Here is a 72,089-nt window from a genome sequence, read left to right as displayed (position 1 = left end):
CGATCAGCGGACTTTGACCTACGCACGCACGCACGCAGTAGCCGGCAGTCACGAGACTCTAATCATGTATAATTCGCACTGCATTAATCAGCGTCTCCGTAGCACACATGGGAAAGGCAGCGCTGTGCTACATAGCACTTTAAGAATGGCATCGCCGGTTCGAATCCGGCCTGAAGCACCGTCCGGCAGTTTCCGCCGACTCACGTTGTTTTACGCGACGGTGCCCTCTGCTCAGCGTCTTCCCGATCGCCGGCGACATCTTATGAAGCAGAGAACCTGAGTGTTTGTAACTGATTGCATTCCTGTTTCTTGTGTTTTTTTACTGAGGGCAATCATATGAATCATTGATATCCATTGCAACACCCAGGAGAGTAAAAAATAATTTTACAAAATAGGGGAATGCTGCGATCGGCGGACTTTGACCTACACACGCACGCACGCAAGCAGTAGCCGGCAGTCACGAGACTCTAATCATGTATAATGAGGACTGCATTAATCGGTGTCTCCGTAGCACACATGGGAAAGGCAGCGCTGTGCTACATAGCACTTTAAGAATGTCATCGCAGGTTCGAATCCGGCCTGAAGCACCGTCCGGCAGTTTCCGCGGACTCACGTTGTTTTACGCGACGGTGCCCTCTGCTCAGCGTCTTCCCGATCGCCCGCGACATCTTATGAAGTAGAGAACCTGAGTGTTTGTAACTGTTTGCGTCCTGTTTCTTGTGTTTTTTTACTGAGGGCAATCATATGAATCATTGATATCCATTGCAACACCCAGAGGAGTAAAAAATAATTTTACAAAATAGGGGAATGCCGCGATCAGCGGACTTTGACCTACGCACGCACGCACGCAGTAGCCGGCAGTCACGAGACTCTAATCATGTATAATTCGCACTGCATTAATCAGCGTCTCCGTAGCACACATGGGAAAGGCAGCGCTGTGCTACATAGCACTTTAAGAATGGCATCGCCGGTTCGAATCCGGCCTGAAGCACCGTCCGGCAGTTTCCGCCGACTCACGTTGTTTTACGCGACGGTGCCCTCTGCTCAGCGTCTTCCCGATCGCCGGCGACATCTTATGAAGCAGAGAACCTGAGTGTTTGTAACTGATTGCATTCCTGTTTCTTGTGTTTTTTTACTGAGGGCAATCATATGAATCATTGATATCCATTGCAACACCCAGGAGAGTAAAAAATAATTTTACAAAATAGGGGAATGCTGCGATCGGCGGACTTTGACCTACACACGCACGCACGCACGCAGTAGCCGGCAGTCACGAGACTCTAATCATGTATAATGAGCACTGCATTAATGGTGTCTCCGTAGCACACATGGGAAAGGCAGCGCTGTGCTACATAGCACTTTAAGAATGTCATCGCAGGTTCGAATCCAGCCTGAAGCACCGTCCGGCCATTTCCGCGGTCTCGCGTTGTTTTACGCGACGGTGCCCTCTGCTCAGCGTCTTCCCGATCGCCGGCGACATCTTATGAAGCAGAGAACCTGAGTGTTTGTAACTGATTGCATTCCTGTTTCTTGTGTTTTTTTACTGAGGGCAATCATATGAATCATTGATATCCATTGCAACACCCAGGAGAGTAAAAAATAATTTTACAAAATAGGGGAATGCTGCGATCGGCGGACTTTGACCTACACACGCACGCACGCAAGCAGTAGCCGGCAGTCACGAGACTCTAATCATGTATAATGAGGACTGCATTAATCGGTGTCTCCGTAGCACACATGGGAAAGGCAGCGCTGTGCTACATAGCACTTTAAGAATGGCATCGCAGGTTCGAATCCAGCCTGAAGCACAGTCCGGCTGTTTCCGCGGTCTCACGATGTTTTACGCGACGGTGCCCTCTGCTCAGCGTCTTCCCGATCGCCCGCGACATCTTATGAAGCAGAGTTTGTAACTGTTTGCGTCCTGTTTCTTGTGCTTTTTTACTGAGGGCAATCATATGAATCATTGATATCCATTGCAACACCCAGAGGAGTAAAAAATAATTTTACAAAATAGGGGAATGCTGCGATCGGCGGACTTTGACCTACGCACGCACCCACGCAGTAGCCGGCAGTCACGAGACTCTAATCATGTATAATGAGCACTGCACTAATCAGCATCTCCGTAGCACATATGGGAAAGGCAGCGCTGTGCTACATAGCACTTTAAGAATGGCATTGCAGGTTCGAATAAGGCCTGAAGCACCGTCCGGCCATTTCCGCGGTCTCGCGTTGTTTTACGCGACGGTGCCCTCTGCTCAGCGTCTTCCCGATCGCCGGCGACATCTTATGAAGCAGAGAACCTGAGTGTTTGTAACTGATTGCATTCCTGTTTCTTGTGTTTTTTTACTGAGGGCAATCATATGAATCATTGATATCCATTGCAACACCCAGGAGAGTAAAAAATAATTTTACAAAATAGGGGAATGCTGCGATCGGCGGACTTTGACCTACACACGCACGCACGCAGTAGCCGGCAGTCACGAGACTCTAATCATGTATAATGAGGACTGCATTAATCGGTGTCTCCGTAGCACACATGGGAAAGGCAGCGCTGTGCTACATAGCACTTTAAGAATGTCATCGCAGGTTCGAATCCAGCCTGAAGCACAGTCCGGCTGTTTCTGCGGTCTCACGATGTTTTACGCGACGGTCCCCTCTGCTCAGCGTCTTCCCGATCGCCCGCGACATCTTATGAAGCAGAGTTTGTAACTGTTTGCGTCCTGTTTCTTGTGCTTTTTTACTGAGGGCAATCATATGAATCATTGATATCCATTGCAACACCCAGAGGACTAAAAAATAATTTTACAAAATAGGGGAATGCTGTGATCGGGGGACTTTGACCTACGCACGCACGCACGCAGTCGCCGGCAGTCACGAGACTCTAATCATGTATAATGAGCACTGCATTAATGGTGTCTCCGTAGCACACATGGGAAAGGCAGCGCTGTGCTACATAGCACTTTAAGAATGTCATCGCAGGTTCGAATCCAGCCTGAAGCACCGTCCGGCCATTTCCGCGGTCTCGCGTTGTTTTACGCGACGGTGCCCTCTGCTCAACGTCTTCCCGATCGCTGGCGACATCTTATGAAGCAGAGAACCTGAGTGTTTGTAACTGATTGCATTCCTGTTTCTTGTGTTTTTTTACTGAGGGCAATCATATGAATCATTGATATCCATTGCAACACCCAGAGGAGTAAAAAATAATTTTACAAAATAGGGGAAAGCCGCGATCAGCGGACTTTGACCTACGCACGCACGCACGCAGTAGCCGGCAGTCACGAGACTCTAATCATGTATAATGAGCACTGCGTTAATCAGCGTCCCCGTAGCACACATGGGAAAGGCAGCGCTGTGCTACATAGCACTTTAAGAATGGCATTGCAGGTTCGAATAAGGCCTGAAGCACCGTCCGGCCATTTCCGCGGTCTCGCGTTGTTTTATGCGACGTGCCCTCTGCTCAGCGTCTTCCCGATCGCCGGCGACATCTTATGAAGCAGAGAACCTGAGTGTTTGTAACTGATTGCATTCCTGTTTCTTGTGTTTTTTTTACTGAGGGCAATCATATGAATCATTGATATCCATTGCAACACCCAGGAGAGTAAAAAATAATTTTACCTAATAGGGGAATGCCGCGATCAGCGGACTTTGACCTACGCACGCACGCACGCAGTAGCCGGCAGTCACGAGACTCTAATCATGTATAATGAGCACTGCATTAATCAGCGTCTCCGTAGCACACATGGGAAAGGCAGCGCTGTGCTACATAGCACTTTAAGAATGGCATCGCCGGTTCGAATCCGGCCTGAAGCACCGTCCGGCAGTTTCAGCGGACTCACGTTGTTTTACGCGACGGTGCCCTCTGCTCAGCGTCTTCCCGATCGCCGGCGACATCTTATGAAGCACAGAACCTGAGTGTTTGTAACTGATTGCATTCCTGTTTCTTGTGTTTTTTTACTGAGGGCAATCATATGAATCATTGATATCCATTGCAACACCCAGGAGAGTAAAAAATAATTTTACAAAATAGGGGAATGCTGCTATCGGCGGACTTTGACCTACACACGCACGCACGCAGTAGCCGGCAGTCACGAGACTCTAATCATGTATAATGAGCACTGCATTAATGGTGTCTCCGTAGCACATATGGGAAAGGCAGCGCTGTGCTACATAGCACTTTAAGAATGTCATCGCAGGTTCGAATCCAGCCTGAAGCACAGTCCGGCTGTTTCCGCGGTCTCACGATGTTTTACGCGACGGTGCCCTCTGCTCAGCGTCTTCCCGATCGCCCGCGACATCTTATGAAGCAGAGTTTGTAACTGTTTGCGTCCTGTTTCTTGTGCTTTTTTACTGAGGGCAATCATATGAATCATTGATATCCATTGCAACACCCAGAGGAGTAAAAAATAATTTTACAAAATAGGGGAATGCTGCGATCGGCGGACTTTGACCTACGCACGCACCCACGCAGTAGCCGGCAGTCACGAGACTCTAATCATGTATAATGAGCACTGCACTAATCAGCATCTCCTTAGCACATATGGGAAAGGCAGCGCTGTGCTACATAGCACTTTAAGAATGGCATTGCAGGTTCGAATAAGGCCTGAAGCACCGTCCGGCCATTTCCGCGGTCTCGCGTTGTTTTACGCGACGTGCCCTCTGCTCAGCGTCTTCCCGATCGCCGGCGACATCTTATGAAGCAGAGAACCTGAGTGTTTGTAACTGATTGCATTCCTGTTTCTTGTGTTTTTTTACTGAGGGCAATCATATGAATCATTGATATCCACTGCAACACCCAGGAGAGTAAAAAATAATTTTACAAAATAGGGGAATGCTGCGATCGGCGGACTTTGACCTACACACGCACGCACGCAAGCAGTAGCCGGCAGTCACGAGACTCTAATCATGTATAATGAGGACTGCATTAATCGGTGTCTCCGTAGCACACATGGGAAAGGCAGCGCTGTGCTACATAGCACTTTAAGAATGTCATCGCAGGTTCGAATCCGGCCTGAAGCACCGTCCGGCAGTTTCCGCGGACTCACGTTGTTTTACGCGACGGTGCCCTCTGCTCAGCGTCTTCCCGATCGCCCGCGACATCTTATGAAGTAGAGAACCTGAGTGTTTGTAACTGTTTGCGTCCTGTTTCTTGTGTTTTTTTACTGAGGGCAATCATATGAATCATTGATATCCATTGCAACACCCAGAGGAGTAAAAAATAATTTTACAAAATAGGGGAATGCCGCGATCAGCGGACTTTGACCTACGCACGCACGCACGCAGTAGCCGGCAGTCACGAGACTCTAATCATGTATAATTCGCACTGCATTAATGGTGTCTCCGTAGCACATATGGGAAAGGCAGCGCTGTGCTACATAGCACTTTAAGAATGTCATCGCAGGTTCGAATCCAGCCTGAAGCACAGTCCGGCTGTTTCCGCGGTCTCACGATGTTTTACGCGACGGTGCCCTCTGCTCAGCGTCTTCCCGATCGCCCGCGACATCTTATGAAGCAGAGTTTGTAACTGTTTGCGTCCTGTTTCTTGTGCTTTTTTACTGAGGGCAATCATATGAATCATTGATATCCATTGCAACACCCAGAGGAGTAAAAAATAATTTTACAAAATAGGGGAATGCTGCGATCGGCGGACTTTGACCTACGCACGCACCCACGCAGTAGCCGGCAGTCACGAGACTCTAATCATGTATAATGAGCACTGCACTAATCAGCATCTCCTTAGCACATATGGGAAAGGCAGCGCTGTGCTACATAGCACTTTAAGAATGGCATTGCAGGTTCGAATAAGGCCTGAAGCACCGTCCGGCCATTTCCGCGGTCTCGCGTTGTTTTACGCGACGTGCCCTCTGCTCAGCGTCTTCCCGATCGCCGGCGACATCTTATGAAGCAGAGAACCTGAGTGTTTGTAACTGATTGCATTCCTGTTTCTTGTGTTTTTTTACTGAGGGCAATCATATGAATCATTGATATCCATTGCAACACCCAGGAGAGTAAAAAATAATTTTACAAAATAGGGGAATGCTGCGATCGGCGGACTTTGACCTACACACGCACGCACGCACGCAGTAGCCGGCAGTCACGAGACTCTAATCATGTATAATGAGCACTGCATTAATGGTGTCTCCGTAGCACACATGGGAAAGGCAGCGCTGTGCTACATAGCACTTTAAGAATGTCATCGCAGGTTCGAATCCAGCCTGAAGCACCGTCCGGCCATTTCCGCGGTCTCGCGTTGTTTTACGCGACGGTGCCCTCTGCTCAGCGTCTTCCCGATCGCCGGCGACATCTTATGAAGCAGAGAACCTGAGTGTTTGTAACTGATTGCATTCCTGTTTCTTGTGTTGTTTTACTGAGGGCAATCATATGAATCATTGATATCCATTGCAACACCCAGGAGAGTAAAAAATAATTTTACAAAATAGGGGAATGCTGCGATCGGCGGACTTTGACCTACACACGCACGCACGCAAGCAGTAGCCGGCAGTCACGAGACTCTAATCATGTATAATGAGGACTGCATTAATCGGTGTCTCCGTAGCACACATGGGAAAGGCAGCGCTGTGCTACATAGCACTTTAAGAATGTCATCGCAGGTTCGAATCCGGCCTGAAGCACCGTCCGGCAGTTTCCGCGGACTCACGTTGTTTTACGCGACGGTGCCCTCTGCTCAGCGTCTTCCCGATCGCCCGCGACATCTTATGAAGTAGAGAACCTGAGTGTTTGTAACTGTTTGCGTCCTGTTTCTTGTGTTTTTTTACTGAGGGCAATCATATGAATCATTGATATCCATTGCAACACCCAGAGGAGTAAAAAATAATTTTACAAAATAGGGGAATGCCGCGATCAGCGGACTTTGACCTACGCACGCACGCACGCAGTAGCCGGCAGTCACGAGACTCTAATCATGTATAATTCGCACTGCATTAATCAGCGTCTCCGTAGCACACATGGGAAAGGCAGCGCTGTGCTACATAGCACTTTAAGAATGGCATCGCCGGTTCGAATCCGGCCTGAAGCACCGTCCGGCAGTTTCCGCCGACTCACGTTGTTTTACGCGACGGTGCCCTCTGCTCAGCGTCTTCCCGATCGCCGGCGACATCTTATGAAGCAGAGAACCTGAGTGTTTGTAACTGATTGCATTCCTGTTTCTTGTGTTTTTTTACTGAGGGCAATCATATGAATCATTGATATCCATTGCAACACCCAGGAGAGTAAAAAATAATTTTACAAAATAGGGGAATGCTGCGATCGGCGGACTTTGACCTACACACGCACGCACGCAAGCAGTAGCCGGCAGTCACGAGACTCTAATCATGTATAATGAGGACTGCATTAATCGGTGTCTCCGTAGCACACATGGGAAAGGCAGCGCTGTGCTACATAGCACTTTAAGAATGTCATCGCAGGTTCGAATCCGGCCTGAAGCACCGTCCGGCAGTTTCCGCGGACTCACGTTGTTTTACGCGACGGTGCCCTCTGCTCAGCGTCTTCCCGATCGCCCGCGACATCTTATGAAGTAGAGAACCTGAGTGTTTGTAACTGTTTGCGTCCTGTTTCTTGTGTTTTTTTACTGAGGGCAATCATATGAATCATTGATATCCATTGCAACACCCAGAGGAGTAAAAAATAATTTTACAAAATAGGGGAATGCCGCGATCAGCGGACTTTGACCTACGCACGCACGCACGCAGTAGCCGGCAGTCACGAGACTCTAATCATGTATAATTCGCACTGCATTAATCAGCGTCTCCGTAGCACACATGGGAAAGGCAGCGCTGTGCTACATAGCACTTTAAGAATGGCATCGCCGGTTCGAATCCGGCCTGAAGCACCGTCCGGCAGTTTCCGCCGACTCACGTTGTTTTACGCGACGGTGCCCTCTGCTCAGCGTCTTCCCGATCGCCGGCGACATCTTATGAAGCAGAGAACCTGAGTGTTTGTAACTGATTGCATTCCTGTTTCTTGTGTTTTTTTACTGAGGGCAATCATATGAATCATTGATATCCATTGCAACACCCAGGAGAGTAAAAAATAATTTTACAAAATAGGGGAATGCTGCGATCGGCGGACTTTGACCTACACACGCACGCACGCACGCAGTAGCCGGCAGTCACGAGACTCTAATCATGTATAATGAGCACTGCATTAATGGTGTCTCCGTAGCACACATGGGAAAGGCAGCGCTGTGCTACATAGCACTTTAAGAATGTCATCGCAGGTTCGAATCCAGCCTGAAGCACCGTCCGGCCATTTCCGCGGTCTCGCGTTGTTTTACGCGACGGTGCCCTCTGCTCAGCGTCTTCCCGATCGCCGGCGACATCTTATGAAGCAGAGAACCTGAGTGTTTGTAACTGATTGCATTCCTGTTTCTTGTGTTTTTTTACTGAGGGCAATCATATGAATCATTGATATCCATTGCAACACCCAGGAGAGTAAAAAATAATTTTACAAAATAGGGGAATGCTGCGATCGGCGGACTTTGACCTACACACGCACACACGCAAGCAGTAGCCGGCAGTCACGAGACTCTAATCATGTATAATGAGGACTGCATTAATCGGTGTCTCCGTAGCACACATGGGAAAGGCAGCGCTGTGCTACATAGCACTTTAAGAATGGCATCGCAGGTTCGAATCCAGCCTGAAGCACAGTCCGGCTGTTTCCGCGGTCTCACGATGTTTTACGCGACGGTGCCCTCTGCTCAGCGTCTTCCCGATCGCCCGCGACATCTTATGAAGCAGAGTTTGTAACTGTTTGCGTCCTGTTTCTTGTGTTTTTTTACTGAGGGCAATCATATGAATCATTGATATCCATTGCAACACCCAGAGGAGTAAAAAATAATTTTACAAAATAGGGGAATGCTGCGATCGGCGGACTTTGACCTACGCACGCACCCACGCAGTAGCCGGCAGTCACGAGACTCTAATCATGTATAATGAGCACTGCACTAATCAGCATCTCCGTAGCACATATGGGAAAGGCAGCGCTGTGCTACATAGCACTTTAAGAATGGCATTGCAGGTTCGAATAAGGCCTGAAGCACCGTCCGGCCATTTCCGCGGTCTCGCGTTGTTTTACGCGACGGTGCCCTCTGCTCAGCGTCTTCCCGATCGCCGGCGACATCTTATGAAGCAGAGAACCTGAGTGTTTGTAACTGATTGCATTCCTGTTTCTTGTGTTTTTTTACTGAGGGCAATCATATGAATCATTGATATCCATTGCAACACCCAGGAGAGTAAAAAATAATTTTACAAAATAGGGGAATGCTGCGATCGGCGGACTTTGACCTACACACGCACGCACGCAGTAGCCGGCAGTCACGAGACTCTAATCATGTATAATGAGGACTGCATTAATCGGTGTCTCCGTAGCACACATGGGAAAGGCAGCGCTGTGCTACATAGCACTTTAAGAATGTCATCGCAGGTTCGAATCCAGCCTGAAGCACAGTCCGGCTGTTTCTGCGGTCTCACGATGTTTTACGCGACGGTCCCCTCTGCTCAGCGTCTTCCCGATCGCCCGCGACATCTTATGAAGCAGAGTTTGTAACTGTTTGCGTCCTGTTTCTTGTGCTTTTTTACTGAGGGCAATCATATGAATCATTGATATCCATTGCAACACCCAGAGGACTAAAAAATAATTTTACAAAATAGGGGAATGCTGTGATCGGGGGACTTTGACCTACGCACGCACGCACGCAGTCGCCGGCAGTCACGAGACTCTAATCATGTATAATGAGCACTGCATTAATCAGCGTCTCCGTAGCACACATGGGAAAGGCAGCGCTGTGCTACATAGCACTTTAAGAATGGCATCGCCAGTTCGAATCTGGCCTGAAGGTCCGGCAGTTTCCGCGGACTCACGTTGTTTTACGCTACGGTGCCCTCTGCTCAGCGTCTTCCCGATCGCCCGCGACATCTTATGAAGCAGAGAACCTGAGTGTTTGTAACTGTTTGCGTCCTGTTTCTTGTCTTTTTTTACTGAGGGCAATCATATGAATCATTGATATTCATTGCAACACCCAGAGGAGTAAAAAATAATTTTACAAAATAGGGGAATGCCGCGATCAGCGGACTTTGACCTACGCACGCACGCACGCAGTAGCCGGCAGTCACGAGACTCTAATCATGTATAATGAGCACTGCACTAATCAGCATCTCCGTAGCACATATGGGAAAGGCAGCGCTGTGCTACATAGCACTTTAAGAATGTCATCGCAGGTTCGAATCCGGCCTGAAGCACCGTCCGGCAGTTTCCGCGGACTCACGTTGTTTTACGCGACGGTGCCCTCTGCTCAGCATCTTCCCGATCGCCCGCGACATCTTATGAAGTAGAGAACCTGAGTGTTTGTAACTGTTTGCGTCCTGTTTCTTGTGTTTTTTTACTGAGGGCAATCATATGAATCATTGATATCCATTGCAACACCCAGGAGAGTAAAAAATAATTTTACAAAATAGGGGAATGCTGCTATCGGCGGACTTTGACCTACACACGCACGCACGCAGTAGCCGGCAGTCACGAGACTCTAATCATGTATAATGAGCACTGCATTAATGGTGTCTCCGTAGCACATATGGGAAAGGCAGCGCTGTGCTACATAGCACTTTAAGAATGTCATCGCAGGTTCGAATCCAGCCTGAAGCACAGTCCGGCTGTTTCCGCGGTCTCACGATGTTTTACGCGACGGTGCCCTCTGCTCAGCGTCTTCCCGATCGCCCGCGACATCTTATGAAGCAGAGTTTGTAACTGTTTGCGTCCTGTTTCTTGTGCTTTTTTACTGAGGGCAATCATATGAATCATTGATATCCATTGCAACACCCAGAGGAGTAAAAAATAATTTTACAAAATAGGGGAATGCTGTGATCGGCGGACTTTGACCTACGCACGCACCCACGCAGTAGCCGGCAGTCACGAGACTCTAATCATGTATAATGAGCACTGCACTAATCAGCATCTCCTTAGCACATATGGGAAAGGCAGCGCTGTGCTACATAGCACTTTAAGAATGGCATTGCAGGTTCGAATAAGGCCTGAAGCACCGTCCGGCCATTTCCGCGGTCTCGCGTTGTTTTACGCGACGTGCCCTCTGCTCAGCGTCTTCCCGATCGCCGGCGACATCTTATGAAGCAGAGAACCTGAGTGTTTGTAACTGATTGCATTCCTGTTTCTTGTGTTTTTTTACTGAGGGCAATCATATGAATCATTGATATCCACTGCAACACCCAGGAGAGTAAAAAATAATTTTACAAAATAGGGGAATGCTGCGATCGGCGGACTTTGACCTACACACGCACGCACGCAAGCAGTAGCCGGCAGTCACGAGACTCTAATCATGTATAATGAGGACTGCATTAATCGGTGTCTCCGTAGCACACATGGGAAAGGCAGCGCTGTGCTACATAGCACTTTAAGAATGTCATCGCAGGTTCGAATCCGGCCTGAAGCACCGTCCGGCAGTTTCCGCGGACTCACGTTGTTTTACGCGACGGTGCCCTCTGCTCAGCGTCTTCCCGATCGCCCGCGACATCTTATGAAGTAGAGAACCTGAGTGTTTGTAACTGTTTGCGTCCTGTTTCTTGTGTTTTTTTACTGAGGGCAATCATATGAATCATTGATATCCATTGCAACACCCAGAGGAGTAAAAAATAATTTTACAAAATAGGGGAATGCCGCGATCAGCGGACTTTGACCTACGCACGCACGCACGCAGTAGCCGGCAGTCACGAGACTCTAATCATGTATAATTCGCACTGCATTAATCAGCGTCTCCGTAGCACACATGGGAAAGGCAGCGCTGTGCTACATAGCACTTTAAGAATGGCATCGTCGGTTCGAATCCGGCCTGAAGCACCGTCCGGCAGTTTCCGCCGACTCACGTTGTTTTACGTGACGGTGCCCTCTGCTCAGCGTCTTCCCGATCGCCGGCGACATCTTATGAAGCAGAGAACCTGAGTGTTTGTAACTGATTGCATTCCTGTTTCTTGTGTTTTTTTACTGAGGGCAATCATATGAATCATTGATATCCATTGCAACACCCAGGAGAGTAAAAAATAATTTTACAAAATAGGGGAATGCTGCGATCGGCGGACTTTGACCTACACACGCACGCACGCACGCAGTAGCCGGCAGTCACGAGACTCTAATCATGTATAATGAGCACTGCATTAATGGTGTCTCCGTAGCACACATGGGAAAGGCAGCGCTGTGCTACATAGCACTTTAAGAACGTCATCGCAGGTTCGAATCCAGCCTGAAGCACCGTCCGGCCATTTCCGCGGTCTCGCGTTGTTTTACGCGACGGTGCCCTCTGCTCAGCGTCTTCCCGATCGCCGGCGACATCTTATGAAGCAGAGAACCTGAGTGTTTGTAACTGATTGCATTCCTGTTTCTTGTGTTTTTTTACTGAGGGCAATCATATGAATCATTGATATCCATTGCAACACCCAGGAGAGTAAAAAATAATTTTACAAAATAGGGGAATGCCGCGATCAGCGGACTTTGACCTACGCACGCACGCACGCAGTAGCCGGCAGTCACGAGACTCTAATCATGTATAATTCGCACTGCATTAATCAGCGTCTCCGTAGCACACATGGGAAAGGCAGCGCTGTGCTACATAGCACTTTAAGAATGGCATCGCCGGTTCGAATCCGGCCTGAAGCACCGTCCGGCAGTTTCCGCCGACTCACGTTGTTTTACGTGACGGTGCCCTCTGCTCAGCGTCTTCCCGATCGCCGGCGACATCTTATGAAGCAGAGAACCTGAGTGTTTGTAACTGATTGCATTCCTGTTTCTTGTGTTTTTTTACTGAGGGCAATCATATGAATCATTGATATCCATTGCAACACCCAGGAGAGTAAAAAATAATTTTACAAAATAGGGGAATGCTGCGATCGGCGGACTTTGACCTACACACGCACGCACGCACGCAGTAGCCGGCAGTCACGAGACTCTAATCATGTATAATGAGCACTGCATTAATGGTGTCTCCGTAGCACACATGGGAAAGGCAGCGCTGTGCTACATAGCACTTTAAGAATGTCATCGCAGGTTCGAATCCAGCCTGAAGCACCGTCCGGCCATTTCCGCGGTCTCGCGTTGTTTTACGCGACGGTGCCCTCTGCTCAGCGTCTTCCCGATCGCCGGCGACATCTTATGAAGCAGAGAACCTGAGTGTTTGTAACTGATTGCATTCCTGTTTCTTGTGTTTTTTTACTGAGGGCAATCATATGAATCATTGATATCCATTGCAACACCCAGGAGAGTAAAAAATAATTTTACAAAATAGGGGAATGCTGCGATCGGCGGACTTTGACCTACACACGCACGCACGCAAGCAGTAGCCGGCAGTCACGAGACTCTAATCATGTATAATGAGGACTGCATTAATCGGTGTCTCCGTAGCACACATGGGAAAGGCAGCGCTGTGCTACATAGCACTTTAAGAATGTCATCGCAGGTTCGAATCCGGCCTGAAGCACCGTCCGGCAGTTTCCGCGGACTCACGTTGTTTTACGCGACGGTGCCCTCTGCTCAGCGTCTTCCCGATCGCCCGCGACATCTTATGAAGTAGAGAACCTGAGTGTTTGTAACTGTTTGCGTCCTGTTTCTTGTGTTTTTTTACTGAGGGCAATCATATGAATCATTGATATCCATTGCAACACCCAGAGGAGTAAAAAATAATTTTACAAAATAGGGGAATGCCGCGATCAGCGGACTTTGACCTACGCACGCACGCACGCAGTAGCCGGCAGTCACGAGACTCTAATCATGTATAATTCGCACTGCATTAATCAGCGTCTCCGTAGCACACATGGGAAAGGCAGCGCTGTGCTACATAGCACTTTAAGAATGGCATCGCCGGTTCGAATCCGGCCTGAAGCACCGTCCGGCAGTTTCCGCCGACTCACGTTGTTTTACGCGACGGTGCCCTCTGCTCAGCGTCTTCCCGATCGCCGGCGACATCTTATGAAGCAGAGAACCTGAGTGTTTGTAACTGATTGCATTCCTGTTTCTTGTGTTTTTTTACTGAGGGCAATCATATGAATCATTGATATCCATTGCAACACCCAGGAGAGTAAAAAATAATTTTACAAAATAGGGGAATGCTGCGATCGGCGGACTTTGACCTACACACGCACGCACGCAAGCAGTAGCCGGCAGTCACGAGACTCTAATCATGTATAATGAGGACTGCATTAATCGGTGTCTCCGTAGCACACATGGGAAAGGCAGCGCTGTGCTACATAGCACTTTAAGAATGTCATCGCAGGTTCGAATCCGGCCTGAAGCACCGTCCGGCAGTTTCCGCGGACTCACGTTGTTTTACGCGACGGTGCCCTCTGCTCAGCGTCTTCCCGATCGCCCGCGACATCTTATGAAGTAGAGAACCTGAGTGTTTGTAACTGTTTGCGTCCTGTTTCTTGTGTTTTTTTACTGAGGGCAATCATATGAATCATTGATATCCATTGCAACACCCAGAGGAGTAAAAAATAATTTTACAAAATAGGGGAATGCCGCGATCAGCGGACTTTGACCTACGCACGCACGCACGCAGTAGCCGGCAGTCACGAGACTCTAATCATGTATAATTCGCACTGCATTAATCAGCGTCTCCGTAGCACACATGGGAAAGGCAGCGCTGTGCTACATAGCACTTTAAGAATGGCATCGCAGGTTCGAATCCAGCCTGAAGCACAGTCCGGCTGTTTCCGCGGTCTCACGATGTTTTACGCGACGGTGCCCTCTGCTCAGCGTCTTCCCGATCGCCCGCGACATCTTATGAAGCAGAGTTTGTAACTGTTTGCGTCCTGTTTCTTGTGCTTTTTTACTGAGGGCAATCATATGAATCATTGATATCCATTGCAACACCCAGAGGAGTAAAAAATAATTTTACAAAATAGGGGAATGCTGCGATCGGCGGACTTTGACCTACGCACGCACCCACGCAGTAGCCGGCAGTCACGAGACTCTAATCATGTATAATGAGCACTGCACTAATCAGCATCTCCGTAGCACATATGGGAAAGGCAGCGCTGTGCTACATAGCACTTTAAGAATGGCATTGCAGGTTCGAATAAGGCCTGAAGCACCGTCCGGCCATTTCCGCGGTCTCGCGTTGTTTTACGCGACGGTGCCCTCTGCTCAGCGTCTTCCCGATCGCCGGCGACATCTTATGAAGCAGAGAACCTGAGTGTTTGTAACTGATTGCATTCCTGTTTCTTGTGTTTTTTTACTGAGGGCAATCATATGAATCATTGATATCCATTGCAACACCCAGGAGAGTAAAAAATAATTTTACAAAATAGGGGAATGCTGCGATCGGCGGACTTTGACCTACACACGCACGCACGCAGTAGCCGGCAGTCACGAGACTCTAATCATGTATAATGAGGACTGCATTAATCGGTGTCTCCGTAGCACACATGGGAAAGGCAGCGCTGTGCTACATAGCACTTTAAGAATGTCATCGCAGGTTCGAATCCAGCCTGAAGCACAGTCCGGCTGTTTCTGCGGTCTCACGATGTTTTACGCGACGGTCCCCTCTGCTCAGCGTCTTCCCGATCGCCCGCGACATCTTATGAAGCAGAGTTTGTAACTGTTTGCGTCCTGTTTCTTGTGCTTTTTTACTGAGGGCAATCATATGAATCATTGATATCCATTGCAGCACCCAGAGGACTAAAAAATAATTTTACAAAATAGGGGAATGCTGTGATCGGGGGACTTTGACCTACGCACGCACGCACGCAGTCGCCGGCAGTCACGAGACTCTAATCATGTATAATGAGCACTGCATTAATCAGCGTCTCCGTAGCACACATGGGAAAGGCAGCGCTGTGCTACATAGCACTTTAAGAATGGCATCGCCAGTTCGAATCTGGCCTGAAGGTCCGGCAGTTTCCGCGGACTCACGTTGTTTTACGCTACGGTGCCCTCTGCTCAGCGTCTTCCCGATCGCCCGCGACATCTTATGAAGCAGAGAACCTGAGTGTTTGTAACTGTTTGCGTCCTGTTTCTTGTCTTTTTTTACTGAGGGCAATCATATGAATCATTGATATTCATTGCAACACCCAGAGGAGTAAAAAATAATTTTACAAAATAGGGGAATGCCGCGATCAGCGGACTTTGACCTACGCACGCACGCACGCAGTAGCCGGCAGTCACGAGACTCTAATCATGTATAATGAGCACTGCACTAATCAGCATCTCCGTAGCACATATGGGAAAGGCAGCGCTGTGCTACATAGCACTTTAAGAATGGCATTGCAGGTTCGAATAAGGCCTGAAGCACCGTCCGGCCATTTCCGCGGTCTCGCGTTGTTTTACGCGACGTGCCCTCTGCTCAGCGTCTTCCCGATCGCCGGCGACATCTTATGAAGCAGAGAACCTGAGTGTTTGTAACTGATTGCATTCCTGTTTCTTGTGTTTTTTTACTGAGGGCAATCATATGAATCATTGATATCCATTGCAACACCCAGGAGAGTAAAAAATAATTTTACAAAATAGGGGAATGCTGCGATCGGCGGACTTTGACCTACACACGCACGCACGCAAGCAGTAGCCGGCAGTCACGAGACTCTAATCATGTATAATGAGGACTGCATTAATCGGTGTCTCCGTAGCACACATGGGAAAGGCAGCGCTGTGCTACATAGCACTTTAAGAATGTCATCGCAGGTTCGAATCCGGCCTGAAGCACCGTCCGGCAGTTTCCGCGGACTCACGTTGTTTTACGCGACGGTGCCCTCTGCTCAGCATCTTCCCGATCGCCCGCGACATCTTATGAAGTAGAGAACCTGAGTGTTTGTAACTGTTTGCGTCCTGTTTCTTGTGTTTTTTTACTGAGGGCAATCATATGAATCATTGATATCCATTGCAACACCCAGGAGAGTAAAAAATAATTTTACAAAATAGGGGAATGCTGCTATCGGCGGACTTTGACCTACACACGCACGCACGCAGTAGCCGGCAGTCACGAGACTCTAATCATGTATAATGAGCACTGCATTAATGGTGTCTCCGTAGCACATATGGGAAAGGCAGCGCTGTGCTACATAGCACTTTAAGAATGTCATCGCAGGTTCGAATCCAGCCTGAAGCACAGTCCGGCTGTTTCCGCGGTCTCACGATGTTTTACGCGACGGTGCCCTCTGCTCAGCGTCTTCCCGATCGCCCGCGACATCTTATGAAGCAGAGTTTGTAACTGTTTGCGTCCTGTTTCTTGTGCTTTTTTACTGAGGGCAATCATATGAATCATTGATATCCATTGCAACACCCAGAGGAGTAAAAAATAATTTTACAAAATAGGGGAATGCTGCGATCGGCGGACTTTGACCTACGCACGCACCCACGCAGTAGCCGGCAGTCACGAGACTCTAATCATGTATAATGAGCACTGCACTAATCAGCATCTCCTTAGCACATATGGGAAAGGCAGCGCTGTGCTACATAGCACTTTAAGAATGGCATTGCAGGTTCGAATAAGGCCTGAAGCACCGTCCGGCCATTTCCGCGGTCTCGCGTTGTTTTACGCGACGTGCCCTCTGCTCAGCGTCTTCCCGATCGCCGGCGACATCTTATGAAGCAGAGAACCTGAGTGTTTGTAACTGATTGCATTCCTGTTTCTTGTGTTTTTTTACTGAGGGCAATCATATGAATCATTGATATCCACTGCAACACCCAGGAGAGTAAAAAATAATTTTACAAAATAGGGGAATGCTGCGATCGGCGGACTTTGACCTACACACGCACGCACGCAAGCAGTAGCCGGCAGTCACGAGACTCTAATCATGTATAATGAGGACTGCATTAATCGGTGTCTCCGTAGCACACATGGGAAAGGCAGCGCTGTGCTACATAGCACTTTAAGAATGTCATCGCAGGTTCGAATCCGGCCTGAAGCACCGTCCGGCAGTTTCCGCGGACTCACGTTGTTTTACGCGACGGTGCCCTCTGCTCAGCGTCTTCCCGATCGCCCGCGACATCTTATGAAGTAGAGAACCTGAGTGTTTGTAACTGTTTGCGTCCTGTTTCTTGTGTTTTTTTACTGAGGGCAATCATATGAATCATTGATATCCATTGCAACACCCAGAGGAGTAAAAAATAATTTTACAAAATAGGGGAATGCCGCGATCAGCGGACTTTGACCTACGCACGCACGCACGCAGTAGCCGGCAGTCACGAGACTCTAATCATGTATAATTCGCACTGCATTAATCAGCGTCTCCGTAGCACACATGGGAAAGGCAGCGCTGTGCTACATAGCACTTTAAGAATGGCATCGCCGGTTCGAATCCGGCCTGAAGCACCGTCCGGCAGTTTCCGCCGACTCACGTTGTTTTACGCGACGGTGCCCTCTGCTCAGCGTCTTCCCGATCGCCGGCGACATCTTATGAAGCAGAGAACCTGAGTGTTTGTAACTGATTGCATTCCTGTTTCTTGTGTTTTTTTACTGAGGGCAATCATATGAATCATTGATATCCATTGCAACACCCAGGAGAGTAAAAAATAATTTTACAAAATAGGGGAATGCTGCGATCGGCGGACTTTGACCTACACACGCACGCACGCACGCAGTAGCCGGCAGTCACGAGACTCTAATCATGTATAATGAGCACTGCATTAATGGTGTCTCCGTAGCACACATGGGAAAGGCAGCGCTGTGCTACATAGCACTTTAAGAATGTCATCGCAGGTTCGAATCCAGCCTGAAGCACCGTCCGGCCATTTCCGCGGTCTCGCGTTGTTTTACGCGACGGTGCCCTCTGCTCAGCGTCTTCCCGATCGCCGGCGACATCTTATGAAGCAGAGAACCTGAGTGTTTGTAACTGATTGCATTCCTGTTTCTTGTGTTTTTTTACTGAGGGCAATCATATGAATCATTGATATCCATTGCAACACCCAGGAGAGTAAAAAATAATTTTACAAAATAGGGGAATGCTGCGATCGGCGGACTTTGACCTACACACGCACGCACGCAAGCAGTAGCCGGCAGTCACGAGACTCTAATCATGTATAATGAGGACTGCATTAATCGGTGTCTCCGTAGCACACATGGGAAAGGCAGCGCTGTGCTACATAGCACTTTAAGAATGGCATCGCAGGTTCGAATCCAGCCTGAAGCACAGTCCGGCTGTTTCCGCGGTCTCACGATGTTTTACGCGACGGTGCCCTCTGCTCAGCGTCTTCCCGATCGCCCGCGACATCTTATGAAGCAGAGTTTGTAACTGTTTGCGTCCTGTTTCTTGTGCTTTTTTACTGAGGGCAATCATATGAATCATTGATATCCATTGCAACACCCAGAGGAGTAAAAAATAATTTTACAAAATAGGGGAATGCTGCGATCGGCGGACTTTGACCTACGCACGCACCCACGCAGTAGCCGGCAGTCACGAGACTCTAATCATGTATAATGAGCACTGCACTAATCAGCATCTCCGTAGCACATATGGGAAAGGCAGCGCTGTGCTACATAGCACTTTAAGAATGGCATTGCAGGTTCGAATAAGGCCTGAAGCACCGTCCGGCCATTTCCGCGGTCTCGCGTTGTTTTACGCGACGGTGCCCTCTGCTCAGCGTCTTCCCGATCGCCGGCGACATCTTATGAAGCAGAGAACCTGAGTGTTTGTAACTGATTGCATTCCTGTTTCTTGTGTTTTTTTACTGAGGGCAATCATATGAATCATTGATATCCATTGCAACACCCAGGAGAGTAAAAAATAATTTTACAAAATAGGGGAATGCTGCGATCGGCGGACTTTGACCTACACACGCACGCACGCAGTAGCCGGCAGTCACGAGACTCTAATCATGTATAATGAGGACTGCATTAATCGGTGTCTCCGTAGCACACATGGGAAAGGCAGCGCTGTGCTACATAGCACTTTAAGAATGTCATCGCAGGTTCGAATCCAGCCTGAAGCACAGTCCGGCTGTTTCTGCGGTCTCACGATGTTTTACGCGACGGTCCCCTCTGCTCAGCGTCTTCCCGATCGCCCGCGACATCTTATGAAGCAGAGTTTGTAACTGTTTGCGTCCTGTTTCTTGTGCTTTTTTACTGAGGGCAATCATATGAATCATTGATATCCATTGCAACACCCAGAGGACTAAAAAATAATTTTACAAAATAGGGGAATGCTGTGATCGGCGGACTTTGACCTACGCACGCACGCACGCAGTCGCCGGCAGTCACGAGACTCTAATCATGTATAATGAGCACTGCATTAATCAGCGTCTCCGTAGCACACATGGGAAAGGCAGCGCTGTGCTACATAGCACTTTAAGAATGGCATCGCCAGTTCGAATCTGGCCTGAAGGTCCGGCAGTTTCCGCGGACTCACGTTGTTTTACGCTACGGTGCCCTCTGCTCAGCGTCTTCCCGATCGCCCGCGACATCTTATGAAGCAGAGAACCTGAGTGTTTGTAACTGTTTGCGTCCTGTTTCTTGTCTTTTTTTACTGAGGGCAATCATATGAATCATTGATATTCATTGCAACACCCAGAGGAGTAAAAAATAATTTTACAAAATAGGGGAATGCCGCGATCAGCGGACTTTGACCTACGCACGCACGCACGCAGTAGCCGGCAGTCACGAGACTCTAATCATGTATAATGAGCACTGCACTAATCAGCATCTCCGTAGCACATATGGGAAAGGCAGCGCTGTGCTACATAGCACTTTAAGAATGGCATTGCAGGTTCGAATAAGGCCTGAAGCACCGTCCGGCCATTTCCGCGGTCTCGCGTTGTTTTACGCGACGTGCCCTCTGCTCAGCGTCTTCCCGATCGCCGGCGACATCTTATGAAGCAGAGAACCTGAGTGTTTGTAACTGATTGCATTCCTGTTTCTTGTGTTTTTTTACTGAGGGCAATCATATGAATCATTGATATCCATTGCAACACCCAGGAGAGTAAAAAATAATTTTACAAAATAGGGGAATGCTGCGATCGGCGGACTTTGACCTACACACGCACGCACGCACGCAGTAGCCGGCAGTCACGAGACTCTAATCATGTATAATGAGCACTGCATTAATGGTGTCTCCGTAGCACACATGGGAAAGGCAGCGCTGTGCTACATAGCACTTTAAGAATGTCATCGCAGGTTCGAATCCAGCCTGAAGCACCGTCCGGCCATTTCCGCGGTCTCGCGTTGTTTTACGCGACGGTGCCCTCTGCTCAGCGTCTTCCCGATCGCCGGCGACATCTTATGAAGCAGAGAACCTGAGTGTTTGTAACTGATTGCATTCCTGTTTCTTGTGTTTTTTTACTGAGGGCAATCATATGAATCATTGATATCCATTGCAACACCCAGAGGAGTAAAAAATTATTTTACAAAATAGGGGAATGCTGCGATGGGCGGACTTTGACCTACACACGCACGCACGCACGCAGTAGCCGGCAGTCACGAGACTCTAATCATGTATAATGAGCACTGCACTAATCAGCATCTCCGTAGCACATATGGGAAAGGCAGCGCTGTGCTACATAGCACTTTAAGAATGGCATTGCACGTTCGAATAAGGCCTGAAGCACCGTCCGGCCATTTCCGCGGTCTCGCGTTGTTTTATGCGACGTGCCCTCTGCTCAGCGTCTTCCCGATCGCCGGCGACATCTTATGAAGCAGAGAACCTGAGTGTTTGTAACTGATTGCATTCCTGTTTCTTGTGTTTTTTTACTGAGGGCAATCATATGAATCATTGATATCCATTGCAACACCCAGGAGAGTAAAAAATAATTTTACAAAATAGGGGAATGCTGCGATCGGCGGACTTTGACCTACACACGCACGCACGCACGCAGTAGCCGGCAGTCACGAGACTCTAATCATGTATAATGAGCACTGCATTAATGGTGTCTCCGTAGCACACATGGGAAAGGCAGCGCTGTGCTACATAGCACTTTAAGAATGTCATCGCAGGTTCGAATCCGGCCTGAAGCACCGTCCGGCAGTTTCCGCGGACTCACGTTGTTTTACGCTACGGTGCCCTCTGCTCAGCGTCTTCCCGATCGCCCGCGACATCTTATGAAGCAGAGAACCTGAGTGTTTGTAACTGTTTGCGTCCTGTTTCTTGTCTTTTTTTACTGAGGGCAATCATATGAATCATTGATATTCATTGCAACACCCAGAGGAGTAAAAAATAATTTTACAAAATAGGGGAATGCCGCGATCAGCGGACTTTGACCTACGCACGCACGCACGCAGTAGCCGGCAGTCACGAGACTCTAATCATGTATAATGAGCACTGCACTAATCAGCATCTCCGTAGCACATATGGGAAAGGCAGCGCTGTGCTACATAGCACTTTAAGAATGGCATTGCAGGTTCGAATAAGGCCTGAAGCACCGTCCGGCCATTTCCGCGGTCTCGCGTTGTTTTACGCGACGTGCCCTCTGCTCAGCGTCTTCCCGATCGCCGGCGACATCTTATGAAGCAGAGAACCTGAGTGTTTGTAACTGATTGCATTCCTGTTTCTTGTGTTTTTTTACTGAGGGCAATCATATGAATCATTGATATCCATTGCAACACCCAGAGGAGTAAAAAATAATTTTACAAAATAGGGGAATGCTGCGATCGGCGGACTTTGACCTACACACGCACGCACGCACGCAGTAGCCGGCAGTCACGAGACTCTAATCATGTATAATGAGCACTGCATTAATGGTGTCTCCGTAGCACACATGGGAAAGGCAGCGCTGTGCTACATAGCACTTTAAGAATGTCATCGCAGGTTCGAATCCAGCCTGAAGCACCGTCCGGCCATTTCCGCGGTCTCGCGTTGTTTTACGCGACGGTGCCCTCTGCTCAGCGTCTTCCCGATCGCCGGCGACATCTTATGAAGCAGAGAACCTGAGTGTTTGTAACTGATTGCATTCCTGTTTCTTGTGTTTTTTTACTGAGGGCAATCATATGAATCATTGATATCCATTGCAACACCCAGGAGAGTAAAAAATAATTTTACAAAATAGGGGAATGCTGCGATCGGCGGACTTTGACCTACACACGCACGCACGCAAGCAGTAGCCGGCAGTCACGAGACTCTAATCATGTATAATGAGGACTGCATTAATCGGTGTCTCCGTAGCACACATGGGAAAGGCAGCGCTGTGCTACATAGCACTTTAAGAATGGCATCGCAGGTTCGAATCCAGCCTGAAGCACAGTCCGGCTGTTTCCGCGGTCTCACGATGTTTTACGCGACGGTGCCCTCTGCTCAGCGTCTTCCCGATCGCCCGCGACATCTTATGAAGCAGAGTTTGTAACTGTTTGCGTCCTGTTTCTTGTGCTTTTTTACTGAGGGCAATCATATGAATCATTGATATCCATTGCAACACCCAGAGGAGTAAAAAATAATTTTACAAAATAGGGGAATGCTGCGATCGGCGGACTTTGACCTACGCACGCACCCACGCAGTAGCCGGCAGTCACGAGACTCTAATCATGTATAATGAGCACTGCACTAATCAGCATCTCCGTAGCACATATGGGAAAGGCAGCGCTGTGCTACATAGCACTTTAAGAATGGCATTGCACGTTCGAATAAGGCCTGAAGCACCGTCCGGCCATTTCCGCGGTCTCGCGTTGTTTTATGCGACGTGCCCTCTGCTCAGCGTCTTCCCGATCGCCGGCGACATCTTATGAAGCAGAGAACCTGAGTGTTTGTAACTGATTGCATTCCTGTTTCTTGTGTTTTTTTACTGAGGGCAATCATATGAATCATTGATATCCATTGCAACACCCAGGAGAGTAAAAAATAATTTTACAAAATAGGGGAATGCTGCGATCGGCGGACTTTGACCTACACACGCACGCACGCACGCAGTAGCCGGCAGTCACGAGACTCTAATCATGTATAATGAGCACTGCATTAATGGTGTCTCCGTAGCACACATGGGAAAGGCAGCGCTGTGCTACATAGCACTTTAAGAATGTCATCGCAGGTTCGAATCCGGCCTGAAGCACCGTCCGGCAGTTTCCGCGGACTCATGTTGTTTTACGCGACGGTGCCCTCTGCTCAGCGTCTTCTCGATCGCCCGCGACATCTTATGAAGTAGAGAACCTGAGTGTTTGTAACTGTTTGCGTCCTGTTTCTTGTGTTTTTTTACTGAGGGCAATTGCAACACCCAGAGGAGTAAAAAAGAATTTTACAAAATAGGGGAATGCCGCGATCAGCGGACTTTGACCTACGCACGCACGCACGCAGTAGCCGGCAGTCACGAGACTCTAATCATGTATAATGAGCACTGCATTAATCAGCGTCTCCGTAGCACACATGGGAAAGGCAGCGCTGTGCTACATAGCTCTTTAAGAATGGCATCGCCGGTTTGAATCCGGCCTGAAGCACCGTCCGGCAGTTTCCGCGGACTCACGTTGTTTTACGCGACGGTGCCCTCTGCTCAGCGTCTTCCCGATCGCCGGCGACATCTTATGAAGCAGAGAACCTGAGTGTTTGTAACTGATTGCATTCCTGTTTCTTGTGTTTTTTTACTGAGGGCAATGATATGAATCATTGATATCCATTGCAACACCCAGGAGAGTAAAAAATAATTTTACCTAATAGGGGAATGCCGCGATCAGCGGACTTTGACCTACGCACGCACGCACGCAGTAGCCGGTAGTCACGAGACTCTAATCATGTATAATGAGCACTGCATTAATCAGCGTCTCCGTAGCACACATGGGAAAGGCAGCGCTGTGCTACATAGCACTTTAAGAATGGCATCGCCGGTTCGAATCCGGCCTGAAGCACCGTCCGGCAGTTTCCGCGGACTCACGTTGTTTTACGCGACGGTGCCCTCTGCTCAGCGTCTTCCCGATCGCCGGCGACATCTTATGAAGCAGAGAACCTGAGTGTTTGTAACTGATTGCATTCCTGTTTCTTGTGTTTTTTTACTGAGGGCAATCATATGAATCATTGATATCCATTGCAACACCCAGGAGAGTAAAAAATAATTTTACAAAATAGGGGAATGCTGCGATCGGCGGACTTTGACCTACACACGCACGCACGCAGTAGCCGGCAGTCACGAGACTCTAATCATGTATAATGAGCACTGCATTAATGGTGTCTCCGTAGCACATATGGGAAAGGCAGCGCTGTGCTACATAGCACTTTAAGAATGTCATCGCAGGTTCGAATCCAGCCTGAAGCACAGTCCGGCTGTTTCCGCGGTCTCACGATGTTTTATGCGACGGTGCCCTCTGCTCAGCGTCTTCCCGATCGCCCGCGACATCTTATGAAGCAGAGTTTGTAACTGTTTGCGTCCTGTTTCTTGTGCTTTTTTACTGAGGGCAATCATATGAATCATTGATATCCATTGCAACACCCAGAGGAGTAAAAAATAATTTTACAAAATAGGGGAATGCCGCGATCAGCGGACTTTGACCTACGCACGCAGGCACGCAGTAGCCGGCAGTCACGAAACTCTAATCATGTATAATGAGCACTGCATTAATCAGCGTCTCCGTAGCACACATGGGAAAGGCAGCGCTGTGCTACATAGCACTTTAAGAATGGCATCGCCAGTTCGAATCCGGCCTGAAGGTCCGGCAGTTTCCGCGGACTCACGTTGTTTTACGCGACGGTGCCCTCTGCTCAGCGTCTTCCCGATCGCCCGCGACATCTTATGAAGCAGAGATCCTGAGTGTTTGTAACTGTTTGCGTCCTGTTTCTTGTCTTTTTTTACTGAGGGCAATCATATGAATCATTGATATTCATTGCAACACCCAGAGGAGTAAAAAATAATTTTACAAAATAGGGGAATGCCGCGATCAGCGGACTTTGACCTACGCACGCACGCACGCAGTAGCCGGCAGTCACGAGACTCTAATCATGTATAATGAGCACTGCACTAATCAGCATCTCCGTAGCACATATGGGAAAGGCAGCGCTGTGCTACATAGCACTTTAAGAATGGCATTGCAGGTTCGAATAAGGCCTGAAGCACCGTCCGGCCATTTCCGCGGTCTCGCGTTGTTTTACGCGACGTGCCCTCTGCTCAGCGTCTTCCCGATCGCCGGCGACATCTTATGAAGCAGAGAACCTGAGTGTTTGTAACTGATTGCATTCCTGTTTCTTGTGTTTTTTTACTGAGGGCAATCATATGAATCATTGATATCCATTGCAACACCCAGGAGAGTAAAAAATAATTTTACAAAATAGGGGAATGCTGCGATCGGCGGACTTTGACCTACACACGCACGCACGCACGCAGTAGCCGGCAGTCACGAGACTCTAATCATGTATAATGAGCAGTGCATTAATCGGTGTCTCCGTAGCACACATGGGAAAGGCAGCGCTGTGCTACATAGCACTTTAAGAATGTCATCGCAGGTTCGAATCCAGCCTGAAGCACAGTCCGGCTGTTTCCGCGGTCTCACGATGTTTTACGCGATGGTGCCCTCTGCTCAGCGTCTTCCCGATCGCCCGCGACATCTTATGAAGCAGAGTTTGTAACTGTTTGCGTCCTGTTTCTTGTGCTTTTTTACTGAGGGCAATCATATGAATCATTGATATCCATTGCAACACCCAGAGGACTAAAAAATAATTTTACAAAATAGGGGAATGCTGTGATCGGCGGACTTTGACCTACGCACGCACGCACGCAGTCGCCGGCAGTCACGAGACTCTAATCATGTATAATGAGCACAGCATTAATCGGCGTCTCCGTAGCACACATGGGAAAGGCAGCGCTGTGCTACATAGCACTTTAACAATGGCATCGCGGTTCGAATCCGGCCTGAAGCACCGTCCAGCAGTTTCCGCGGACTCACGTTGTTTTACGCGACGGTGCCCTCTGCTCAGCGTCTTCCCGATCGCCCGCGACATCTTATGAAGCAGAGAACCTGAGTGTTTGTAACTGTTTGCGTCCTGTTTCTTGTGTTTTTTTACTGAGGGCAATCATATCAATCATTGATATCCATTGCAACACCCAGAGGAGTAAAAAATAATTTTACAAAATAGGGGAATGCCGCGATCAGCGGACTTTGACCTACGCACGCACGCACGCAGTAGCCGGCAGTCACGAGACTCTAATCATGTATAATTCGCACTGCATTAATCAGCGTCTCCGTAGCACACATGGGAAAGGCAGCGCTGTGCTACATCGCACTTTAAGAATGTCATCGCAGGTTCGAATCCGGCCTGAAGCACCGTCCGGCAGTTTCCGCGGACTCACGTTGTTTTACGCGACGGTGCCCTCTGCTCAGCGTCTTCCCGATCGCCGGCGACATCTTATGAAGCAGAGAACCTGAGTGTTTGTAACTGATTGCGTCCTGTTTCTTGTCTTTTTTTACTGAGGGCAATCATATGAATCATTGATATTCATTGCAACACCCAGAGGAGTAAAAAATAATTTTACAAAATAGGGGAATGCCGCGATCAGCGGACTTTGACCTACACACGCACGCACGCACGCAGTAGCCGGCAGTCACGAGACTCTAATCATGTATAATGAGCACTGCATTAATGGTGTCTCCGTAGCACACATGGGAAAGGCAGCGCTGTGCTACATAGCACTTTAAGAATGTCATCGCAGGATCGAATCCAGCCTGAAGCACCGTCCGGCCATTTCCGCTGTCTCGCGTTGTTTTACGCGACGGTGCCCTCTGCTCAGCGTCTTCCCGATCGCCGGCGACATCTTATGAAGCAGAGAACCTGAGTGTTTGTAACTGATTGCATTCCTGTTTCTTGTGTTTTTTTACTGAGGGCAATCATATGAATCATTGATATCCATTGCAACACCCAGAGGAGTAAAAAATAATTTTACAAAATAGGGGAATGCCCCGATCGGCGGACTTTGACCTAGCAAGCAGCAGTAGCCGGCAGTCACGAGACTCTAATCATGTATAATGAGCACTGCATTAATCAGAGTCTCCGTAGCACACATGGGATAGGCAGCGCTGTGCTACATAGCACGTTAAGAATGGCATTGCAGGTTCGAATAAGGCCTGAAGCACCGTCCGGCCATTTCCGCGGTCTCACGTTGTTTTACGCGACGTGCCCTCTGCTCAGCGTCTTCCCGATCGCCCGCGACATCTTATGAAGCAGAGTTTGTAACTGTTTGCGTCCTGTTTCTTGTGTTTTTTTACTGAGGGCAATCATATGAATCATTGATATTCATTGCAACACCCAGAGGAGTAAAAAATAATTTTACAAAATAGGGGAATGCCGCGATCAGCGGACTTTGACCTACGCACGCACGCACGCAGTAGCCGGCAGTCACGAGACTCTAATCATGTATAATGAGCACTGCATTAATCAGCGTCTCCGTAGCACACATGGGAAAGGCAGCGCTGTGCTACATAGCACTTTAAGAATGGCATCGCCGGTTCGAATCCGGCCTGAAGGTCCGGCAGTTTCCGCGGTCTCGCGTTGTTTTACGCGACGGTGCCCTCTGCTCAGCGTCTTCCCGATCGCCGGCGACATCTTATGAAGCAGAGAACCTGAGTGTTTGTAACTGATTGCATTGCTGTTTCTTGTGTTTTTTTACTGAGGGCAATCATATGAATCATTGATATCCATTGCAACACCCAGGAGAGTAAAAAATAATTTTACAAAATAGGGGAATGCCGTGATCAGCGGACTTTGACCTACGCACGCACGCACGCAGTAGCCGGCAGTCACGAGACTCTAATCATGTATAATGAGCACTGCATTAATGGTGTCTCAGTAGCACACATGGGAAAGGCAGCGCTGTGCTACATAGCACTTTAAGAATGTCATCGCAGGTTCGAATCCAGCCTGAAGCACCGTCCGGCCGTTTCCGCGGTCTCACGATGTTTTACGCGACGGTGCCCTCTGCTCAGCGTCTTCCCGATCGCCCGCGACATCTTATGAAGCAGAGTTTGTAACTGTTTGCGTCCTGTTTCTTGTGCTTTTTTACTGAGGGCAATTATATGAATCATTGATATCCATTGCAACACCCAGAGGAGTAAAAAATAATTTTACAAAATAGGGGAATGCTGCGATCGGCGGACTTTGACCTACGCACGCACGCACACAGTAGCCGGCAGTCACGAGACTCTAATGAGCTCTGCATTAATCAGCGTCTCCATAGCACACATGGGAAAGGCAGCGCTGTGCTACATAGCACTTTAACCATGTCATCGCAGGTTCGAATCCAGCCTGAAGCACCGTCCGGCAGTTTCCGTGGTCTCGCGTTGTTTTACGCGACGGTGCCCTCTGCTCAGCGTCTTCCCGATCGCCCGCGACATGTTATGAAGCAGAGAACCTGAGTGTTTGTAACTGATTGCATTCCTGTTTCTTGTGTTTTTTTACTGAGGGCAATCATATGAATCATTGATATCCATTGCAACACCCAGAGGAGTAAAAAATAATTTTACAAAATAGGGGAATGCCGCGATCAGCGGACTTTGACCTACGCACGCACGCACGCAGTAGCCGGCAGTCACGAAACTCTAATCATGTATAATGAGCACTGCATTAATCAGCATCTCCGTAGCACATATGGGAAAGGCAGCGCTGTGCTACATAGCACTTTAAGAATGTCATCGCAGGTTCGAATCCGGCCTGAAGCACCGTCCGGCAGTTTCCGCGGACTCACGTTGTTTTACGCGACGGTGCCCTCTGCTCAGCGTCTTCCCGATCGCCCGCGACATCTTATGAAGCAGAGAACCTGAGTGTTTGTAACTGTTTGCGTCCTGTTTCTTGTGTTTTTTTACTGAGGGCAATCATATGAATCATTGATATCCATTGCAACACCCAGAGGAGTAAAAAATTATTTTACAAAATAGGGGAATGCCGCGATCAGCGGACTTTGACTTACGCACGCACGCACGCAGTAGCCGGCAGTCACGAGACTCTAATCATGTATAATGAGCACTACATTAATCAGCGTCTCCGTAGCACAAATGGGAAAGGCAGCGCTGTGCTACATAGCACTTTAAGAATGTCATCGCAGGTTCGAATCCAGCCTGAAGCACCGTCCGGCCATTTCCGCGGTCTCGCGTTGTTTTACGCGACGGTGCCCTCTGCTCAGCGTCTTCCCGATCGCCGGCGACATCTTATGAAGCAGAGAACCTGAGTGTTTGTAACTGATTGCATTCCTGTTTCTTGTGTTTTTTTTACTGAGGGCAATCATATGAATCATTGATATCCATTGCAACACCCAGGAGAGTAAAAAATAATTTTACAAAATAGGGGAATGCTGCGATCGGCGGACTTTGACCTACACACGCACGCACGCACGCAGTAGCCGGCAGTCACGAGACTCTAATCATGTATAATGAGCACTGCATTAATGGTGTCTCCGTAGCACACATGGGAAAGGCAGCGCTGTGCTACATAGCACTTTAAGAATGTCATCGCAGGTTCGAATCCAGCCTGAAGCACCATCCGGCCATTTCCGGGGACTCGCGTTGTTTTACGCGACGGTGCCCTCTGCTCAGCGTCTTCCCGATCGCCGGCGACATCTTATGAAGCAGAGAACCTGAGTGTTTGTAACTGATTGCATTCCTGTTTCTTGTGTTTTTTTACTGAGGGCAATCATATGAATCATTGATATTCATTGCAACACCCAGAGGAGTAAAAAATAATTTTACAAAATAGGGGAATGCCGCGATCAGCGGACTTTGACCTACGCACGCACGCACGCAGTAGCCGGCAGTCACGAGACTCTAATCATGTATAATGAGCACTGCATTAATCAGCGTCTCCGTAGCACACATGGGAAAGGCAGCGCTGTGCTACATAGCACTTTAAGAATGGCATCGCCGGTTCGAATCCGGCCTGAAGGTCCGGCAGTTTCCGCGGACTCACGTTGTTTTACGCGACGGTGCCCTCTGCTCAGCGTCTTCCCGATCGCCCGCGACATCTTATGAAGCAGAGTTTGTAACTGTTTGCGTCCTGTTTCTTGTGTTTTTTTACTGAGGGCAATCATATGAATCATTGATATCCATTGCAACACCCAGAGGAGTAAAAAATAATTTTACAAAATAGGGGAATGCCCCGATCGGCGGACTTTGACCTACGCACGCACGCACGCAGTAGCCGGCAGTCACGAGACTCTAATCATGTATAATGAGCACTGCATTAATCAGCGTCTCCGTAGCACACATGGGAAAGGCAGCGCTGTGCTACATAGCACTTTAAGAATGTCATCACAGGTTCGAATCCAGCCTGAAGCACCGTCCGGCAGTTTCCGCGGACTCACGTTGTTTTACGCGACGGTGCCCTCTGCTCAGCATCTTCCCGATCGCCCGCGACATCTTATGAAGCAGAGAACCTGAGTGTTTGTAACTGTTTGCGTCCTGTTTCTTGTCTTTTTTTACTGAGGGCAATCATATGAATTATTGATATTCATTGCAACACCCAGAGGAGTAAAAAATAATTTTACAAAATAGGGGAATGCCGCGATCAGCGGACTTTGACCTAAGCACGCACGCAAGCAGTAGCCGGCAGTCACGAGACTCTAATCATGTATAATGAGCACTGCATTAATCAGCGTCTCCATAGCACACATGGGAAAGGCAGCGCTGTGCTACATAGCACTTTAAGAATGGCATCGCCGGTTCGAATCCGGCCTGAAGCACCGTCCGGCAGTTTCTGCGGACTCACGTTGTTTTACGCGACGGTGCCCTCTGCTCAGCGTCTTCCCGATCGCCCGCGACATGTTATGAAGCAGAGAACCTGAGTGTTTGTAACTGTTTGCGTCCTGTTTCTTGTGTTTTTTTACTGAGGGCAATCATATGAATCATTGATATCCATTGCAACACCCAGAGGAGTAAAAAATAATTTTACAAAATAGGGGAATGCCGCGATCAGCGGACTTTGACCTACGCACGCACGCACGCAGTAGCCGGCAGTCACGAAACTCTAATCATGTATAATGAGCACTGCATTAATCAGCGTCTCCGTAGCACACATGGGAAAGGCAGCGCTGTGCTACATAGCACTTTAAGAATGGCATCGCCAGTTCGAATCCGGCCTGAAGGTCCGGCAGTTTCCGCGGACTCACGTTGTTTTACGCGACGGTGCCCTCTGCTCAGCGTCTTCCCGATCGCCCGCGACATCTTATGAAGCAGAGATCCTGAGTGTTTGTAACTGTTTGCGTCCTGTTTCTTGTCTTTTTTTACTGAGGGCAATCATATGAATCATTGATATTCATTGCAACACCCAGAGGAGTAAAAAATAATTTTACAAAATAGGGGAATGCCGCGATCAGCGGACTTTGACCTACGCACGCACGCACGCAGTAGCCGGCAGTCACGAGACTCTAATCATGTATAATGAGCACTGCACTAATCAGCATCTCCGTAGCACATATGGGAAAGGCAGCGCTGTGCTACATAGCACTTTAAGAATGGCATTGCAGGTTCGAATAAGGCCTGAAGCACCGTCCGGCCATTTCCGCGGTCTCGCGTTGTTTTACGCGACGTGCCCTCTGCTCAGCGTCTTCCCGATCGCCGGCGACATCTTATGAAGCAGAGAACCTGAGTGTTTGTAACTGATTGCATTCCTGTTTCTTGTGTTTTTTTACTGAGGGCAATCATATGAATCATTGATATCCATTGCAACACCCAGGAGAGTAAAAAATAATTTTACAAAATAGGGGAATGCTGCGATCGGCGGACTTTGACCTACACACGCACGCACGCACGCAGTAGCCGGCAGTCACGAGACTCTAATCATGTATAATGAGCACTGCATTAATGGTGTCTCCGTAGCACACATGGGAAAGGCAGCGCTGTGCTACATAGCACTTTAAGAATGTCATCGCAGGATCGAATCCAGCCTGAAGCACCGTCCGGCCATTTCCGCTGTCTCGCGTTGTTTTACGCGACGGTGCCCTCTGCTCAGCGTCTTCCCGATCGCCGGCGACATCTTATGAAGCAGAGAACCTGAGTGTTTGTAACTGATTGCATTCCTGTTTCTTGTGTTTTTTTACTGAGGGCAATCATATGAATCATTGATATCCATTGCAACACCCAGAGGAGTAAAAAATAATTTTACAAAATAGGGGAATGCCCCGATCGGCGGACTTTGACCTAGCAAGCAGCAGTAGCCAGCAGTCACGAGACTCTAATCATGTATAATGAGCACTGCATTAATCAGAGTCTCCGTAGCACACATGGGATAGGCAGCGCTGTGCTACATAGCACGTTAAGAATGGCATTGCAGGTTCGAATAAGGCCTGAAGCACCGTCCGGCCATTTCCGCGGTCTCACGTTGTTTTACGCGACGTGCCCTCTGCTCAGCGTCTTCCCGATCGCCCGCGACATCTTATGAAGCAGAGTTTGTAACTGTTTGCGTCCTGTTTCTTGTGTTTTTTTACTGAGGGCAATCATATGAATCATTGATATTCATTGCAACACCCAGAGGAGTAAAAAATAATTTTACAAAATAGGGGAATGCCGCGATCAGCGGACTTTGACCTACGCACGCACGCACGCAGTAGCCGGCAGTCACGAGACTCTAATCATGTATAATGAGCACTGCATTAATCAGCGTCTCCGTAGCACACATGGGAAAGGCAGCGCTGTGCTACATAGCACTTTAAGAATTGCATCGCCGGTTCGAATCCGGCCTGAAGGTCCGGCAGTTTCCGCGGTCTCGCGTTGTTTTACGCGACGGTGCCCTCTGCTCAGCGTCTTCCCGATCGCCGGCGACATCTTATGAAGCAGAGAACCTGAGTGTTTGTAACTGATTGCATTGCTGTTTCTTGTGTTTTTTTACTGAGGGCAATCATATGAATCATTGATATCCATTGCAACACCCAGGAGAGTAAAAAATAATTTTACAAAATAGGGGAATGCCGTGATCAGCGGACTTTGACCTACGCACGCACGCACGCAGTAGCCGGCAGTCACGAGACTCTAATCATGTATAATGAGCACTGCATTAATGGTGTCTCAGTAGCACACATGGGAAAGGCAGCGCTGTGCTACATAGCACTTTAAGAATGTCATCGCAGGTTCGAATCCAGCCTGAAGCACCGTCCGGCCGTTTCCGCGGTCTCACGATGTTTTACGCGACGGTGCCCTCTGCTCAGCGTCTTCCCGATCGCCCGCGACATCTTATGAAGCAGAGTTTGTAACTGTTTGCGTCCTGTTTCTTGTGCTTTTTTACTGAGGGCAATTATATGAATCATTGATATCCATTGCAACACCGGGAATGCTGCGATCGGCGGACTTTGACCTACGCACGCACGCACACAGTAGCCGGCAGTCACGAGACTCTAATGAGCTCTGCATTAATCAGCGTCTCCATAGCACACATGGGAAAGGCAGCGCTGTGCTACATAGCACTTTAACCATGTCATCGCAGGTTCGAATCCGGCCTGAAGCACCGTCCAGCAGTTTCCGCGGACTCACGTTGTTTTACGCGACGGTGCCCTCTGCTCAGCGTCTTCCCGATCGCCCGCGACATCTTATGAAGCAGAGAACCTGAGTGTTTGTAACTGATTGCATTGCTGTTTCTTGTGTTTTTTTACTGAGGGCAATCATATGAATCATTGATATCCATTGCAACACCCAGGAGAGTAAAAAATAATTTTACAAAATAGGGGAATGCCGTGATCAGCGGACTTTGACCTACGCACGCACGCACGCAGTAGCCGGCAGTCACGAGACTCTAATCATGTATAATGAGCACTGCATTAATGGTGTCTCAGTAGCACACATGGGAAAGGCAGCGCTGTGCTACATAGCACTTTAAGAATGTCATCGCAGGTTCGAATCCAGCCTGAAGCACCGTCCGGCCGTTTCCGCGGTCTCACGATGTTTTACGCGACGGTGCCCTCTGCTCAGCGTCTTCCCGATCGCCCGCGACATCTTATGAAGCAGAGTTTGTAACTGTTTGCGTCCTGTTTCTTGTGCTTTTTTACTGAGGGCAATTATATGAATCATTGATATCCATTGCAACACCCAGAGGAGTAAAAAATAATTTTACAAAATAGGGGAATGCTGCGATCGGCGGACTTTGACCTACGCACGCACGCACACAGTAGCCGGCAGTCACGAGACTCTAATGAGCTCTGCATTAATCAGCGTCTCCATAGCACACATGGGAAAGGCAGCGCTGTGCTACATAGCACTTTAACCATGTCATCGCAGGTTCGAATCCGGCCTGAAGCACCGTCCGGCAGTTTCCGCGGACTCGAGTTGTTTTACGCGACGGTGCCCTCTGCTCAGCGTCTTCCCGATCGCCCGCGACATCTTATGAAGCAGAGAACCTGAGTGTTTGTAACTGTTTGCGTCCTGTTTCTTGTGTTTTTTTACTGAGGGCAATCACATGAATCATTGATATCCATTGCAACACCCAGAGGAGTAAAAAATATTTTACAAAATAGGGGAATGCCGCGATCAGCGGACTTTGACCTACGCACGCACGCACGCAGTAGCCGGCAGTCACGAGACTCTAATCATGTATAATGAGCACTACATTAATCAGCGTCTCCGTAGCACACATGGGAAAGGCAGCGCTGTGCTACATAGCACTTTAAGAATGGCATCGCCGGTTCGAATCCGGCCTGAAGCACCGTCCGGCAGTTTCCGCGGACTCACGTTGTTTTACGCGACGGTGCCCTCTACTCAGCGTCTTCCCGATCGCCCTCGACATCTTATGAAGCAGAGTTTGTCCATACAGTAATCAGCGCTCCCGTAGCACAATGGACTGGACGTCACTGTTTAAAGCACTTGAAGCATTGTGCCGGCGTCGCAGTTTCTGATCGTGCTTCATGACGTGACCTTCCCGTTAATTTTACCGATGTCCGGTAGCGTAGTCAGTGCAATCGCGAGTGCGTGCGTGTGTAGGTGCGTGCGTGCGTGCGATCTCGCGATCTCTTAAGAAGCCAATTGCGTGTCTGTTTCTAAATGTTTGCTGTCTGCCTGTTGTGCTGTTTACAGAGGGCACTTATATTAACCACTGATATCAATTGCAACAGCCGGAGAAATAAAAAATATTTTTCTACGAGGAGGGCCTTTGGCTTACAAACGCTATGGCCAACGTCACGAGACTGTCATAATGGAAAGAAGACCCAGCACTACATGACACAGTGCTCACGTAGCACAATGGACTAGACGTCGGTGTGCAAAGCACTTGCATTGTGCCAGCGTCGCAGGTTCTAATCTTGCTTCATGAGGTGACCAACTCTGTCACGCGGTCTTCCGTTCATTTTGCCGTTGTCCGGTAGCCTGCGTGCGTGTGTAGGTGCGTGCGTGCGTGCGATCTCGCGATCTCTTAAGAAGCCAATTGCGTGTCTGTTTCTAAATGTTTGCTGTCTGCCTGTTGTGCTGTTTACAGAGGGCACTTATATTAACCACTGATATCAATTGCAACAGCCGGAGAAATAAAAATAAAAATATTTTTTTACGAGGAGGGCCTTTGGCTTACAAACGCTACGGCCAACGTCACGAGACTGTCATAATGGATAGAACACCCAGCACTACATCAAACAGAAGCAGCAATTTGTCAGTGTGGCACAATTACAAAATAGTGCTAATAGATAGATAGATACTTTATTGATGCCCAAGGGGAAATTCAAGCTATTAATATGAGATGTTACTCAGTGTGGAACAGTAAACTTTCAATGTGGGGAGTTCATGAGCCAATGATCCGCTGTACTGATGTAACTACGCGTTGCAGTGAACCACAGGATGTGAGGATGTGCAGAATGTGAGGATGCGCAAGATGTGAGGATGTTGAGGATGATTATGTTAATTGAAGAGCAATCAGAATTGAAATCCCTGCTCTCCCAACATGTCAGGAGAACCACAGATGAGCGAAATTGGTAGTGGAACACTTCTTTCTGTACATGTTCTGTTGGTCAGGATATCAGGAGCAAATACCTGTGAAAAAGTAGAAGTAGAGGGCTGAATTTTAGATGTGACTGGAGCATACAAGATCTTCCCTAAAAATAACAACAACATCAACAACACCAAGAACAAGAACAATAATAACAAGAACAACAAGAGAAGCAACAAGAACAACAAGAACAAGAACAACAAGAGCAACAACAACAACAAAAGCAACTCACTAATAAACATTAATTGTGATACAAGAGAATATGTGTTTGGCCAGTGTGGTGATTTTATCTAGACATAATAATAATACTTGTGTGTGTGTGTGTGTGCTGGTTTATTGGAAAACATTCCATTTACTATAAAGGTGTTGTTTGTGCAACTGTTATGCAACATTTACTGGAAGTCATGAGACTGAGCTGTCAAAGGCTAAGAGTGAAAGTAAAAACAGGGCCTGGGAGAGAAAGGTGCTTACCAGAAGGGCATAAATAGAAGGGGCTAGCAGAAGAGGAGATGCAGGGACCTTCCAGGGAGGGGAAGTGAAACTAAAGTTGGGATGACACATAGAACCAAATCAAAACATACCCTGCCTGGCAACAGATTACACATAGAACTCGATCACATATATTCTGCCTAGCAACACACATTTTTTAATGTTTGTATGAGAAGGAGTTTCCACCAATATCTCAAGTCCCAAAACGTTCTGATTGGCTAGAAGGGGCCTGGTGACGCTCCTGATGATAGGAACGCCTCTCAGGCCCCTGAGAGCATAAAAGAGAGAGCTCAGGCACATTCAGATCAGATCTCATCGGGGTAGCAGCTGCAACTCATCACTCTCTTGCCTGACGGTTCAGTCCTGACATTGTTTGGATTGTATCATCACTGCAATACGGTGAATAAAGGATCAACAGTCTTCAGCGTTTCTCGTCTTGGTGTTCTCCTTCGGGTCTTTGATATCAGAGTGCTAGTTGGATTGGAGGTTTCGGGAAGTGGATAATTTTCCACGACAGATCTGGAGGTTCCTACCGAGATTTGAAAGGATTCAACAGGGGAAACAGTTCCGTCCCGGGTGAAGCAGACCTCTCCAGTGCAGCTCTCAGGGCCCAAAACAAGGTAAGCGTTTTGCTTATTATTAGGAGAGCTGTACTGTGGGAGTCGGTGGGTAGGCCGGGAAGGGGTGTTTTACCAGAATCCTCAAAAGAATAGTGGAGACACAAGACAGAGATTGGGTTGTACTGTTGATCTTAAAAGCGTTTTGTGATTGTGAAAACCGGTTAAAAATAGTTTTCAAGGAGAAAACTGAGTTAAATGGCCATGTAATGATTTCCAAGGAGGAAATCTAGTTTTCAAGGAGAAAACTGAAATAGTGTTTTAATTTCCAAGGAGGAAATCTAGTTTTCAAGGAGAAAACTAAAATAATATTTTGTGTAAAGGGAGCACGGGCTGCCCTAAAATATACGTGTGTCTCAGGGAAAAGAACGGGTTAATAGGTAAACTGCAATATTAGCTGTGAGTTAAAATGTGTAAAAAACCGTCCTGAACAAAAAGGGTGATGAACAAAACATATTTTATCATAATTTGTTGTTGTTTCTGTAAAAGCTGAGTGTGCGCCGTTGTGTTTTGTTTTGTTGCCTGGGCATGGGCCCACAATAGATGCAAGGCAAGTACACATACACATTTGAGGTAGAGGAGCTCGGCGAGGGAAGGAGGATCGTCACACTGACAGACGGACGTCAGACTCACATAATCGAAGCGGCTGCGGGCATTTTCATAAGAAGGTTGCACAACAACCATAGTCTGAACATAAGAAGATTGTTGCAGCTATTGGAGGTTTTTGCAGATGCCCCCCCCGAGCCCCGTGCTAGAGCAACGGTGCCCAAGCTTAGGATTGTGAGAGACCATAGGCCAGAGACCCTAGGAGAAATCCTTTACCGCCTTGAAGTTTCTGACGATTCAGGTGAAGGAGAGCCCGACACAGACTCCTCAGAGGAGTTCACCCCAAACAGTAGTGTGGGAGAGATAGAGGCAGACATTGGACAGGGGGAAGCCAGTGCCCCACCAGAGACAGGCTACAGCAGCTTAGGGTCAGAAGAAGAGGGGCGCCAGGAGTCAGATCAGGGGGGTCCAGTGAGAGCTCCAACTCCCTATCCAGGTAACACCGTATCCCACCAGTTGATCCACAGCCCATTCCGTATAGTCAATAGCCCAGCCACTCCCCGATATAACCCACCACCCTCTGTAAGCTACAGCCCAACCAATCCCCAGTATAGCCCAAGCCAAAGCCCCACTGTGTCTCAGCCTGAACAGGAGCCAGGGCAAGAGAGAGAGCAGGGAGAGGCTCACGGCCCGGCTGAGCCCCAGTCAGTGCAGGATATAGAGCGGGAGGTGAGGGAGATAGTCGGCCGGGACAGAGGTAGGCTGGCCAGTTTTATGAGAGGGTCTTTGTCAGTGTCAATATTCTGGAACAAGGAAGGAAACAACAGGGACAAGTATTCAGTTCACATTGATCAGTTTGACAAATACGGAGGAACCCACTCCAGGCTAGGCACCCGCGTAGCGCCATTGGCCCTGCAGACAGTGATAGAGCAGGTAGGAAAGTTTGTGGGGGTAAACACAAGGCCAGTGGTTGACCAGCTCTTTGCCCCACCTGAGGGCAGAAAGCGCAAGTTTGAGAGAGATTCTCCAGCTACAAGGAGGAGAAGGACAAATAACTAGGGGAAAGAAAAAAGGGGGAGGTACTGCTGCAAGACCTCTAAAACGACTGCTTAGCGGAATAAAATTCTATAATAGCTGCTTAATAAAAACTTGTAATCTGCTGATTTTGCTTAAAGTGAAAAGTTTTGTACTTGCTTCAATAAATAAAAGAGGAAATAAAGCCAATAAATGTACTTTGTGAAAAATAAAATAAAAGGTTAAAGGATAATTTTGAGTGAAGAAATATTATTGAAAGGAAAGGTAAGGGCTTAAAGTCCCCACTGATGAAATAGCGGTGGTAAAATAAAGAGGATAGTTATAATAATAGATAAAAGTAAGAAGTTAGAGAGAATAGGCAGAGTGACGCCCACAAATAGCGAATGAACTTAGAAAGTAAGTGGCATATCACTTTCATTCGACAGCGGGACAATAAGTGGTGCATATTCACAAGAAACCGAGAGGGCCTTGTGAGCGGTGCATATCGGTGCCATAGTTACACAGAGCTACTAGAGAAAGTAGAACATCTGATAGGGAAAGCTTACCCATTAGAATTAGGAACGCCTATGGACACAAGGAGTGACGATAGCGATACATCAGATTAGCAAAGCTCAGAAACTCAGCAGCTAGGTCCAGGAAAGACTGAGAGTATATGGAACATCAGCAACAAAACGTAATCTGGACCATAGATATCACTGAGTACGGCGAACACGATTGGAAAATAAGTATCCGAGACCGAGAGGATCAAGAACAAGTGGGGTACGTAGGGCGGTTCCCCTTTGGGTGCAGATTCCCTTTCAGGTGTAGGTACCGGGACGAAATAGACGAGAAGGCAACACTTCCCCTGGTGTATGAGCTGACCCCTTTTACCCTGCCGCAGGAAGAACCGGAGGGAGCACAGCCCCAAGCAGCCGGGAGTGAGGAAGGGGCCACATCTGGCGGCTCGGAAATAAAAGAGACGTGGACAATAAGGGTCGCCGAAAGCGGGAACAGGGGGTGGAGCGTGAGCGCAATAAACAATAGAGGGGAGGTACTCGAGGGAGGAAGAGCTGAACTAAACACGGTCCTTGAAGATTGGGGAGAAGTAAGGGACACTATACTATATACGGTAAGCGACCTTCGACTGGACTGGGAGGAAAAGGACCAGAACAGGTGTCAGAGGGAGAGAGAGAGGCAAGACAGAGAGGACTCCCTCAAGTTCAGCCGAAGGGAAGAAGAAGACAGGGAGTTTGAAGGAGACTACTTCAAGTCTATATGGGGCAATAAGGTCTACCATTTCACCGAAGACGCCGACATCTAAAAGGAAAGTGACACATCAGACCAACAGAGACTCAAGAGCTCCGTGGACAAGGACAGAAAGGATTCTAAGAGGTGTATGGAACAGGGACAGCAGAACGTGCTTTGGGCCATAGATATCGTTGAATACGACGAACACGACTGGGAGATAAGCGTCAGAGACGGAAAAGGCCAGGAATACGTAGGATACGTGGGTAAAGTCCCCTTTAAGTGCAAATTCCCGTATAGGTGCAAGTATCGAGACGACATAGACCTAAAGGCAACGCTTTCTTTGTTGGGGGAACTAACCCCTAATAGCCTGCCAGTGAGGAAGCAGGAGGAACCACAGCCCCTCGCAGCAGGAAGTGAAGGAGGAGCTACATCAGGTGATCTGAAAATAAGAGAGAAGTGGACGATAAGGATCTCCGAGCACGGGAGTAACGGGTGGAGCCTGAGCGCAGTGAACGATAAAGGAAGGACATTTGAAGAAAGAAGAGGCAAACTAAATACTGTCTTCAAGGAGTGGGACGACGTGCGGAATTCTATATTATACTTAGTAAGCGACCTACGGCTGGATTGGGAAGAAAAAGACCAGAACAGGTGCAAGAGAGAAAGGGAAAGACAGTACAAGAAGGACCATCTTCTGTTCTGCACGGACCGGGAGGACATAGCAGAACAGGAAAGGAGAGACTACGGTTTGGACCTCTAAGAAGAATGGCGACCAGAGTAATGACACCCCTGGAGGAAGTAGTAAAGGAGAATGCCATTGCTGAGAAAGACGTAAAGAGCATCAACCATAAGTGGTTCCTAAGATACAAAGGAGACCACACAGCATGGCCAAAGGAAGGGTCACTCAACCCGACAATAATTGCGCAAATGAGGGAGAAAATTATGAACTACAAAGGCTATGACAAGAGCACACGGAGGCAGGAAAAGAGAGAGAAGGAGTTGAACACTCTGGAGGCCTTCGCAAAAATATCGGAAAGGAAGAGGAGGCAGAGGGCTGACCAGAGTGACACACCGCCCGACACTCCGCCCACAACGCCCATCACAGAAAAGTGCCCCCAACTACAGCCCACGAGAAGGGAACTGGATGCTTTGACTACTCAAACATCAGAACCGGGGGCTCCACCCATGGAGGAGCCACGTCCTCCCCCATACAGGGAAAAGGACAAACTATACCCGGATGTGCCACGAGAGGAAGATAATGCGCGGGAGATATTCCGACGCCTGGAGGAAAGAAACCCGCGGGCCCTGGCGATACAAGCACCAGTGTATGGACCACAGGCCCCAACGGTGCACCTGGCAGTGCAGGCCCCGCTAGTAGTGAAAGGAATCACCCTGGAAGGATCCTGCGCGGAGGTGCTGAAGGAAATAAAGAGGATAAGAAGAAGAATACCTCCTGGAGGGCACAGTGCCGGATGGAAGGAGGGAATGGACAGGAGGAGAAGAAGCTACGGAAGAGCAGGTGGTGAGTGACTTCCACGCAAGCACAAAAGGACATTGGGAGACAAATGGATCTCCGGTAACCAGCCCCCAAAAGCCCTACTGGGAGAGCCAGAAGACGGGTGCGGGTGACCCGGAAGCTGAAAGGAGCGAACCCCCACGCCTCCCAGACCAAAGGAGGGAGCAGGCCCCTGGGGGGAGAGAAGAAAGACAGAAACAGTGGTTTGAAGAGCTGTGGGACCACCTGGAGGCAGTCATGAAAAAATGGATAAAGGCCACAGGGGAGGAGGAGAAAGAGGCCCGAGATGGAGAGGCCCTGGAAACCCTGGCCTGGGTGAGGTTGCAGGTGGACAAGGAACCTGTGATGGAGGGGTGCAAGGAGCTATGGCGGAGGCTCAAGGAATACATCCAGGCATGCTGGAAGGAAGTGGAAGAGGCCGTTAGGCAAGCAGAAGACAGACACCGAAGAAAAAGAAGAGAGGAACAAGGGAGTGAAGAACGGTATGAGAGAAAAATGATGAGAATGGAAGAAGGTCTGAAGGAGTTGAAAGCCGCTAAAAGAGTCGGATCAAAAGAAGGAAAGCTGGCCGAGGAGATCATGGAGGAAATAATAGAGGTGGAAAGGTGGGGAGAAGGAGGGGCAGGCCCAGGGAGCACGCCAGAGCATGCCAAGTATAAGAAGGCCTGCAGGGAATGCTGCGAGAGCCTAAATAGAGAAATGACAGAAGTCCTGAAAAGAATGAAGACCATGGTAGCGCAAGAAGAAAGGGAAGGAAAGCTCAGAGAGGAAGAGATGAAAAAGAGCGAGGAACTGAGAAGAAACCGTCAAGGACTCGGACGGGAGTCCTCCGAGAAAAAGGGGGCCCGCCGACTTACCTTCAAATTATCCTGCAGTCCAAGTACGATAGCGGAAGACGAAGAGGAAGACATGGACGGAGCAGACAGCCAGGTTGGCTCAGGAGAAGACTATGAGTCGGCGGAAGATGAAGAAGAAGGACTGGGTATCATGGAACAGTTCCTTGTAGAGCAAGTTCAGAGAGAACTGCCACAGGTCCCGAAAGAAGCGGACCCCGCAGTGTGTCTCGGCTGCGGAAGAACATTTAGAGGAGAAAAGGGTGTGAAGACCCACCAGCGACAAGTAGAGGCATGCAGAGGAAAGGCCGGAATGCTCCCAATGATGATCCCGCCAAGTGTACTCGCCACAGGACTGTTCGGAATCAGCAGGATGAAAAAAGGAGTGGAGAAAGGCCTGGACGAGATCAGAAAAGGGGTACGGAAGGGACTCAACGAAATTGAAGGGGGAGTGAAAAAAGGCCTGAAAGAAAACAAGAAGGAGCTGGAAAAATTGGAAAAGGAGGGAAAAAAGGAGAGAGAAAGAACCAGAAGAGAAAAGGAAAGGAGGGAAGCCATCCCAGAAGAATCGGATGAAGAAGAGACAGTGGTGATGGCACCATTGATAACAAAAAATCAAACGGCCCACTACCAGCCGTGGACCCACTCAGATGTGAATGGCCTCATTTCGCGACTCCCTGTCCTGCATGAGGGTGCGGGCCGATGGATAAGTCGGCTGGAATCAGAAACTCAAGGCCGAAATCTGGCCGTGGGAGACATAAAGTATCTACTCGGCCTGATATTGGGAAAGGCGGACACAGAGGCTGTACTGGAGAGAGAGAACCTAGGGCGGTTGATGAATGCCAACAGGGATGCCCTGTGTTTCGACAGTGTCCGAAATGATGTATGGAAAGCCTTGAGGGCAGCATACCCCAACCAGTACAGCCCCTCAGCCGTCTGGATAGAGAAGCTCAAAGATAGTGATAATCCCGCAGCCTTCGTGGAAAAGGCAGCGCAGGAATGGACGATAAGGATGGAACAAAGGCCAGAAGATTCAGGACCTCTCACCATGCAATTCAGGAGAGCGGTCATGGACGCCCTGCCAAAGGAAGTGAGAACACAGTTGGAAAATGACTGGCGCGTGGCAGCCATGCCCAAAGAGGAATTCAGGCTGGCAGTAGTGCACCATGTAACTCTGTACAGACAAGGGAAAGACAGGGAGGAGCAACAAGAAAAGGAGACCATAAGGAAGCTGACCCATGTACAGCTCCAGGAGGCAAAGGGGGCAAAGAAGGCAGCCACCCAAGCTCCAGTGATGCCCACTACAGCCCCTGTCCCACAGCCACAACAACCAGTGGCACAACAACCAGTGGTACAACAACCCATGATGCAGCAGCCAGTAATGATGCAACCACAGCCTGTGCAGCCCATGATGCAGACATGGCAGCAAGCGCCATATGGACCCCCACAACAACAGCAACAGGGACAACAATGGTACCAGCCAAGAGGCAGAGGAGGATCCCGCCAGGGAAGAGGAGGGCAAGGCAGAGGAGGCTATGGAAGAGGACAATACCAAGGCCAGCAAAACCAAGGGAACAACATTGAATGTTGGATATGCGGAGGAATAGGCCACATCTCCAGGAATTGCCCAACAAAAGCCAGAGGCCAGAACAACCAAGGAGGACAGGCAAACCAAGGACAAATGCAAGGGGGAAATTATGCTCCCCAACAAGGGAGAGCTCCACAGCAGATGCAGGCACCCTCTGGTCCAGTCTCCCCTTACGGGGGAAGCTGGAATTGACGAGGCCCAGAAAACCCAGGGGAGGGTCAGTTCCCCGCCCTGACAAGGGGAGCTGACGCAGAACCAATGCTGCAGGTTCTAATCGAGGGCATGGAGGTAGAATGTTTAGTGGATACAGGGGCAACGTATACTTGTCTTCACCCAAAAGATGCCCAACACCTCCCCAGGTCGTCAGGAAAGTTTATGAAGACAGTGGGTTTTTCGGGGAAAACGCAGCTAATTCCAATGACAGCCCCAGTATCAATCCAAATAGAAGACAAGGAAATCAGGATACCAGTCTTAATAGCAGAACACACGCCCGTCAACCTATTGGGACGAGATGCGCTGTGCAACCTAAGACTTCAAATTGAGTGTTCCCCAACAGGAGTACAGATAACAGGACTGGCAACACAAATGGCCCTAAGAATAAGTGCCCCATCTCAAACTGAAACTCACCAGGTCTACTGGATTGGACGATTGGAACCAAACATAGAGCGAGTGGTCTACAACGAGCATGCCTTTCAAATAAACAGCCTTCATGCTCAGTTGAGGACGCCAAGATGCCCTTTTCACTGCACGATAAAATTCGACCAAACGCCAAACAAAGAGAGAGAAGAAAAATGGAATAGGGAAGTGGGTAAGTGGGGACGCATCCCACTTGACATACGCGCACTAGTGGTGGCCAAAGAAGGGGTAGCCGCTGAGGTGAAATTTGTGGAAGGATGGGATCTAGGCGTAATCTTCAACATGCCCGGAACAATGCCACACATCACCCTGAGAGTGGCCAGAGGTCACAGAGCAAGAGAAATGGGCCTAGTAATGCTCGAGGCCAAGTGCATCAAATGGAAAGGTACAGGGAATGACCGACTACAAACGGCCATAAGCTGTGAAGGAGAACCAATGTTCAGGATAAAGTTGGACAGACCAGTCACCGTGTGGGGAGTCCCACAAGTGATCGAGATCATGGACACAGAACCGCAGGAGAAAGAGGAGATACCCTATGCTAAAGGGTGTCCATATGGGAATCGGTTCTGTCTCTACCGCCTATTCCCAGGAGCGGGGCGCCGCTGCTGGGACAAAACGAGACATGTGCCATTCAGCAAAGAAGATGCGGAATGGAGTACATACATGCGACACCTGTCATGGTGCCCCAAGAAAAGGACAGCACAACCAGCAATACAGTCCCAGGAAGGCCATCAGGGCGGACAAATGGCCTCGGAGGAGGTTCATGACATACCCTACGTTAAGGGATGCCCCTATGGCAACCCATACTGCATGTATGGCCTACTGGGAGGAGCAGGATATCGATGCTGGGATAAGGAGAACCATGTGCCCATCAACAAATCCGACCCAGAATGGGAGGAATACAAGAAGTACTACATAGACAATGAGACGGATAAAAGGACAGGGAGGCCGGGACCGACCCCCTGGAAAATGATGATGCTACAAGAAGCGACAGAGACAGGCACCGAACGAACAGAGAGAATATTGGGAAAAGTGCCGCCTGTGGTATGGTCGCAGGGAGATGGTGACATAGGATTGGTCAAGTCAGCAAGCCCTGTGGAGTTCAGACTGAAACCAGGAGCGACGCTGCCTTTCCAACCACAGTACCCCATTTCAGCAGAAGCAGCTGAAGGAATAAGAGGAACAATTGAAGATCTCCTGGGAGCAGGAGTCTTAGAGGAAGTCCCAAGTGCAAGGTGCAACACACCCATATTTCCTGTGCTGAAGGCAGACGGAGTGCGATGGAGAATGGTCCAGGACCTCAGACCTGTTAATGAACGCATTGAGGACTATCCAGCGGACGTCCCACATGCTAACGTACTGATGACCAACATCCCGGCGAGTGCAACAACGTTCTCCGCCATTGATCTGGTTCAAGCATTTTTTACGATACGAGTGGCCCCCGCAAGTAGGGAGTTCTTTGCATTCAAATATCAAGGCAAGACGTTCCAGTACACAAGGCTCCCACAAGGGTTCAAGCACTCACCGCACATTTTCAACCAGGCGCTCAAGGAGGACTTAAAACACATCGTGTGCCGGAGCACGATTCTGCAGTATGTTGACGATGTCTTGGTATGCTCACCGGACCAGGAAACGTGTGAGAAGGATACAGTCCATGTGCTGACCGTTCTGGCCGAAGGGGGGTACAAAGCATCGAGGAAGAAGCTACAGTTTGCACAGCCCCAGGTGATCTACTTAGGTCGCCGAATTTCGCATGGGCACAAGGGCATCGCCCCAGAACACATTGAAGCAATTACCAAAGCACCAAGGCCAAACACAGTAAAGCAAATGATGTCGTTCATTGGACTCATAGGTTTCAGCAGCGACTGGGTGGAATGCTATGAACAAAAGATAGCCCCACTACGAGCCATGATCGTGCAAGCTGGAACCAGCCACCTGAGGAACCGCCTCACATGGACAATGGATGGAAATGAGGCGTTTGAACGCATCAAAGGAGAATTACAGCAAGCACCTGCGCTTGCACTGCCGGATTACGGAAGACCCTTCTATCTGTACGTGTCGGTCAGGAAGGAAGCAGGAAAAGACGCGTACATGACCGCGATCGTGGCACAGACACAGTGTCATGGACGCGGCAAACAGGCAATCGCCTACTACAGCTCAAAGCTGGACGCGGTGGCCCAAGGCTACCCACCATGCTTCCAGGGTCTTGAAGCAGTATATTCGGCATACGTCAAAGCTTCCAACATTACCATGGGATGGCCAGTGGTGGTACACACCAGCCACGCAATAGCGCAGTTAGTGGAACAAGGGAAGTTCTGCGTGACGCCTCAGAGGCAGTTGAGGTACTACAATCTGTCACTCTGCCCAGATGTCACTATAAAGGCATGCGACACGGCAGGAAACCCGGCGGATCTCATCCCGCTTGATTATGAGGGCGAGCCACATGACTGTGTGGCGGACTCAATCGCCTTCTCTAAGCTGAGGGACGACCTGCAGAGTGAGCCGTTGGGACAAGGAATCACCTACTTTGTGGATGGTTCTAGCCATAACTATGACAACAAGACGCATGCAGGGTTTAGCGTAGTACAGATGAAAGGTCCAGAAACCTTTGTGACAGTTATGAGCGAACCGTGCACACAACCATGTTCAGCGCAACTAGCTGAATTAAAGGCGCTGACAGCAGCATGCTCTTTAGCAGAAGGGCAGGATGCAACCGTACACACAGATAGCGCCTATGCCCACCTTGTTTGCCATTTGCATGGCGCCCAGTGGAAACAGAGAGGGTTCAAGAAATCGGATGGGAGCCCAATTCAGCATCTAGAGCAAATTCAGTTGTTGTTAGCAGCCATGATGCGTCCAAAAACACTCGCAATATGCAAATGCAAAGCGCACTGTAAGGGACAGGACTACATTACCCTAGGGAATGCACAGGCAGATGAGGCAGCTAAGGAAGCGGCGTTAGAGGCTAGGAAGTTGAATACAGCCCCTAAATCCCCACAGGATAATGAGCCGCACAAAATACTGCTTAACAGGGCGATGCACAGTATGCCTTGCCCTACAAAATGCCCCTACCCCTACAATACGTGTATGTGGTGCTCCCAATGGTGTGATGACGACCATGAGCACCAGGTAGATCCCGCCTGTTGCGCGCTATGCCAGAGGGCCAGTTGCCCTGAGTGCTGCGACAAGCCTTGTGAAGCTAGATACTCACCGGGCGTAATTGATCGCTATTTCACAGCAACCGACACAGTGATACAAGCCCCAGTGGGCCGAACCTTGCCTGACGGACGAACCTTTAGAATTGTGGATCCTTTACTCACGCTTAGCGCTATTAAAGACGCACAGAATGCAGCTCCGCAGGCCGAGACATTGTTATGGGAAGAGAGGGGTGCGTCGAAAGGCAGGAATGGGGTCTGGCGAAGTCATGACGGAAGGGTGGTGGCCCCAAGTGGACTCCTTGATCTCCTCATTCATGATGCGCATGATGTGGATCATTGCGCAAGGGGGGAGGTCAAGCGGCAGATACTTGACAAAGGGTTCTGGGCCCCATACCTTCAAGATCGCATCAATTACGTGTTAAGAAATTGCCACACTTGTGCCACACACAATTACAGAAACAACGTAACAATAGGCATAGGACCACGGCCCCTGGGACACGTGCCACTCCCAGAGGGACCGTTCAAACACCTGGTAATGGACTACATCGACATGGGTCGAACGGTGAACACGTACAAACACGTACTGGTAATAATATGCCGCTACTCACGATGGGTAGAAGCCTGTCCAAGCCGAGGGCAGGACGAGAAAACGGTGATTCGATTCCTAGCAAGGGAGGTGATACCCAGGTTTGGGATCCCAGAAATAATCAGCAGCGACAATGGCCGAGCGTTTACGGCCAACACGTGGAAAAAGATTGCACAGGCGCTGTGCATCAAGACTCGGTTTGGTTGTGTTTACCACCCGCAGTCTCAGGGGATGGTCGAAAGAGCGAACGGAACGCTGAAGAATAAAATAGCGAAGATCGTCCGAAGCGCGCACGACGATCCAAACCTGCCAAACCTAAATTGGGTTGACGCACTACCAATCGCGCTGATGAAAATGCGTTGTGAAAAAAAATCGAACCACGCATCTGACCCCGCACGAAATGGTGACGGGGCGGGCGATGCCCACGCCACGGTTCAGAGGGGATCAGAGGCCCCCGCTGGAAATTCTAGAACAAGAGGTGAGCAGTTATATTAAACAGCTTTCTCAAGTTCACAGGGCAGTTTTCAACGAGCAGAAGAGAAGAGAGAGAGCGCGGGAGCGGAGGACTGAGCCAGGACCGATCCAAGTGGGAGACTGGGTGTACCTGAGGGTGTTTAAGAGATCGTGTCTCGACCCCAGAGCAGAGGGGCCCTACAGAGTGACCCAGGCTACCCCCCGGGCGGTAAGAGTGCAAGGATCAGATTTGTGGTATCACCTTAACTCTTGTTACAGGGCGGTGCCACCAGAAGGAGCGAGAGGTCCAGAGGAGTGGGAGGACGATGACGGGGACCAGAGCCCGCCAGGACCCCCACCAGACTCCCCCGGGGAGGATGATGGTGGTGGGGAACAAAGGGGAGGACCGAGTACGCGTAGGAGTACGAGGCGGAGGATACTGCCGGCTCCTGCTGATGGCTCTGGGCGCAATGTACCTGGGGTGCCTGCTGTTCTCCCTCCCCTATCTGTGCCTACAGGTGCTGGCGATGCTGGGGCCGAGCCAGGCTGGAGGAGGAGAAGGCGACATCCACCTGAGATGGGAGCCGCTCCCGAATCCCAAGTACCCAGACCTGCCACAGCCTCAACCAGCGGTGATCCACCAGCCGACCCTGCAGCCCGCTCTCACGCCACGGACACACCCGACCTCACAGGAAGCGACGCCGAAGAAGCGCCGAGGCCGGAAGAAGAAGCACCGCCATCGCCACCATCACACCAGCAAGGGAACGACACCATCGACTTTGGGGACTTCTACAGCGACTGGGATTACCCATACCCAGCCGACGCCCCTGCCAACGACCAGAGTGGAGCACAGCAAGCTGCCGCAGAAATGGCCAAGGCCCTCGACGCACTCAGACTACCCACTGTCCATACGCCTCCCCCCCGGACACCTCCTCAGCAGGGCTCGCGGCTTCCTGCGGAGCCTGTGGTGGAGAGGCCGACGGACTCAAGGCACGACACGGGCGGCCCCCACTCCGGGGATGACCGCCCAGGAACCAGCCAGGAAACAAGACGAATTCTCCAGAGGACCAACTGGGGCAGTTCCCCCGGTACCCATTGGACTGGAGGCTTCGAAGAGGCCCTTGACTGGCCCCTCCCGGGCTCCCCAGAGAACGACGAGAGCGACGAAGGGGGTGCAGACTGCCACCCCCAATGACTCTCTGCGAGGAGATGGAGAGGAGCTGCTCGACGACAGTGCCCTAGACACGGACAATATGTTGTACATAGAAGGATCAGGAGATGAGACACACACACCAGAACCAGAAGCATCGGGAAGTAACGAATACATCCCGGTGCTGGACAATGCAATTGTGCAAAAATGAGAGTAAGAATGTAAATAGTACAAGCATGCTTCCCAAGGTCCTGGAAAAGGAACAGGTTAATGGGACTCAAACCAAGAACAGAAGGAAAAGATCCACGGGCGCTCTGGGCGCCTGGGAGAATAATTCATGGATGCAATGGGCCAAATACACAGCAAAGACAGTAAAACCAGAAGGAGGGTGTTACGTGTGTTCGGCGGTGAAACCAAAGCTGACAGTGCTGCCAGCACCAGGAACTGGAGAAGAGGATGTAGTATACCAAGAGTCAGGAAAGCAATACAAGGAAGACAAGCTCTCTCCTTTTGGATGTCTTGTGCGATTGGGAAGTGAGGAGATACGCAAGGGGTGGACTGGTATAGGCCCCTTATATGCAGAACAAACAAAAGGGAAAAAGGCACACAAGACCCAAGAGAATGAGGCAAGATGTAGAAGAGACTACCCGGGCATGGGGGCCAGGGTAGCAAGGAAAACCCACCACCTTTATGAGATACCAGAAGACGTAGGGTTTGAATGCTTTGAAGTACACCCCACTGAAAGCACAGTCAAGGGGGGCGCGAAAGATGTAGGAGCATTTGAAGGACGCTGTACAGCAAAGTGGGTCCACGAATCCAACAGCCTCTCGTTTCGCCTGGTAGAAAGCAGCGACAACGGGAAGAGGATTGGAGTCGAAGTAAACACCACGATGCTGAGCGTGAATTGGATGTACGAACAGGATATTCCGCTGGCAGACTTATGGTGGGCCTGTGGAAGACGATGGGGACTGCGAAACACCCTTCCAAAATACTGGAGAGGAAAGTGTGCCAGGGTCACCCTGGCCCAGCAAACCTACATAGTCCCTTGGTCAGAACGCAACTCAACACTGAACTCAACCGGCCCAGGGGCCAACCAGCAAACGCCGATAAAAGGGAACCTGAGGAGAAGCCGAAGAGACGCTGATGATGGAGTGTATATGGACATATTCGGACAACCCCACAACGTCCCGAGACAGTTCAAGGCACGGGACGAGGTACTCGCCGGATTCGAAGCCGCCCTCCCCTTCTACGGAGCATCCGTAGGCATCGCCAAGAATGTTCAATGGATCAACTACATCCACTACAACGCCCTGCGGTTCATGAATGCCACTATAGACGCGTTCAACGCGTTTGACAGGAGGTTGAACGCCACCACAAAAATGGCAATGGAAACCAGGATAGCAGTGGACTGGATACTAGCAAAGGAAGGTGGAGTGTGCGCGATCGTTGGAACAGACTCGTGTTGTACGTACGTCCCAGGTGAAGGCGAGAACATGGACGACTTCACAAACGCAATGAAAAGACTCAAGGCTGTAAACAAGGAAGCCTACGAGAACTCTGGAAAAGGACTGACGTTTGATGGAATCCCGGATATCTCAGGAATCTTTGCCCCTGTAACCCGGTGGCTGACGGACACCTTTGGGTCATGGGGGGGTAAGATTGTAGCATTTCTAGGGAAGTTATTGCTAGGAGCAGCCTTAGTGGTAGGAATGTTTTGCTGTATTACTCAATGTTGTGGAAAGGTTTGCTCAAAGGTGGTTGCTAGACAGCTCATGGTCCAGAATGTAATGATACCGTGGGATGAGGAGGATGAAAGTGAGAGAATTATTTTAGTGCAAACTAGTGTGGGACGAATAATGGAAGACGAGTTCAACGAGGGTCATGTAATGGAGAGCGACTTCCTCGCCCGAATGCTGGAGCAGGAGCGGGAGCAGGAACAGGAGTTTCCTCCCCCGGAGTTTCCTCTCCCGGTCATGTACGAGTAGAGGTGGGGTCCTGCGAGTCACCCATCTCTACACACACACACTGACTCACACTCACATACACAGCACTGACAGGTAATTCACAAGACACATGCCTGCACGCCCAGGTGACAGAGTAAAAAGTAGGGTTATGGGCTGTGACCTGACACGAATAAGTCGCATTAAGTAATCTTGAGTCAATTTTATATGAGGTTTAGCCCTCAACTGCAAGGCCATCCAAACCCGGCCAGGTATAACCAAAGCTTGCTACTAGAAGCGCTCACCTCACCCCAACTTGCCGTACGTCGGGCCTGGCCCGCCTAGTGGTGTGGCAGGTGTGTGGCGCGGTCAGTGCTCGAGGACGGGTACGACCCCAATGGCCAGCAGGGGCAACCTAAGGCAGAGCATGGCGGCCCGTCCCCTCGGTGTGGCGCGCCTGCGGCCGGCGCGCTCACCCGTTCTCACGCTAGTGTGAATGCCCGGAGGAATCCGGAGGAGTAAGGGGATGACGTTGCGAGTAACAAAGGGGGGTGGTGCGTAAAGGCCAGACAAGGGCCATATATACACCATTTACATACTCTATATAAGAATTTACTTAAGGAGCCATTGGAAGAAGGATGGGTGAGTGACGAGTGGGATCATGAAGTTGTTATGTAACTCCGATTTGGCACCGATGGCCGTTGCATGAAAATTCTTTTATGCTCAAAGTGACTAGCACATTAGCCGCTTTGGGGACAAATCCGTCTCGGGTCCTAGCCATATGTTCATAACAAGGAATTGGTCGTTCTGTCACCTGCTCGGGGCGTCCAGGGCTCTTGATTTATCATTTACTCTTATATATAAGGTTTACGGAATAACCTTGCGCCCGTAGGGTATAGATGAGTGACGGATTAGGCTGCGCCAATGCCTGATACCATACCTAGTGCATTGAGTGCCATGAAGCATGGGGTTTTACTTAACCTCGTGTGCAAAAAGTGACTGGTTGAAATATATGAGGTTTCAGGTCACTTTGGGGACGTATCCGTTTCGGGTCCCAGCCATTTGTTTTAGTCGATAAATGGGAAGATTTCACAACTCGTTCTTACGAGTAATTGGTCCTTCTGTCACTTGATCTGGGCGTTCGGGGTTTGCTTACCAATGTTATTACTTACTCACATAAGGGCAGTGATGCCGACACATTCCTACTAGTTCTTACATAAGGTTTAAGGTTTCCTGTTTAACATTAGGTTTTTAATAATAAACGCTATTCCCCTGTAACTTGCTCATGTGCATATAGCCTGAGGTGTCATGACAATATACGGGGTTATGGCACACTCCTGTGTTTAAATACTGCTTATGCTGCATAGTGAGGCTAATTTAGCCTCAAAGGGGGGAATATGTGGTGATTTTATCTAGACATAATAATAATACTTGTGTGTGTGTGTGTGTGCTGGTTTATTGGAAAACATTCCATTTACTATAAAGGTGTTGTTTGTGCAACTGTTATGCAACATTTACTGGAAGTCATGAGACTGAGCTGTCAAAGGCTAAGAGTGAAAGTAAAAACAGGGCCTGGGAGAGAAAGGTGCTTACCAGAAGGGCATAAATAGAAGGGGCTAGCAGAAGAGGAGATGCAGGGACCTTCCAGGGAGGGGAAGTGAAACCAAAGTTGGGATGACACATAGAACCAAATCAAAACATACCCTGCCTGGCAACAGATTACACATAGAACTCGATCACATATATTCTGCCTAGCAACACACATTTTTTAATGTTTGTATGAGAAGGAGTTTCCACCAATATCTCAAGTCCCAAAACGTTCTGATTGGCTAGAAGGGGCCTGGTGACGCTCCTGATGATAGGAACGCCTCTCAGGCCCCTGAGAGCATAAAAGAGAGAGCTCAGGCACATTCAGATCAGATCTCATCGGGGTAGCAGCTGCAACTCATCACTCTCTTGCCTGACGGTTCAGTCCTGACATTGTTTGGATTGTATCATCACTGCAATACGGTGAATAAAGGATCAACAGTCTTCAGCGTTTCTCGTCTTGGTGTTCTCCTTCGGGTCTTTGATATCAGAGTGCTAGTTGGATTGGAGGTTTCGGGAAGTGGATAATTTTCCACGACACCAGGTTATAGCAACAATTGCTAATGTGTGTTTGTCTATCGATACAGAAAGCGCTTTCAGATATAACCTCCGGAGTACATGCGGAGGTTTGTCAAACGGAGGTCCTACCCTTCGGATGATTCAGATATGATGCTAACCTGCGGACCTAATACTGACCTTATACGGACGTATGTGTGAACGACATACACGCACATTACAGAATCTCCGTGTGGTTGTCGAGTGAGGGGTGGGGGCTTGTAGAGTTCACAAGCTGCGAGATATGACGCAGAATATATGCGGCCGCTGCCTGTCACAGCTGCTTTTTGTTTAAAAAGTGTAGCCTATGCATTATAGGCTAAAGAAGATAAATCTATTGTGCGTAGGCTAATACTTGAAGTAGGATAGTCACGTAAGTGCGCACATACAGTATTTGTATGTGTGCTTCGAATAAACACATTTATCTGTTTTCAACGTTATGTACCAGAATCTGGTTTGTGTTGGAGAGAGAGAGCATGCACCAACCTGGTCTCACGGGAATCCGTGAAATAGCCACGGACGCTTAACTCAAAATCCGTGGTGGGCCCACGGAATCACTGAAATTTCCGTGAAACTCACACGGATTTCGATTCAATGCAAGTTAATGACACTCATATCCCGTGGCTATTTCACGGATCCCCGTTTAAACAACTGAGTGCAGATTTCGCTCAACGGACGTTGTTATCTTATTGGGAAACACACTTTTGATACATTCAGTTCGATTTTTATTGCCTTTTTTAGTGTCTGTGTAATGTTAGCCTGTCAGGCGTTGCATTCCATCCCTGTTTCAACAACTGAGTGCAGATTTCCTCTCAACGGAAGTTACATTTCCGTGAAACACACACGGATTTCGTTCCAATGCAAGTTAATGACAATATATTCCGTGGCTATTTCACGGATCCCCGTTTAACAACTGAGTGCAGATTTCGCTCAACGGATGTTGTTATCTTATTGGGAAACACACTTTTGATACATTCAGTTCGATTTTTATGTAATGTTAGCCTGTCAGGCGTTGCATTCCATCCCTGTTTCAACAACTGAGTGCAGATTTCGCTCAACGGAAGTTGACATTTCCGTGAAACACACACGGATTTCGTTCCAATGCAAGTTAATGACAATATATTCCGTGGCCCACACACGGATCCCCCGTTTCAACAACTGAGTACAGATTTCGGTCAACTGACTTTTATAACTTTGGGATACATGGATATTGAATAATTACAGTCGTTTCAGGACTGCATATTTGCCGTTGGCTTAAATGATGCCCTTATTTAAGTGGGATATTTAATAAAAACGTTCTCACTTCTCATTTCAGCGAGGCATAGTAACCGTTGCTAGGTAAACAAAGCCCATGTCAGAAGCGTATCCCCAGAGAATGTCAACTTAAAAAGAATAGCTTACTGATAGCACTAGTTCTTTCGTCTCAATACTGATTATGAAGTTGTTATAAATGTAATACACTACTGCAGAAATGTTTATATTGCTTAAGGTGGAAATAAAGTTCTTTGGCAAAGAGATGCATTCTGGGAAGTGATGTGTTTAAATGTAATGGCTACATATACCCAAGTTTCTTTCATTCGGAGATTTATGCTCATTATTTTACAAATTTGAGCAAGGATATAAAATATTAAGACTGTACTTTTTCATTGCTATTGATATTTTGGCGCAATTTTGTGCATCGCGTCACTGTGTGCGACGATCCCAGGGCGACGCTCGAAAAAGGAAACAGCCCCAGTGTGATAGGCTGGTTGCTGTCATGTGACACACGCCACCACAAGAAAGCGGAAACGCATCGTAGAGCGAGAGCTGGCTGGCTATGTGGGGTAAGGTAAGTTAAACTACGTTAATTTAGTAAATAATAATAATAATGGTGTTGTTTTTTGTTGTTTCGAACAAAATATAGGTATACTTATCATGACCAAAAACCCTTCATGCTGTAAAACAACTAGAATCACGCGAAATTAGTGCAATTTCTTAGTGAATGTCTTATAATGGTAAAAGACGTGGACAAATGCGTGATAATTAGCCAAATAAATAATTGTTATGGTTATTTGGTTAAATTATCGAAATGAGTGCGATGGTGATTGAGATGGTGTTTGACATTAAATTATAAGCAGGTCAGTTTCACGTAATAAGCTATTTGTTTCTTTGGGTCTGGGTAATTCATGTGACAAAAAATTCTGTTATGCTACTACCGTTTTTCTGAAAAACAAAGCAACATTTCTATCTCCAAAATAATGCATTTCTGAGTGTACTACGTAGTGCATGCAGCTTTTAATGTCCAAAGTAGCCTATACTGATTTTCCTGCATAAGAACTACAAATACTCCTTCAAAACTACAGTGTTGACACTTGAAGTTGTGGAGTTATATTTTAGTAGCCTATTCTATAATAGAATAAATACCCACATCAGTTTTACCCTTGTCTCACCTGTATACAAGGGTACAAGGTGTATGAATTGCAGTAGTGATCAAATGAAAAAGGAAAGAAAGGTGTCCTGATGTGTTGTTTAGGGATGGTGCTGCAATGTTTTCTCGACATATCTTTATGTCTTTTTTTCTCCCCTCTACTTATGTTTTCACAGATCCTTGCTCCTGATATCCTGATGTATGGGTTGCATTTCATTAAATTACTCCAACAGAACACTCACAGAAAGGAGAGTGGTGTCAAACTACAAGACAGCCAGTATGTAAGCAAGGCCTTGTTTGTCCTTGTTTGGCTACTCATTTGTCAACTTCCTGAAGAGGCTGAAGCATGCTGGCCTTGACACCTCAGTCCTTGCTTCCATTAACAGCTGTGTTATGGAGTGCATCCTCACATCATGGTCTACTGCAGCGGTGGATACAGAGGACAATTGGCAGGTATTTTACATCACTTTTACATTACTTTTACTGTGATTTTGCTAGATATGGTTGTCGCTGTGCTAAATATAGGCCCATATTGTAGATTTAGATTGTTTCTACAGATTGTAGAAAGTAGATTGAACTGATACATTTAGGCCTACACTGTTAAGGGACAGCTGAATTGACCACCTAAACCATATATTTTCTGAAAGCCTATAGCCTCTAGATGTCAATTAATATACATTAAGACATGTCCCACCTTCCCACTGACTTTGGTGCATCATAAGGCGTACATAGGCCCATATTGTAGATCGAGAAACGCATTGTACAGCTGATATATTTAGGCCTACACTGTTAAGGGACAGCTGAATTGACCACCTAAACCATATATTTTCTGAAAGCCTATAGCCTCTAGATGTCAATTAATTAAGACATGTCCTACCTTCCTACTGACTTTGACATATCAAAACTCCACCTCTGAAATGGGAGTGGTCAACTTTTTTTATGTTTTTCCTTCACAGTTTTTTTTGTGGGTGTCTCAGAGATCCCACCTTTGGAACATTTGTCAGGGGCCTCAAGGGGGTGCCGTGCGTTTTGGTCCCATCCCTCTAGCACCTAGCTTTACCGCGCCAGCAGAGGGAAACCTTGTATGTTTCGAACCGTTTATCTCCTTCCGGGAATAATCCACCGACTCCAAACTGAGCCTGGCTTGTTTGTGATGTCCCGTTGTTCAACATATTCTGATTTCATACTGATCGGATCAACATAAGTGTGCTTTTTGGCTAAAAATTGAAAAATGGCTAAATGTTAAAGCAACACCAAAGAGTTTTTTGTACCTTAAAATAGTGTTTCCAAAATCGTTTCAGTGGTTCATCAACTCGTAACAGGGTGAACGGCACTTTCTGCATCCGCTTCGAGGCCCTCTATCGGCTATAACCGCACTATGTAAGTTTGCCGGATCGGGTAGCGGATATGTAGTTCGATGGAATGAGACATGAGAAACTACAAATTTGACTTGCATCTGATGTCGCAATACATCGTACTTTCATAAAATCATGCAACATATTCTACCTTGTCTGTGGACATTGTTATTTGCAAAGCTGGTGCTGGATAAACAAATAGTGCGTGCGACAGAGGAAAAGTTCTTTGGTGTTGCTTTAAATTGCCAAAAAAGTAGGCACAATGCTTTGCGTTACAGCTAGAGCGATGAAACTTTGCACGCTCTATGTGGGTCTTGTGCAGAAGGTCTGACTTGAATTTCAGCCTCGTAGCTCCATGCTACCACCCAAAACTCCACCTCTGAAGTGGGAGTGGTCAACTTTTTTAAAGTTTTTCCTTCACTGTTTTTTTTGTGGGTGTCTCAGATATCCCACCTTTGGAACAGTTGTCAGGGGCCTCAAGGCGGTGCCGTGCGTCTTGGTCCCATACCTCTAGCACCTAGCGTTACCGCGGCAGAAGAGGGAAACCTTGTATGTTTCGAACCGTTTATCTCCTTCCGGGAATAATCCACCGACTCCAAACTGAGCCTGGCTTGTTTGTAATGTCCCGTTGTTCAACATATTCTGATTTCATACTGATCAGACCAACATAAGTGAGTTTTTTGGCTAAAAATGTAAAAATGGCTAAACGTTAGCAATTCTACTGCTTTGTTATTTTGCCACCATATGTACCCTAGCAACACCCAAGCAACCACCTTAATTACCCTAGCAACACCCAAGCAACCATCTTAATTACCCTAGCAACCACTTGTATAATGTCAAGCTAGCAACCACCATAGCAACCAACATGCTTACCCTAACAACCACCATAGCAACCATGTTATTTTGCATAGCAACCACCATATCTACCTTAGCAACACCATAGCAACCATTCAATTTACCCTAGCAACAACCACAATATGACCATAGTAACCACATGACATGTCCTAATGTATGTTAAATCACACCTACAACTGACCAGCTTTCAGAAAATATATGGTTTGCATGGCTGAAACTGCTTTGCCTTTGAGTTGGAGCTCAAAACTTATCATATGTGTACCTCGTTCGCCAATATACAAAATAGTGCCATGTATAGAGTTATGAACACTGATCGTATGATATGCAAAAGTCTGCAGGAAAGTAGGTCAGGCTTTCAGAATACAGTGGGACATGTCTTAATTCATGCTAATATTGGGTGCAGTGAAGAAAGAAAGGGAGGGAGGCTGCTTTTAAAAGAGAGGGAAAGTATAATATTTTTAATATTGTTTTCAGATGAAGAATTGGTGCGGTGGTGAGGCTGGAGCACCCCTGGCTTTTGCCGTATGGGTTGACTTCAGCAGTGAGTCACCCACCGTTAATTTCACAGGTATATGTAATATGTTTTTATTCAACAACATTTCAATGATGAGATCTATCGAAGATGACATTCAATGGAAGAACAATTATTTTAGTATGGTCACAATCTGGCCCTGAGTTTTGATAAAAATGATATTGACATGGCAACACAAACCGAATTGATAATGGATTTTAAGGGTTTTTTTCCCGGTTACGGTTCATTTAGGGCCAAAGTATCTTGAGGCCTTTTGGACCAATGACAGGAAGGCTGAGCTGCTAAACATGTACACTAATAGGGGTGTGTCAAGTGGTATGTATAAATGAAAGTGGTGTTAAGGTTTGTTTCTGTGTCAATCCTTTCTTGAAGTTCAGAAAAGGAACCTTAACATTTGTTTTTAATGACACTGAGCGTACTGTCTTACAGATGCTTTGGGGGGTGAGAGGCCATACGTTGACCCTGATATCAGTGGCACACATTGCCGGATGGCAATTGGCCGTCTGATAAAAGAACATGGTATGACTGGCATTGTATGTTTTCAATTTCCTTATTTAAAGATCAAAATGATGCAGACTACTGAATCTGATTACACTTTAACACCCTTCTATCTCAGCACTGAGTCAGGGTTTGTCTCGGTCTGAATATCTGCCACAACACAGGCCGCCTTGGTGGCCTGAGGAATTGCCCTTTGCCTCAGTCAGTGACGGTATGTTAATATTGACCAACTATTACTGTTTCAACTGCATGCACACAGCTGTTGCAACATGATTTGACTTTTCATAAGAGTATATGATAAAACCAGTAATGATGCATTGTTTGCCATTTTTTATGGAAAAGGTGAAGGGCGTAAAGCTTTCACTGCTGAAAAGCTGAGGCAGGTGGTACGCTCATACAATGCGTATTACAATCTCCAGGTATATATACAAATGCATGAACCTGTCTAAAACCTTTTGCATACCAGTGTGTTTTACAGACTAAAACAGATTTGTACACACATATCTAACAATAATGTGCTTTTCCTTTAATCTGTTGAGCTGCAGCAGTCTGTTGAGGCACCACCATCACCCCCATCACCAGCACCAGCAGCAACACCAACAGCAGCACAAACACCACCAGCACCACAAACACCACCAGCAGCAGCGGCAGATCATAAAGAAGGATCACAATACTACATGTCATTTCCTTTAATGTGTCAACATCTTTTGGAAAAGTAAAGCATCTATCATCATAAAGCAATCTCACTTTTCTTTGTTGATAAGCTACGTGTTTTTCATCGTAATTGATTCAATATCCAAGTGTGACAGTTTTGGTGTACCATGAACAGAACAGGACAATTGGAAACAGTTAGCCACCTATGTTACAGAGTCTAAAAACAAGCAGATTAGCACTAGCAGATTTAGAAATAGCTTCTTTCCCAATGCAATAACAATAAAGGAATTCATTCATTTAGTCATTTCAGTTTGTATTACTACTTTCATTATTATTGTTGTAATCTCACATGTACTATGGCTATCATAATTAAAATGAGATAGATACATAGATAATGTGTCAGTGAAAATACATATATGAGCCAATGTTCCAGCAGATGGGGTATGGATATCGGGCATGCATATCCACTCCTAGGCCTATTCTCCTACACTCCCCCTGTAGTAGCCAGCATTACATTGAAATCTCTCACTTTGGCCTATAGGACACTGACTGGATCTGCTCCTTGTTATTTTAATTCAATGATCAAGATGTACTTCCCCAACCGCCCACTGCTGTCTTCTGATTACCATTTGTTCTGTCGACCACTCATGAACGCTAAATTCAAGACTCTTCCTCAGTGGTTCCATGTGGGTGCAATAAGTTGCACAGTGCTCTTTGTTCCTGTGATAGTTTACAGTGTTTTAAAAGGGGTCTAAAGGCACATTTGTTCAACATGCACTTAGTCCATTAAACAGTAAGCAACTTGTTATTATATCATTGATTGAATGGGCATTTGTTTATTAGCCTATTGCTTGTCCTTATTACAGTCTGATCAACATCTTAATTTATTCCCTGTTCAATTTAAGTGTTATATCGTTTTATATATTTATATGTTGCTTTGAACAGCAAAGATTAGGATAATGAGCCTCCTTATTCTTCAGCCAAGCAGGTAGGCCTACGGGGCGTTGCCTAGCAACAAGGGTCAGAAGTAGCCTACTGTACACGTTTTTCGATATTTTGTGGAATTATACTTCTTTTCATTGAATGCCAATGAGTCATGTACTAACTTGCTTTAACTATTTCTCTACATATTATACCCAGCAAAAGTCGTCTGTGCCAGTGTGCATCCTAACAATAATTTGTTTATGTTTTAATACAAAGCCGTTTTAATGAACTACAAATTCGGCGCCATTGTTATAAAGCAGCGTTGAAATGAACGCTACACGTCATGGGGCATGTAGTCTAATTACAGAAATAGCTATAATTTCAAAATTACAAAAATATTTGTATATATAACATGAGAAACATGCTTGAATTATTAAGATGTATCACCTGCTTGACTATAAAGTCAAAAGCTTGCAACATTTGTAATATTTTTAAATACATGTTATTTTCCCATTTTTGCACATGAGGTAGCCTACATATATCATTGCATATATCAGATAAAAGCACAATATAGATGTTATGAGGTGCTTGGTTTGATCCATGAACTTGTGTGCATCCAAAATCTCTTATTGCAAAATCCTTAGAGAAGCTGATTAAAGCTGAGCTCCTAATCAAGGTGCAACCTCTCTTGGATCCTTCCCAGTTTGCCTATAGGGCCAAGAGGGGGGTGCAGGATGCTACCATCACTCTACTAAGTCTTCTCTATAAACACCTGGAGGAAAGTGGGAATCATGCAAGGTTGCTCTTTGTAGATTTCTCCTCGGCATTTAACACCATCCAACCCCACCTACTGATTGAGAAACTACTGAACAACTTTAGCCTTGACCCAAGCCTGATTGGTTGGCTACTTGATTTCCTCACGCAGAGTTCAGAGAGTGAGGGTAAATAAAGTGCTGTCCAGTGGCCTAACATCATCCACAGGCTCACCTCAGGGGTGTGTTCTCTCCCCCCTGTTGTACATACTGTACAACAATGACTGCCGCAGCCAGTATGACAACAGGCACATTCTAAAATTTGCAGATGACTCTGTAATTGTCAGTCTCCTGAATTCCCATGAGAATGAGCATGGCCCTGTTATCAATGAATTTGTGTCATGGTGTGAAGATGCTTTTTTGCATCTGAACATCAGTAAAACCAAGGACATGTCCATAGATTTCAGACGCCTTCCCCCTGTTCCAAAGCACAGTGTCATCAACGATCAAGATGTTGAAATTGTATCATCTTACAAGTACCTAGGCACCTTGATTGATGACCGGCTTAAGTTCGACCTGAACACCACCTCGGTGTGCAAGAGAGGGCAACAAAGACTCTCTGCACTTAGGAAACTGGCTAAGTTTCAGGTGGACAAAACATTGATGGCATTGTTTTACAAAGCTTTTATTGAGTCAATCCTCACATTCTCCATTATCTGCTGGTATGGAAATGTCACCATCAGAGACAAAAATGCACTTTCCAAGATAGTAAATGTGGCCAGTAAGATAGTGGGAGTGAAGTTTGTTAGTCTCACCGAATATTTTAATAAGCAGGTGTTCAACAAAGCGATACAAATATATCAAGACACAAGAATACAACCCTGTATTCTGAATACGTGCTGCTGCCACCTGGCTTGCGTTTGTTGGCATCCTATTGCTTTTAACCATAGGTACAAAAATTCCTTCATCCCCTTTTCTATTCAAGTACTGAATGTACACAACAGGAAAAGATAGATTTGTCCATTTAGTGACCCCCCCCCCATATTCATTCACTTCCTCCTCTTATATCTAACTTATTTAATTAAGTTTTATCTTGGTTTTACTGACTTTTTAGGCATTGTCAGACCTATTTATGTCGTGTGGTATGTGATCCTGTCTGCAATCAAATTGCCCATTTGGGACAAAGAAATAAATTGAACTTGAAAACTGTCAAAAAATGCAGCCGAATAGCTGTGTGGATGGTACTTTGCAGGGCTGTCGCGTAGGTCAAAACTGACCAGCAGAACTGACCATGTCATGCAAATTATGTTTATTTCATATCAAAACACTTGCATCAGATAAAAGCACAATATAGATGTTATGAGGTGCTTGGTGTACTCAAGTAAATGTACTCCGTTACTGTCTGGCTCTGACTGCGCTGTAGTAGAATTTGCTATATGCACATGATGGGAATGCTCTATGTGTCTCTGCTGTCTTTGAAATGGCAGGTTATCTTTTGTGTGTATTCCTGTTTTGCTTTACTGATGCTAGGGGAAAGTTTGGCTCTCGTTGTTCTCAGATCAGTTTCATCCTTGGCTCTGAAGGCGTTCTCGGCAGCCTATGGACATCTCCTGTCATGTCTTCCAGTTAGCCGGGTCTTTGTGTGTGTCACATCATCGATGCACTTACTGATGTAAGAAGTAACAGGAGCTCCCATGCCACAAGGCACCTGGACCCTCTAGACCACAGTCAAAAACAACAGCAAGTATACTACAATAGCAACAATGACTTAAAACAAATATCAAAAGCAGTAATTACTCTGTGGCACTTTTAAATGTTTAGTGAATGAAAGTTCTTCTGCCAGTTTGTCCTAACAACTGCAATACAAGAAGTAGTGGGAGACAAGCTAACAACACACAACACGGTGATTCTGTTGAGAAAACAGGGTGGTAAAACATGTGTGATACTTCCTATTCAATATGGCAACTAGTAGTCTTTATTAACTTATATTATATAAAAAAATACAAAAGAACAACACTCAGCTAAAATATTTGTTGACTGTTGAGTGAGTGAGTGAGTGAGTGAGTGTGTGTGTGTGTGTGTGTAGATCTTTATCTTGCAGGCTCCCAGGTTGGCAGACAGGTTTTCCCGCTGAGAAAAAAGGGGGAAGATGGTTAGTGAAAAAGACTGTAACCTGTATTCCAGTTTGATTAGATATTCTAGTGGAGGGATGTTTAGATTAACCAATGTCATAATAGTGTTACAACTAATAAAATATCTGAATACTCCACAGTATGGAAATAAAAAAAACTGGGCCCTGACATTCTGAATTGACAAAAGTTACATTATCAACATCTCAGGTTAGTACATTTACAAGTTCAGAGTGCAAATGAATAAAAAATAGTTTATAGCTCACACTCACCCCAGACAACACTCTACTACCAATTGCCATAAAACCCTACTGTTCATACTTGAATTTCCCCTTGGGGATCAATAAAGTATCTTTCTATCCATCTAAAACATCAGGTACACAGGAGTGTTACAATATAAACTGATTTACGGTATATATGTTTACATGTAGCCTGCAGTACCGGTATATAACTAAATTATAGCATAGACTATAATAACTAAATCTGGTACATTTACATGTCCTACAGTATATGTATGGCTGCTGGAACAACGTAATTTCCCTTTGTGTAATTGTGAGTATCTGGTGTAAAAGATAACCAACTCACCACATTTTGGAAGGCACCCAATCTATTAGGATCTCCATCTTCCCCTGTGGCAGGCAAACAAAGACATAAAAAAAAAGTGTCTTGCTTAAAAAGATAACATTGCACTCAACTTAACATTCAAATTTTAACACTTCACATCAGTGACTATCAGCGTTTTGTAGACACGTAACACTTTTTATGATGTTCAGTTAATATCTCCTCATGGTCCACTCACTTTACATTCCCTATACGAGCTGTAAAACATCCTGGTCAATTTACACAGTCCCATAAACTGGAACATAGAGTAACTGCAGACAAACATTCTGGGGTTGGTAGCATCTCTAACAATACTAAAACATGCCATGAATATTTTTCAGAGAATACTTTATATTATATTTATATATAATATAGGGGTGAGTTATCTCTGGCGTGTCTTGTTCGGGATTTTGAACATAAACACAAAGATGAACAAACGCAATATCTGGTACGATTACTGATACTGACAGTTACTGATCACTGATTTCAATTATTCCGCAGTGCCATTATACATTTTTAAAAGTGATCAAAAAGTACTGTTACATCATCCATTGTTTTATTTTCAATTTTGTGTATGGAAATAACCTTTGTCTTTCTCTTTTTTAGTACTCTTCTGTACTGCTGCTTGTACATAGGGCTGTTGTGGGGGCACTCTTGTTCTTCACTTCCTTTTCTAGAAACTGTTTGACATAAGCAAATAGTAGAATGTTAATCAAAATGTTAACATACATACAGAACACAAATAACAAGCATATCATATAATTCATCATACAGTGTACAGATTAGGGCCTGTATCTTACATTCTCCGCAACTGACTTTCTTCCCTAACGCAATTACCATTGCTAATCTACACTTGGTGGAAAGCCACATTTTCTGACATGAAGATGGCCTCCTCTCATTGACCCGGCAAATTGTTTGGATCGGTCAGCGCTTTCTTTCCTGAAAGAATACAAGCAACACAAACAATACACAATGTACAATAAGGTCAAATGTGAAATGTAGGAGTGATGTCATGATATTTTTCTGTACATTTTGTTATTTGATGTCATCTAATTTTCAGTGTCCCACATTTTTCAGAATTGGGGTTGTATAGAGACGTTATAATGTATAGAAAATGTGGAATCACCTTTAACCATTAAGGTGAAAATGTCATTAATGTTATTGAGGCATTTACTTTCCCCCCCACTTAACCTCAGGCCCTGAGGGAGAAGCATTTGTGGGTTTCTCTTTGGGTATTCAAGAAGGAGGACGGGACTCCAGCCCACAGCATTGAGCTTCTCAATCTGAAAAAAAAAAAACCCTGTTACTTTAAAAAAACATTTATAAATTGTGCCAGTGATATATGTTTACGTTTATGTATTTAGCAGACGCTTTTATCCAAAGCAACATACATATAAATTACAACACGCTACGGGCTAGCAGATGCTACGGGAATGCACTAGTTGAGAATGTACTAGTTGAGAATGTACTTGTTGAGAGTGTATGTGGGAAAGGTGTGAAAATATGTGCGTGGGTTTGGTGTGCATGTCTATTTGCATGTGTGCATGATTCATGTATGAACGTGTCACTACAGGAGCATAGTAGAGGTATTACTCATTTTGACACTTCATTCTTAAAGGTTGTATCAGTGATCCTGGCAGATATTGCCTGTGTTTTTGTTATTGTTTATGTTCAAATTTCTTAGCAGACGTTTTTGTCCGATATATAACTCATTTTATATTTTGTCTGAGGACCAAACAAGACACACAAGAGATAACTCAACCTTACCACCAGTATTCATTTTTAAAAAATCCATGCAATGCTTGGTTATTGTTAGTGGTGTACTACCAACCACAATGTTAATGTCCGGTAGACTCCGCGGTTTGTGGTGCATGGGCTGCGTAAAAATACCAGAGTCTTTTTCAGCGCCTAGAATGACAGGAGAGCTAGCCGACCATGAGAAAATATTAGCTGAACATTATAAAAGTGTTTTGTCTTTACAAATCGCTCATCATCGCTGATACAACCTTTAACCTAACATTAGTACTATGGTAATGTAACCAGGGCCTGTGCTAGCCATTTGGGTGCCCAAAGCACAAATGCATGGTGCCACTCTGGTGCCCCCACTATTTTGGATACTTTATATTGTTGGTTGGTTTAATAGGCCTACTGTTGGCAATGAAAAGTCGTAAATCTACTATGGGTCTCCAACGTCGCTCTGTCAGTAGCCTGGCTGCCTGCCCCTTCTGAAGGCTAAAGCAGTAGGCTACCTTTAAACATAATTGTTGCTGAGAGGAATCCCAGCCTACGAATTCAATAACAAAATAAATCATGCATAATTAAAAATTACCTTGATTTAGGCTACTTGGGTATGGCATAAGGCTTGGCTACACACAGTAAGGTTAATGTGCAAAAAATGAATGAAGTGGCTATTGGCTCGCAAATAAACAGCGGATGGAAAACCTGACACAGTTTGAACTAAATTTAAACTGAACATTGAAGCATAAAATACCAATCATATTTGATATTGGCCATGAGTTCCAACATTGAGCAATATAATCAAACAATCCAAAAGTTAATTAGGCATAAATCCAAACTAGACCGAGAATCTTCTGCTTTTGATACCATGCCACTCCAAATGTGTCTCACCATAAAACGCAGGAAAAAATACCTTAGGCCTGTTGTCCATGAAGGCATGCCTGGCAAATTGATATTTTATGAAGATGTAACTGGTTGCTTTGCTTTCATTAATGGTTTAGCTAGTCAAGTTTGCAAGGAAGAGACATAACGTGTGAACAGGCCACAATATCCAGTAGGGACGCGCTCACACAGATGCGGTAGCGGGCAGGAGAACTGTTAGCACAGGCTTTACATAAAATTATTCAACAGAAGCCTTATAAGAAATAAATGCCTGCCTCGAATAAAGGCCTGTGGTTTGCACAACCTAAGTAGCCTAAATAAAAGACCCGCCACAATTTGAGGATTTGCGGCATGATGATTTTCTACGAGCTATATTTTTTTGGTGCCCCCCAGGCACTTGGTGCCCCACGCGCAGTGCATGTTCTGCTTGTGCGGAGCACCGACACTGAATGTAGCACAAATGACTTACCAGAATAATAGCATCATCCATCAGATGGGAGGTCAGTTGATTCTTTTTGGTATTGGCCTCCCAGGTTTCCTTTTTTTCATTGAAGCTTTCTAGTTGTTTTTTTTGCCTCAGCTTCTGTGGCTGTGGTGCCGTGCATACTGGGCATATTTTGCACCCATTAAAAATGGATGCAAGACATGCAGGGCATTTTTTTTTTTAACCCTCCCATGACAGGCTGCAAAAAATCAACAAGAAAAGCATACCGGTAATTAGAATTGCTATTGTTTAAAAATACAAATTCCTCAGTTGTTTAGAGAGATTGAACCATTAAACAACATGTTCAGTCTTTCAACTCAGTTGTAATAAAGGCAATCCTGTAATAAACAAGATTTCATCTATTTCAAGACTGATATTTGGGACCAACTCAGGGTATCTAGTATAACACTATGCGATTTGCTGTTCCTACATTAAACGTGGATTGATGATTCGGTGTTCCCCCAATGCCAATTGGATATTTAACAGAATCCGATGCTCTTCAGGTTAACAATAATAAAGTAACAATTTAGTGTCTTTCAAATTTGTGAAAATAAAAATCTTGGAATACTTACTATATGAGAATGAAAGGGTGAGTGTGTGTGTCTGTGTGTGTGTGTGTGAGAGAGAGAGAGAGAGAGAGAGACAAGCATGTATCTCGTAAATTATCTGTAACAAAGACAAAAAACATTATTAGAATGATATTTTATCTCTACATTATTAGCAAAAATGATAGATATGATATGATTACTAGTTACATGTTCTACAAGAATAGAATCTCCTTGACTCTAATCGCCTGACCATCAAATTGCTCAGTAACCATTCATGTTATATTCTACACAAGAATGATTGAAGCACATGCGTACATTGCACACACATAAGATATCATATCCACTTGGCGCCTACTACTACTACTTTTGCATACCCCCCCCCCCCCCAAAAAAAAAAAAAACAACCCCTGCTGATCTGCACCATCTATCTATCATAATATATAAAGCAACAATCGTCTGTGTGTCTGTGGCTCGCTGGGTACTTGTATAAACTTAGCCTTGCCAGACTTATAAACGCTTTAACTTCAAGTAGTAGCATGAACTATACAGGATGAAACCATTTGGCTTAGCTAGCTGCTAATGTGGCATCCAAAAGCCCATGTCTGGTTGCCCAGTTGGCAAGTAGCTGCTACTTCAGAAAGTTAATGTTGAGCCCTGAACACAAAATTTTGCTGGCGCAGAAATTAGGTGGAAGCGTGTTACACATATATGCAAATTGTGCCACATAGCTGGCGATGCCAAAAGTACACGTCCAAATCAATGTAAATAAACCAACAGCAGAGTTCCGAATTAGCTAATCTATCTAGCTAGCAGAGGCTCTGGCTAAGTACGTTGCATTTTATTTTGATGCAACAAAGAATTGTATTATGTCAGTCTCTTTCAAATACAGCTCTTACAGTGGAGTTCGAAATAAACAAATAGGAGGACATAATTGTTTTGGCCAAAACTCAATTTTAGACATGTTAAATGCCTATGCATTTCTCTTGCTTATTAGACCCTTGTACTTACCGCTCGGAATCTCGCCCAGGCAATGGTTTCTGGGATCGTCGCACACAGTGACGCGATGCACAAAATTGCGCCAAAATATCAATAGCAATGAAAAAGTACAGTCTTAATATTTTATATCCTTGCTCAAATTTGTAAAATAATGAGCATAAATCTCCGAATGAAAGAAACTTGGGTATATGTAGCCATTACATTTAAACACATCACTTCCCAGAATGCATCTCTTTGCCAAAGAACTTTATTTCCACCTTAAGCCATATAAACATTTCTGCAGTAGTGTATTACATTTATAACAACTTCATAATCAGTATTGAGACGAAAGAACTAGTGCTATCAGTAAGCTATTCTTTTTAAGTTGACATTCTCTGGGGATACGCTTCTGACATGGGCTTTGTTTACCTAGCAACGGTTACTATGCCTCGCTGAAATGAGAAGTGAGAACGTTTTTATTAAATATCCCACTTAAATGAGGGCATAATTTAAGCCAACGGCAAATATGCAGTCCTGAAACGACTGTAATTATTCAATATCCATGTATCCCAAAGTTATAAGTCAGTTGACCGAAATCTGTACTCAGTTGTTGAAACGGGGGATCCGTGTGTGGGCCACGGAATATATTGTCATTAACTTGCATTGGAACGAAATCCGTGTGTGTTTCACGGAAATGTCAACTTCCGTTGAGCGAAATCTGCACTCAGTTGTTGAAACAGGGATGGAATGCAACGCCTGACAGGCTAACATTACATAAAAATCGAACTGAATGTATCAAAAGTGTGTTTCCCAATAAGATAACAACATCCGTTGAGCGAAATCTGCACTCAGTTGTTAAACGGGGATCCGTGAAATAGCCACGGAATATATTGTCATTAACTTGCATTGGAACGAAATCCGTGTGTGTTTCACGGAAATGTAACTTCCGTTGAGCGAAATCTGCACTCAGTTGTTGAAACAGGGATGGAATGCAACGCCTGACAGGCTAACATTACACAGACACTAAAAAAGGCAATAAAAATCGAACTGAAATTATCAAAAGTGTGTTTCCCAATAAGATAACAACGTCCGTTGAAGGAAATCTGCACTCAGTTGTTTAAACGGGGATCCGTGAAATAGCCACGGGATATGAGTGTCATTAACTTGCATTGAATCGAAATCCGTGTGAGTTTCACGGAAATTTCAGTGATTCCGAGGGCCCACCACGGATTTTGAGTTAAGCGTCCGTGGATATTTCACGGATTCCCGTGAGACCAGGTTGCAACGATTAGAGTCTCGTGACTGCCGGCTACTGCGTGCGTGCGTGCGTGTGTAGGTCAAAGTCCGCCGATCGAAGCATTCCCCTATTTTGTAAAATAATTTTTTACTCCTCTAGGTGTTGCAATGGATATCAATGATTCATATGATTGCCCTCAGTAAAAAAACACAAGAAACAGGAATGCAATCAGTTACAAACACTCAGGTTCTCTGCTTCATAAGATGTCGCCGGCGATCGGGAAGACGCTGAGCAGAGGGCACCGTCGCGTAAAACAACGCGAGACCGCGGAAATGGCCGGACGGTGCTTCAGGCTGGATTCGAACCTGCGATGACATTCTTAAAGTGCTATGTAGCACAGCGCTGCCTTTCCCATGTGTGCTACGGAGACACCGATTAATGCAGTGCTCATTATACATGATTAGAGTCTCGTGACTGCCGGCTACTGCTTGCGTGCGTGCGTGTGTAGGTCAAAGTCCGCCGATCGCAGCATTCCCCTATTTTGTAAAATTATTTTTTACTCTCCTGGGTGTTGCAATGGATATCAATGATTCATATGATTGCCCTCAGTAAAAAAACACAAGAAACAGGAATGCAATCAGTTACAAACACTCAGGTTCTCTGCTTCATAAGATGTCGCCGGCGATCGGGAAGACGCTGAGCAGAGGGACCCGTCGCGTAAAACAACGTGAGTCCGCGGAAACTGCCGGACGGTGCTTCAGGCCGGATTCGAACCGGCGATGCCATTCTTAAAGTGCTATGTAGCACAGCGCTGCCTTTCCCATGTGT

The 72,089-nt window shown here is 47.0% G+C and overlaps 1 protein-coding gene and 2 long non-coding RNA genes across 9 annotated transcripts; 2 read left to right on the top strand and 1 right to left on the bottom strand.

Annotated features, from left to right (window-relative positions):
* The first annotated feature begins 37,600 nt into the window (after nucleotides 1-37,600).
* Nucleotides 37,601-50,821, top strand: LOC143111236 (uncharacterized). The gene is made up of 2 exons (XM_076273428.1): nucleotides 37,601-37,888; nucleotides 49,740-50,821. The coding sequence occupies exon 2, from the start codon at nucleotides 49,787-49,789 to the stop codon at nucleotides 50,819-50,821; it is 1,035 nt and encodes a 344-aa protein (XP_076129543.1). The 5' UTR covers nucleotides 37,601-37,888; nucleotides 49,740-49,786.
* A 3,577-nt stretch (nucleotides 50,822-54,398) lies between these two features.
* On the top strand, nucleotides 54,399-61,302 carry LOC143111234 (uncharacterized). Of its 5 annotated transcripts, XR_012984509.1 has the most exons (10): nucleotides 54,494-54,681; nucleotides 56,398-56,520; nucleotides 57,276-57,380; nucleotides 57,486-57,552; nucleotides 59,784-59,877; nucleotides 60,073-60,156; nucleotides 60,271-60,360; nucleotides 60,458-60,550; nucleotides 60,682-60,758; nucleotides 60,885-61,302. It is a non-coding gene; the product is annotated as an uncharacterized LOC143111234 (long non-coding RNA). The 5 variants fall into 5 exon arrangements; XR_012984506.1 differs by having other exon boundaries at nucleotides 54,399-54,560; nucleotides 57,276-57,552; XR_012984507.1 differs by having other exon boundaries at nucleotides 56,398-56,515; nucleotides 57,276-57,552.
* Nucleotides 61,303-63,963: 2,661 nt separating this feature from the next.
* LOC143111233 (uncharacterized) lies at nucleotides 63,964-69,392 on the bottom strand. 3 transcript variants are annotated; one of them, XR_012984503.1, is made up of 7 exons: nucleotides 69,074-69,392; nucleotides 68,487-68,700; nucleotides 66,525-66,681; nucleotides 66,199-66,337; nucleotides 65,984-66,078; nucleotides 65,384-65,427; nucleotides 63,964-64,799 (listed from the first exon to the last, which is right to left on the bottom strand). It is a non-coding gene; the product is annotated as an uncharacterized LOC143111233 (long non-coding RNA). The 3 variants fall into 3 exon arrangements; XR_012984502.1 differs by lacking the exon at nucleotides 69,074-69,392 and having other exon boundaries at nucleotides 68,487-69,067; XR_012984504.1 differs by lacking the exon at nucleotides 69,074-69,392 and having other exon boundaries at nucleotides 66,236-66,337; nucleotides 68,487-69,067.
* Between the last annotated feature and the right edge of the window lie 2,697 nt (nucleotides 69,393-72,089).

Source organism: Alosa pseudoharengus, unplaced genomic scaffold, assembly GCF_046254945.1.
Source record: "Alosa pseudoharengus isolate Yale_2024_CS ecotype anadromous, Long Island Sound unplaced genomic scaffold, YU_APseudo_1.1 YU_APseudo_1.1_scf_74, whole genome shotgun sequence".
Classification (NCBI taxonomy): Eukaryota; Metazoa; Chordata; class Actinopteri; order Clupeiformes; family Clupeidae; genus Alosa; species Alosa pseudoharengus.
The sequence above is the reverse complement of the archived record's forward strand: the minus strand, read 5'-3'. Positions and strand labels throughout refer to the sequence as shown.

Coding starts and splice junctions, on each gene's coding strand:
- LOC143111236 (XM_076273428.1), top strand. CDS start 49,787: ATGACGGGGACCAGAGCCCGCCAGGACCCCCACCAGACTCCCCCGGGG.